The sequence below is a fragment of the Eurytemora carolleeae genome, unplaced genomic scaffold (genome assembly GCF_000591075.1).
Source record: "Eurytemora carolleeae unplaced genomic scaffold, Eaff_2.0 scaffold660, whole genome shotgun sequence".
Taxonomy (NCBI): domain Eukaryota; kingdom Metazoa; phylum Arthropoda; class Copepoda; order Calanoida; family Temoridae; genus Eurytemora; species Eurytemora carolleeae.
Window position 1 is genome coordinate 41008 of NW_019396563.1, and position 71597 is coordinate 112604.

At 33.5% G+C, this 71597-nt stretch overlaps 5 protein-coding genes and 2 long non-coding RNA genes across 10 annotated transcripts in view; 4 read left to right on the top strand and 3 right to left on the bottom strand.

The window, feature by feature from the left end:
* The first annotated feature begins 8933 nt into the window (after nt 1–8933).
* LOC111705548 (uncharacterized) lies at nt 8934–33748 on the top strand. The gene is made up of 22 exons (XM_023478134.1): nt 8934–8952; nt 10146–10195; nt 11907–11937; nt 20253–20300; nt 22103–22148; nt 22509–22625; nt 23361–23419; nt 24082–24136; nt 24244–24277; nt 25597–25670; nt 26247–26291; nt 26893–26987; nt 28974–29081; nt 29794–29865; nt 29922–29980; nt 30399–30494; nt 30922–31022; nt 31318–31380; nt 31738–31799; nt 32838–32962; nt 33499–33604; nt 33678–33748. Exons 7-22 carry the CDS (start codon nt 23413–23415, stop codon nt 33746–33748), a joined length of 1173 nt encoding a protein of 390 aa, XP_023333902.1. The 5' UTR covers nt 8934–8952; nt 10146–10195; nt 11907–11937; nt 20253–20300; nt 22103–22148; nt 22509–22625; nt 23361–23412.
* LOC111705542 (uncharacterized) lies at nt 12333–13026 on the bottom strand. Its single transcript, XR_002766036.1, has 2 exons — nt 12987–13026; nt 12333–12644 (listed from the first exon to the last, which is right to left on the bottom strand). It is a non-coding gene; the product is annotated as an uncharacterized LOC111705542 (long non-coding RNA).
* Nucleotides 13555–20137, bottom strand: LOC111705541 (tankyrase-2). The gene is made up of 13 exons (XM_023478125.1): nt 19970–20137; nt 19685–19841; nt 18855–19057; nt 18488–18543; nt 16034–18274; nt 15859–15970; nt 15633–15778; nt 15474–15521; nt 15069–15125; nt 14739–14814; nt 14374–14517; nt 14051–14225; nt 13555–13989 (listed from the first exon to the last, which is right to left on the bottom strand). The coding sequence occupies exons 1-13, from the start codon at nt 20003–20005 to the stop codon at nt 13910–13912; spliced, it is 3531 nt and encodes a 1176-aa protein (XP_023333893.1). The 5' UTR covers nt 20006–20137; the 3' UTR covers nt 13555–13909.
* A 306-nt stretch (nt 33749–34054) lies between the features above and the next one.
* On the top strand, nt 34055–39165 carry LOC111705549 (uncharacterized). The gene is made up of 5 exons (XM_023478135.1): nt 34055–34155; nt 34516–34553; nt 36182–36257; nt 36686–36736; nt 38241–39165. The coding sequence occupies exons 1-5, from the start codon at nt 34061–34063 to the stop codon at nt 38329–38331; spliced, it is 351 nt and encodes a 116-aa protein (XP_023333903.1). The 5' UTR covers nt 34055–34060; the 3' UTR covers nt 38332–39165.
* A 2000-nt stretch (nt 39166–41165) lies between these two features.
* On the bottom strand, nt 41166–42208 carry LOC111705550 (uncharacterized). The gene is made up of 2 exons (XR_002766038.1): nt 42144–42208; nt 41166–41273 (listed from the first exon to the last, which is right to left on the bottom strand). It is a non-coding gene; the product is annotated as an uncharacterized LOC111705550 (long non-coding RNA).
* Nucleotides 42209–44547: 2339 nt separating this feature from the next.
* On the top strand, nt 44548–61821 carry LOC111705552 (transportin-3). 2 transcript variants are annotated; one of them, XM_023478140.1, is made up of 21 exons: nt 44548–44653; nt 45759–45855; nt 46517–46681; nt 46957–47190; nt 47355–47457; nt 48019–48201; nt 48355–48464; nt 48883–49062; nt 49765–49855; nt 50612–50950; nt 51880–51997; nt 52293–52402; nt 53819–54108; nt 55945–56037; nt 56802–56866; nt 57197–57345; nt 58437–58577; nt 58890–59001; nt 59262–59332; nt 60379–60500; nt 61094–61821. In XM_023478140.1, exons 1-21 carry the CDS (start codon nt 44581–44583, stop codon nt 61104–61106), a joined length of 2859 nt encoding a protein of 952 aa, XP_023333908.1. In that variant the 5' UTR covers nt 44548–44580; the 3' UTR covers nt 61107–61821. The 2 variants fall into 2 exon arrangements, with proteins under 2 accessions (XP_023333908.1, XP_023333907.1); XM_023478139.1 differs by lacking the exons at nt 58890–59001; nt 59262–59332; nt 60379–60500; nt 61094–61821 and having other exon boundaries at nt 57972–58520.
* A 139-nt stretch (nt 61822–61960) lies between these two features.
* The window catches only part of LOC111705551 (probable phospholipid-transporting ATPase IIB), an 18134-nt gene continuing 8497 nt past the window's right edge, over nt 61961–71597 (top strand). Inside the window, exons 1-12 of one of the 3 annotated variants that reach the window (XM_023478138.1) lie at nt 61961–62023; nt 62483–62574; nt 66410–66474; nt 66630–66786; nt 67443–67562; nt 67780–67896; nt 68171–68300; nt 68895–69048; nt 69584–70032; nt 70425–70604; nt 70875–70995; nt 71557–71597. The exon at nt 71557–71597 is cut by the window's right edge and continues 727 nt beyond it. In XM_023478138.1, coding sequence (XP_023333906.1) covers nt 61991–62023; nt 62483–62574; nt 66410–66474; nt 66630–66786; nt 67443–67562; nt 67780–67896; nt 68171–68300; nt 68895–69048; nt 69584–70032; nt 70425–70604; nt 70875–70995; nt 71557–71597 — 1659 coding nt within the window. In that variant the 5' untranslated portion in view covers nt 61961–61990. Of the gene's footprint in view, nt 62024–62482; nt 62575–65218; nt 65756–66409; nt 66475–66629; nt 66787–67442; nt 67563–67779; nt 67897–68170; nt 68301–68894; nt 69049–69583; nt 70033–70424; nt 70605–70874; nt 70996–71556 lie in introns of those variants that run through there. The other 2 variants (XM_023478136.1, XM_023478137.1) reach the window with 2 other exon arrangements.

The window sequence follows — 71597 nt, forward strand, 5'->3', positions numbered from 1 at the left end:
TTTAATCTATATATAATACTGTTATCTAAACATGAACAGCAGTACTATTGCCGTGGGTCGTCAACAAACAACAATATCAAATCAAACCATACAAAAATGAAGAAGAAAAGATTTTGAAATTTTTGATATTTTTTTTTAATTCCCCTCGACCAGGTTGAATACTTAATTCGTGACCAAAGAAGCAAAACTAATTTGTTGTTGTTGTTGTAATCAACTTTGTGATAGTTTTGCATGAAAACCAAAATTTTTTAAATCTGGGTTTTAAATCTAAATTGAAAGAAAAATTTACAATTTAATAGCCATCCCTATAAACCCATTAATACCGATAAAAAATTTCACACTTGTTTAGAGTGAAAGTTATGGAGTTGAAATGCATGTTCGTAGCCTAATTTTTCATGGCCAGCTCAAAGAAATGAAAAAAATATATTTTTTGGTTTTAAACAGATATCAAAGTGTGACACATGTTTCTACATGCATTTTTCAAGGGCTTTTCAACAACATAGTTTTTAGATCTGTAGCTTTAGTCACAAAAAATTATGGGCTATTTTATATTTTTTTTCGCAGACTTGACTTTTTTTCCGCCCTGTACCGAACCCTATAAATTAAAAAAGAATATTTTTAACAAAAAATGCTTTAACTTACTATTGATTAAAAGTCAGAAAATTGCACGGTAATAGTGTAAAAAATGAGAGTGCATAAAACAGAAAAACTACATCGCCAAACGCCCCCCCCCCCTGCCTATTTAGGGTTAAGGAAAATTTTCTTTACCAAGGGTTCCCAAGACTGCACTCTGGATGTTTGTGAACCCGTGGTTAAGGATAATTTTTAATTTCCCGAGAAAGTAGTTGTAAACAATTTTATCGTCTTTTGAGATGCAAATGCGTGATTTTTTTTTCGAAAACTTCAAAGAGCGGGTCGTTATTTTACTTAAATATCCTAAGGGACGTTAAGAAACTTAACGTCCCTCTGTTGAGGGAATCATAGGCCTGTAATGATGGTCAAAAGGCGGTAAAGGTCTAAAATCACGGATCTAGATGGGTACAATATGACTAATCTGAAAAAAAAAATTTAAGAATTTATATTTTTATGTTTTTAAACAACATTTCCGCCATAACGTTGCACAAATCCAGAATTTTATATGAAAAAACATAGAATTTGATCTAAATTAAGCCTAAGTAAAATCATGAGGAACTGGGATGTAAATTTTAATTATAACTGTTAACTGTTTATAGCTTAAGTTGTTAACAGGATAATTCAATACGCCCACTTGATAAGGTTAAATGCAAGAGTAACGTAACTGCTGTAAAGAGTTAAATCTAGATTGAGCACCACTTGTAAAGGGTTAATAAAATTTGTCCATGGTTATAAAGGTTAAATATCATAAAAACAATCTAAAAAAGGTTTGTTTTTATACTAAACCAATCCTGTATAACCTCTGCAGTTGACGGTTTCTAATAATTACTTTCATGGTAAATATCACTAAAATAAGAATAACATCAACAACATGATTGCGTACTTATCACGTGCGTATACAGGATTTGATCTATGGGGGGGGGGGTATTAGAATATGTTGAAATTTCAAGTCAAAGTCCTATGTTTTTTCTTTGGTGTTTTTAAGTTCAGGAAAAAAAAAATTTCAGGGTCTTTAATGATATTTATCAAGAATTGATCCAATTCTAACATCTATCATATCTCTTTATAAAATGTCAACATTTACAATGTCTAAAATCAGCAAACAGTTAAACAGGGAGATTAAAGAAATTTGGACTTTAACGATCTGTTCTCAGAAAAATGGCGTCAATAAAAATGCACCATTTGAAAACTGAACTGCATAGTTGAAGAAAGAAAAACAATTTATACATCCCTGGAAACTTAATTTTGCTTTATAGATTACGAAGAATGGTAAAAACGAATTAATTAATCTTATGAATGTTTTTCTTAATCAAATTATTATTATTATAGATTTCGTATTCAAAGGTCAAATGGTGCAATATTATGATAAGACAAAAACAAGAAATAAAGTATATATATATAAATATAGTTTCTTGTCGGTACATAAATAGTTAATCATGGTTGCGATCTCATTATCAACAAAATTGTTTAGAACAAAATTATCTTCTTTAACTTTAAGTAATTCATGAAGAATGGTTAATTTTCATTCTTGATTGAAAGGAATCTAATTGTATATCGTATTTTGTTTCACATAAAATTTGTTTAGATTTCTAGATTGTACATTACAATCTTGTGCAATAGATTAAAGATTTTTACATTAAACAATTTTTAAATCATGTTTACCTAAATCTACTAAAAGTCGAATATACAAAGCTTAAGACAATTTGATAAACTGGTCACAAATTGTTAAAAACGAGTGCATAAAACTGTTTTAATATGAGAAACATTAGAAATGGGCTCAATGAAAGTAACAGAGTCTTTGCCACTAACTCAAATTTTCTAATCCCTTTATCGTTGCAACCTGATGGTGGAAACCTTTGATATTTCAAACTTATGTAATTTCATGGAACAGAATTTATAGTTTGAAATATCTAAGGTCTACAACATTGGTTCCGAAGATATATGGATTAGTAAGTCAGAGTTTGTGGCAAAGACTCAATTCCTTTCTCTTGGTTTATCAAATAAAATTCGAATAGCAATGTTCCATGAATTCAGGGGTATTCGAACATATCCCTACTGTATAAATCCCAGAGGTTAGAGCAATTTCAAGTATGTATCATACAATCTTAATACGTGGATGTATTGAATAATGAAATTCTTGATTAAGATAAATTTAGCACGTTTACAGCTAATATCTTTTGACAAAGAACCATTAAACCTTAGTGTGCAGTTACCAAGATGTTTACTTTCCGTAAGGGTAAATTATTTGAAAGCATCGGGCAAATATTATCAGTATTCATGACAGGGTTATTGAAAACTATATTTAGTTTTTGATTTGGAAACATTTACATTTGCAGTGCTAAACTTTAACTGAAGAAGACTAGAACATTTTTCACAAACATTAGTCATTGTAGTCCATTTAGTCCAGACTAAATATTTCTTATGCGCAATACATTCTTTAGTAAATATATAATACAGACGAAATTAGATTCGAATTGAAAATTAACAAAAAAAAATCAACCACTGTTGAAATCAAAATAAGAATAAAAGCATTATTAGTAAATTAGACATCTATTGGTTGATTGATTTATTGATGGTCTATTGACGATATTTGATACTTATTTAAAAGACACTTTTTCGGGCGGAACACGTATTCTATCTATCTATCTATCACGCATTCTGTTTTTATATTCTTTTATTTCCAATCCTCCCAAAATCTGCCAGCTCGTGTTTGTGCTGTGCACGTATAAACACAATGTAACCTTTATCCAAAAAATTTACAATTGTACATTGTAATATGTTGTATAATAGGGTTTCCATTTTTCCCGGATACATTTGGATCCGTTAAGGCCATACGGAACCTTTCCCAAAGCTTTTAAAAGTGGTAAACCATTATAAAATTTTGGAAATTAATAATGGCAGAATTTTTCCTAACAGACTTTAGACTAGGGGGGGGATTCTGAAGAAAGTTAATATTCATTTGGAATTTATACGGAATATTCTGCCCGTAACATGTTTTCAGAATGTCCCGCCTAGCTCTAAGTGTATATTTTTTGAAAATCGATTGAGAAAAGTTCCGCCCTGGCTTAATTTCGAAAAGTTTTTTATTTTTATCTTTCTTAAAAGCTTGAGGAAAGGTTCTGTAAGGCCTTCAGGTCCAAAATAATTATAAAATAAGTTAAATAAATAAAATAATAAGCTTACAAGATTGCAAGATGGATAAATGTTTTAGGTTAAAGCACAAGGTCATGCGCAAACGATAAATATATACAATTTAAAGATATGTTATGTACATGATATCTACATAACTGGACCCCTAGATCTGGTTCCGGGTTCACAAAATGTTCGCATTAATGATTCAAATCCAAATGTCAAAATACTTAAAAATAAAAATAAAAATATTTTTGTTCTCAAAACTAAACTTCCCTGATCTTTAATTAATTAGTTAAAAGAAATTAGAAAAAAAAAAGATTTTTATTTTAGTCTTTATATATATTGAAATAAATTATTATACGAAATTCGAATGTGCATTAAAATGAGAATTAACCATAAGATATTCAACGAGTTTTGGGTCGTCATTGAAGTCTCACCTTTATGGGTAACCCTGTAAAACCGATCAAAGGATGATTTAAGGAAAATAGGTCCATAAGTAAGGTAAAATATGAATGCATGGCAAAGACAGGGCTGCTAGTAAACTAACTATGCATCGTATTGCATTCTGTCTCACGTAAAACTAACTAATCATCAAATGACTTTCTGTCTATATCGGAATATTTTCAGTTATATTTTTAACTCTCATTCAAAATCCGTAAAAAATATCGTAAGAGGCAATACACACTGAAATATTAAAGATACATATGGAAGGGAATATAAATGAAAGTAGAATAAGAGAGTTGAAGGTCCTGAGAAAGAAATGAATGGGCCAGGAAGGGCAGAAGGGAAACGGGGGGTTGAGAACGAAGATAAAGGATGGAGAAGGAAGATGAAGGGTTCAGAAAGAAGATGAAGGATGGAGAAGGAACATTTATGGTTGAGAAGGAATATGAAAGGTGTAGAAGGAAGATGAAGGGCTGAGAACGATAATGAAGGGTGGAGAAGGAAGATGAAGGGTTGAGAAGAAAGATGAAGGGTGGATAAGGAAGATGAAGGGTGGATAAGGAAGATGAAGGGTGGATAAGGAAGATGAAGGGTGGATAAGGAAGATGAAGGGTGGAGAAAGAAGATGAAGGCTGGATAAAGAAAATGAAGGGTGGAGAATGTTGGGGAAGGGTTGAGAAGGAAGATGAAGGGCTGAGAAGGAAGATGAAGGGTGGATTAGGAAGATGAAGGGTGGAGAAGGAAGATGAAGGGTGGAGAAGGAAAATGAAGGGTGGAGAATATAGTGGAAGGGTGGAGAAGGAAGATGAAGGATGGAGAAGGAAGATAAAGGATGGAGAAGGAAAATGAAGGGTTGAGAAGGAAGATAAATGGTGGAGAAGAAAGATGAAGGGTGGAGAAAGAAAATAAAGGGTGGAAAAGGAAAATGAAGGGTGGAAAATGTAGTGGAAAATAAATGGTGGAGAAGGAAGATGAAGGGTGGAGAAGGAAGATGAAGTGTGGAGATGAAAGATGAAGGGTGGAGAAGGAAAATGAAGGGCTGAGAAGGAAGATGGAGGGTTGAGAAGGAAGATGAAGGGTGGAGAAGGAAAATGAAGGGTGAAGGAGGAGAAGGAAGATGAAGGATGGAGAAGGAAGATAAAGGATGGAAAAGGAAAATGAAGGGTGGAGAAGGAAGATTAAGGGTTGAGAAGGAAGATGAAGGGTGGAGAAAATATGGAATTAGATTGAATTAGAGCTGAAATGTGGATTAGTCTGTACTATCTTCATCACCCTGTATTTCATAAACATGATTTTAATAACTTATGTTACCCTCTGTTCCAACCCTTACGCTGAGAGAAAATGAAGGGTGGAGAAGGAAGATGAAGGGTGGAGAAGGAAGATGAAGGGTGGATAATATGGAAAATGAAGGGTGGAGAATATAGTGGAAGGGAGGAATATATCTAAAGGAAGGGAGGAGAACATTAATATTATGTATAAACATATTACTAATTATCTACAAGGAAGCAGTTAAAAACAATTTACAAAAAGGACGAATTGACGATATTGCAGGGTTAACCGAGGTTTCTTCACAAAAATCATGAATATGTTTTGACCTCATGATATATTTTTACAATTTACAATTTTTGAAAATACGAAAGTTAAAAATATTTTGCTTGAAAGATCTGCTTGGCAATACATCACAGCGATCTTTGCATTTAAAAAAATTTTGCTTGAAAGATCTGCTTGGCAATACATCACAGCGATCTTTGCATTTAAAAAAATGATGCAACAATTATTGAGCCCGGGCCGGCTTTGAAACGTTGCTTGCTCTATGCTCTGAGTGTAATCTTACCAATTTATTAATACTTATTTGTAGCCTTGAACATGAGAATGTTAAAATTATGCTTTCTTCTAGCTTTAGTTTTCAACACAATTTGATAAAAATTCCAAATCGAGTCAAAAAGTGAATGTTTTAGTTCGCTGTAATATTGAGTTTTAAATATATTTGAATATCCACAACTGATTCTACTTCGGTTACAACAATATTTATCCAAGCTTAGTTTCTCATGGAAAGAAATACAATCTAGGGGGGGGGCAATATGTTACCCCCCCCCTTTAGGGCTTAGAGTTCTGTTGCATGTACACCAATAAGGATGATAAGAGTTTTGTTACAAAAAGTATCAAACTGAGAATGATTTCAAAGAAAAAAGAGAAAAAAAAATAACTAGTGAGAAGAAAAATGTCATAAAAATAAATCGATACTGCTAGATAGATACTGCTAGATAGATACTGCTAGAAAAGATTGGTTTTTATTATAATTGAAGAATCTAGAGGTATAATACTTATGTTTATGCAATGTAGCTTCGACAAAGGTTCGTTTTTTAATTTGTTTTTGTATGGCATTAAGTTAAGGGGAGTGTTCGCGAAAAATGAAAGGGGGTATAGGCTTAATGCGATAAAAAAGCGCTTTTGATCGCTACTAATCTTACTTCTATCTGTTGCGTCTATAAGGAGAAATTCGTTAAAAACGACTAATATCGGAGAACGTAGTGTCCATACAAATTCAGAAAGTTGTAATATTCAACTCGGATCGTGAAAAAATCAATTTAATTCCAAACAAATCATTCAGATATTACAAACAGTAGTCATCGACTATTTTTCGACGCATTCGTATATAGTTAATATTATATAATATTTTTGATTTAAAAAAAATTAAATTTTCGCTGGCGCTGCAATTTTTGAACATTCCTGGAAAATATGAAAATGTCGTAACTCTCAGAACTTGAAAAGTTGGTTACATGTTATAAATTCAAAGCATTTTTGTTTTTCGCATTAAAAAAAGTTATGATTAGAAACAACAAAAAGTTCAATGTTAGGTGAAATTTTCTCTAGTTTTACGTGTAAAATTTTAAAATATCTAGATTTTTATTTATATATGAATAACATTAAATTTAAGTTGAAATGATAAATTTAATTTTATATTTTTATTTTATAAATTGTTCTGTTTTCACTGATATTTAATAATATTATAAATGTATCCATTTTGTTAAATCAATATTCTATTCAAAGTGGAAAAGTGAAACGTAATCTTTTTTATTAAAGGGACTGTCAAGATAATTCTAAGGGTTGTATTGGTTTCACTTTTTTTTAAAACGATGATTTCGTTTTAAAACGACGAAGAAAAGCGAAAATCGAGGTTTTTTCTCTCGAAAAAAAAAAACAAAACATTTGAGACAAAATTAATAACCTTGTCTTCCTGAAAAAAAAATGAAATTAATTGTCATAAAACGTCTTAAAAGTTCAAAATTACTTAATTCGTTTTCGATTGTTAAGAAAAGTAAAACGAAACGAAATACGATCGTTATTGTTTCTATAAATTGATAATTTGAGATGCGGTGTTTTCTATGAAAATGACTTTAGCGAATTTCTGACTGCAGAATCAATTGAAGTAATTGTGAGAATTAACAATATTTCAGGATATAAAACGACGATATCTTCCACTTTATCGATCAGAGAAATGTGTAAAGGGTACCACTTAAATCGTAGATACGACTTTTTTTAAACGGAGATTGAAATCACAACAGAAGTCCCTTGCGATAAGAACCTCATAAGAAACTCTGACGCGGATTTTTTTTTGGGATTTCTTCGGAAAATAATTATTAGAAATATATATAAAATACAAAATAGTGCTTTAAATTCGTAGTTTGAAACATGTATATCTATTTTAATAAAAGGTGTGCTTCTCGAAATTAGGTTAAAGAATTTGTGGTACTATATTTTGGTTGAGAAAACATATATACGTCCATAAACTCTAGTTTGTACCGGTTATTTGATTTTTAATCTTTACTCCGAATCCTCCATAGTTAAAACAGAACTTGGAGACAGGATTTGGTCAAAACAGAATGGGAGACAAGATTTGATCAAAACAAAAGTGGGAGACAAGAATTGGTCAAAACAGAACTTGGAGACAATTGGTCAAAATTGAACTCGGAGACCAGATTTAATTAAAACAGAACTAGGAGACAAACGTTGGTCAAAATAGAACTAGGAGACAAGATTTGGTCAAAACAGAACTAGGTAACAAGATTTGGTAAAAATAGAACTTGGAGACAAGATTTGGTTAAAATAGAACTAGGAGACAAGATTTGGTAAATTAGAACTAGGAGACAAGATTTGGTAAAAATAGAACTAGGAGACAAGATTTGGTCAAAACAGAACTAGGTAACAAGATTTGGTTAAAATAGAACTTGGAGACAAGATTTGGTTAAAACAGAACTTGGAGACAAAATTTGGTTAAAACAGAACTTGAAGACAAGATTTAGTCAAAATAGAACTATGCGACATGATTTGGGATCTTGAAAAAAAGTCTGAAATTCATTCTCTTCCCAAATCACCTTGATTCAACGTTATAAACGATCTTACGAAACTTTCCCTTTACAGAAGAAATGTTTAAGAATGTTATTTCTCTGAAAGATTTGAAGGAAGTTGTTACAAGATTCTCCCCTTCTAAATATTTTCAATCACAGACATTTTCATTTTTTTCTAGATAAAGACGAAATCTGAGATTCGATTTCCAGTTTTTAGTTTTCAATTTATGAGAAGAAATTATCCAAATTCATTCAATTTCAGAAAAATGTCGGTTTCAGCCGCTACACAATAATTAATACAATGATCTCAAAAATCTTAATTTTCATCTCTACCCTCATAATAGGTAAAGAAAATAGTAATAGTAATAAAGCCTCAACGATGTTTATTATCCAGGTTAAATAAATTAATAATCTGATAATTAATAATATATAGATTATTATTGTGATGATTTACAATTAATCTTAACTAATCTTATTAGCAAAATGAGGTTAGATGAATTACTCAGATTTAGAAAAGGGATTGTGTGGGTTGGGGGGAATATCTCAAGTTTATAATAGTATATTTATATTTCAAATAATCAAAAATAAACAACTCTGAGCTGAAAACTTTAGAATGGTGGATATCGAGATTAATGCGTGATCCTCTTTTTTTCATATTATTGATACTAATCTAATCATGTACAATTGTATCCTGAAAAGTGTATAAAATTCAACCAATCAGAGTCGCGAAATAGAATCCGATAAATTTAAAATTTTTCTCGCCATTTAAGATTATATACAGAAACAGTCCCCCCGACACTCTAATTCTAAAAAAACGGTTTTTTATTTTTTCTCTACTATATCCAAGAAAGAACGGTTTAAGAAGAAAATCAAAATTGTGTCCATTGGATACTCAGATTAAGTAATCAAGATTAAGAATAATAGAATTGATCGCGACCAATAATAGGTTTATCTATTGTCCCTGTCTCGAGAAATTGATTTAAAACTGTGTCTAATATTGGTCGCGATCAACTTCTAAAATTTCTTGGCCTAAACAACCTGATTAATTTATATTAACAGCAGTTTCTTTAAGTGGAAAAATTGGCATAGTTTTTAACTCTTAATCTTATGGTATTTATTAAAATATGTTGGATAATCTGAGACCAGTTTTTATGAAGGGCGAGAGGAAGTTGAACCATGCTCTTTTCAACTTGAGCCAGGTGCACAAGAGAAGTGGTTCAACTATTCCTGCGCGGTTCACTAATAGGATCCATGCTGAACACTTCAGAATTTTGGATATCGAGATTAATGCTTTAGTCAATCTGCAGATTAATATAATCTTTATTTCAATATTCAGGAAAGTACGTAAAATGCAACCAATCAGAGTGTCGTTTGCATAAACCGAACAGCCAATCAGAAGCTGGGGCATTTTACGCACAAGCAATGCAAGATCTCTTATTGGTTGGAACCCATTATGGATATCCAAAAAGAGAGGGTTACAAAGAAAATCGAAAATTTTCAAAAGATTGAGGGATAGGGATTAAGGGCCTATCCATTTCTAAAGTTTTCAGCTCCGGTTTCTGATTTGATAAATCTGAAATATTTCAGGATATCCTGGTTTACCCCTTCCTCATCCTGGACACACTGCCCTAGAACAGGAACAATATTATACTTTTCGGGATACACCAACCTCATTCTTAACGTTTATTAAGTTGTCAGAAATATTTCTATAATTGTAAACAATCCATCTTTTACTTACATAATATTTCTGTAAATATTATGTACAAAACTATCTCGTATTAATCATAATTGCTTAGTTTAAAATTGGAAACTTTCTCCAATATTTAAATCTATTTCAAGGGACTTTTATTGTCACTTCTAAGTGAACTCCAATTAAAGAGGGACGTGTCCGATTCACAACGGTACTCTTTAAACCTTTTATATACAAGGGTACCTTTTAAACCTTTGATTCACAAGGGTACCCTTTAAACCTTTGAATCACAAGGGTACTCTTAAAACCTTTGATTCACAACGGTACTCTTTAAACCTTTGATATACAAGGGTACCTTTTAAACCTTTGATATACAAGGATACCCTTTAAACCTTTGATTCACAAGGGTACCCTTTAAACCTTTGATTCACAAGGGTACCCTTTAAACCTTTGATTCACTAGGGTACCTTTAAACCTTTGATTCACAACGGCACCTTTTAAACCTCTGATTCACAAGGGTGCCCTTCAAACCTTTGATTCACAACGGCACACTTTAAACCTTTGATTCACAACGGTACCCTTTAAACCTTTGATTCACATGGATAACCTTTAAAACTTTGATTCACAAGGGTACCCATTAAACCTTTAATTCAAAACAACACCCTTTAAACCTTTGATTCACAAGGGTACCCTTTAAACCTTTGATTCATAACGGTACCATTTAAACCTTTGATTCACAAGGGTACCCTTTAAACCTTTGATTCACAAGGGTACCCTTTAAACCTTTGATTCACAAGGGTACCCTTTAAACCTGTGATTCACAAGGGTACCCTTTAAACCTAACTGATTCAAAACGGTACCCTTAAACGTTTGATTCACAACAGCACCCTTTAAACCTTTGATTCACAAAGGTACCATTTAAACCTTTGATTCACAAGGGTACCATTTAAACCTTTGATTCACAAGGGTACCTTTAAACCTTTGATTCACAAGGGTACCCTTTAAACCTTTGATTCACAAGGGTACCCTTGAAACCTGTGATTCACAAGGGTACCTTTTAAACCTTTGATTCACAACGGTACCCTTTAACCTTTGATTCACAACGGCACCCTTTAAACCTTTGATTCACAAAGGTACCATTTAAACCTTTGATTCACAAGGGTGCCCTTTAAACCTTTGATTCACAAGGGTAAGCTTTAAACCTTTGATTCACAACGGTACCCTTTAACCTTTGATTCACAACGGCACCCTTTAAACCTTTGATTCACAACGGTACCCTTTAACCTTTGATTCACAACGGCACCCTTTAAACCTTTCATTCACAAGGGTACCCTTTAAACCTTTGATTCACAACAACACCCTTAACAACTTTATCGATCCAATCAACGATGTGGAAGATAAGAAAATTGTACTAAGCTTAAAAAGTGATTAATTCTGACAATTCGATTTTTTCTGAATCAGAAATGGGCAAGCGCTTTATAGAGAAACCACAATTGAAAAAAAATAAATTTTAAAGAAAGCATTTTTGATGAGACCAACCTTTAATGGTACCATTGAGAACTAGACATGCCACTCTCGTTTCAAGACAGTTCATTTAATAGTCAGAGTTGAGCTTAAATTTGCTCTAAATATTAAAAAGTATATTTGTTCCGATTTAGGATCCTGGATACGCCCACCCATATCTACCAGGTAGGAGGAGTAGATAGTTGATCTCGTATCTATTTCTATCAAACTTTCTTTTTATTTGGAAATATTTTGCATTCTTTCTAGGAAACATTTTCTAAGAAAACCCGTTCAATTAACCAGTGAACACGATCATTATCACCGATTCAAAATAACGTTGTTACAACAAATCTTGGAAAACTGAATTTAAAATCAATTTGAATGTTTGGATATAGAGTCTTATGAAAATTTCTCAAGAGTCTCAACGCTTTGATTTTATCTATGATTGAATATCTAAACTGAAATATTATCTATGATCTCAAAAAATCCAAAAATAAACCAGTCAAATCTGAAGGATACCCTTTGGTACATAAAGATTATATTTCATCCACTCCTGAGCACACTCCATTGTACAGCACTAATAATAGTCTTGAAGCCTTTATTTAAATATATCGACTATTAGATAAACTATATATCACATGTATTTAAATTATCTAATAACGACCGGCTTGTTGCCATCACGTTATCTACTAAGAAATGCGGGAATTAGATACATCTACTGTACAGAGTACAGAGTATCGTTATGAACAGTACGGTTAACTGTACAAAGTACACTACAATCCAACATCAGGACCAAACATGGTTCATTTGTTACTAAATCATACACTGTACGTACAATATACAATATAAGAACTAATTAAAATGTTAAAGTTAAAGAATGAAAAAGTAAAGCACTAAAAAAATAAGCAAACCAATTAATAAAATCTTATTATGATCAAAACTAGTGTGTAAATCTCAGGATCAAACAGTGTATTTTTTATCGCCGGATTGAATTTATTAATTTGACTTCGACAAGCCTTTGAGGTCTTACCCACCAAGAAGAATTAAATTACACAAATGTTTCAACCTCTGATGAAATAAACCAGAACATTTGATAAAAAGGGAGAAACACAACAAACGTCATCAAATATAACTAATGTTAATTTTTTAAATAACAAATTTAATATGCTGACCAGATCTTGCAATTTTAATCTCGTAATTCAAGTAGTAATTTTTTTAAATCTAACAATATTTACTGGAAAGGATAGTAGTATTATTTTTTCATTCTCATTAAAATCTTTTAAATTACTTATGTTTCAACATAGATTTGGAAAATTTTGTCTTGTTAAATTTTATTTTAAATTCATTATGCATATGTAAAGTTAATGCAACCATTTAAAATTTTTCTATTTTTCCCGAGAAATAGTTCAAAGCTATTAAAAACTGCTGATAAGATTATCTAAATAAGCTGGGATTATTATATTGAGTAAAATATATTAGATTTTAAGTTTAGAATGGTTTAATAGAGTTAAAAATGTTTTATATCTAATTTCTGAAACTAAGGATATAATTCTAATCTATTTTAAGAGCTATAAGAAGGGATTATAATGGCTTATTTTAGGCATGAGCTTTTTCAAGCTTTTATTAAAGCCAATGCTAGATCCGATTAGTGTTGTTTCAGAACAAAAAGTAAAGAAACCCGTGGTTTCAACAATAAACCCTTAACTCGCGATATTTATAGCTAAAAAGTTATTTTCAGCTAAAACATTCTGGCTAAATGGTAATATACTCTTGTTTTGTAACTAAAAATGTTGAATTTAGACACAAAAAATTGAATATTTATTACTGAGCCTAGCGTTAATAGCTCTTAACTTTGGGTTTATCTGATTTTCTTCTGAAGATTTGTCAGTTGGTGGCTCTGGTTAAACGGCCTTGTTCTGAAGAATAGTCAGCTGGCGATTCAGGTTTAACAGTCTTATTCTGAAGATTCGTCACCTAACGTTCTGGTTTAACGGTCTTCTTCTGAAGATTCGCCAGCTGACGGTTTAACGGTCTTATTCTGAGGATTCGTCAGTTGATGGATCAGGTTTAACGGTCTTCTTATTATATTATAAGAATTCATCAGCTTCTGGTTTAACGGTCTTCTTCCGAAAATTCGTCAGCTGACGGTTTAGCGGTTTTATTCCGAGGATTCGTCAGCTGATGGCTCTGGTTTGACGATGAGATACGTAATTAAATACTCTGGATAGGCCTGCTCTCCTGAAAATATATTTTCGTAAAAATCCACGAAATCTTATCTTTTTCTTTTCTTGAAACTTACCTCTATAAATCACATATTCTGGAAAAGAAAGCCCCCCTACGGATGGTCGACCCACGACGCTATGATGACCGGGGGGTGCATGCGCCATTTTCATCGCGCTAAACTGCAGGAAGCTTTTCCCTAGCGCGACTCTGCAGAGAAGAAGCTGACGATGACAAGAATAACAGGAACGGTCCTAGAATCAAACCAAACAAATAATTCACAATTTCAAAAATAGAAAAATTGTAGAAAACTGAAATATTTTATCAATAATGATTGCGTGAGCTCTTTAGATATTTCTAGAAAAGAAATTAAATTTAAAAATGTTGAATTATTATAGTTTCCTTATGTTGCGGACATCCAGTTCCTCCTCCTATTCCGTAAACGTATTGGTTGCTCTTACTGCTGTGCTCGGCAAAGTATATTCCCGCCCCGAACATACCGCCGATATAGGCGTGACGTTCATCAAATCCTTTCTGTGCAATCGCCTTAAATATTAAAATCTGGATTAATATAGAGGGGAGGGGGTGGGGGCAAATATAATATAGAGGGAGGGGGGGGGCAAATATAATATAGAGGGAGGGGGGAGCAAATATAAAATGGAGCGAGGGGGGGGGGGAAGAAAATTTTGAAGGGTTAATACTTCAAGATGTAAGAAAATAAGAAAATGGACTTGAAAACGCCGGAAATTGTAGAAACTGCGCATTACCTGTATAAATGGACTTCCGTGGAAAAGCATCCGTTCGTTGCTCTGATTATGATTCTCCTCCGCCATTTCTCGTCGTCTGGGGAAAGTGAAGAAAGTTATTGAAAAGATAAATGAGTAAATAAACTTATGAAATGCAAATAACAATTTACACTTTACAGTTTGCCGGGTCAAAATTAAAGATTTTAAAACTATTTCTTAATTCTCTTCTGAAGACCATAGGTTAAAACAGAACTAAGCCTAAAGTAGTCAAATAATCAAAGAAATCGGTTTTAATGGAAGAAAATAAAGTTTTCCCGCATGAGTTTTTATAGGTGTGTTTAGATGTTGTACCTGTGACTGTAACGCTCCCAAAGCTTTGTATTTCGAATCTTCTGGATCTTGTAAATTCTAAAAAAAACCTGATTAAAAAATTTAATTTTTTTTCCTAATGAGGATTAGGATGACTCCTATAATTCTTAATTACTTCTGTAAAGCCCATACTTCCAGATATAGAAGGAAAAACAACTAGAATTAGAAAAACTATGGATACACACTGTCTGTCTCTTGCAGTATACATGGAAACCTTTATAAATAAATTGGAAGGAAAGTTTGTTAACAACTTTCAATGAAAATGTCGACAAATCTCTGAAAGGAACTACAACTACAAATGAATTTTATAACAGTTTTGTTTCAATTTTCTGAGGCTTAAGTTTATCAATAAATCGGGGACAGTCCTTTTAAAAACTAAGATCCTACCTGTAACTACTGAATTGACCTCCTGCATGTCCCTGGTCCCTGTGCTGCCTAAAAAATACAGTTTTGCTTAAATAATAAAACATACATAAACAATTGTTATAAAATATTTTTATTTGTGGATATTCATGAAGTCTATATGGGGGGGGGGGGGGGTGGTACCTGACAGTGCTCTGCATCTCCTCCTCTACACTTGTCCACTCTTGGTCCTCGTTTCCTATATCCACCAGTACAGTACCCTGCCCACTACTGCTAGGAGGTGGATGCCAGATCATAGGAGCAGCTCCGGATAGAAGCTTCTCAATACCCTAGATACATGCCAAACATGGAGACATACAATCTTGTGATTTACATTAATCTTTTTTTAAATTGAGATTTTGTTCTTTACCTTGATTAGTTTGTGCCTGTGTCCATATGCATGAATTCCGATCTGCTTGAGATCTTCATGTCCCATCTCTGCAAGGATGTCCACAGTGATCTGCTCGCGTTCAAACACCTCCCTGGAAAAAATATTTCATTATATTTACTATTCATTAAATACATACTTTAATCCTAAATCCTACCTGATCTGGTGGAGATGTGAGGTCTCCATCTGTAAGCTGGCCAGGAACGCTGCCAAGCTCATGTTCATACTTGTCTCCGGAGTCACCATCTCAGTTTTAGTAAAATCTATTCCACCATCTCCCGGTTGGGGTTTAGGAAAGCTAGCTCCTGCCCCGGCAGGAATAGGAATAGGAACAGCTGTCCCACTTGGCATAAGAACGGTGCTAATAGCGCCCATAGTGTCCTGTCGTAGGGAGATGTTAGGTCGGTTTGGTGTAGGAGATTTAGGTCTCGTTGGAATGACAATATCGGTAGGCATAGCATCAGTAAGCAGACACTTGACATCATCAGCTGTAGCTAAATCTAGAGGTGTCTGTCCTTCCTGGTTCTTTAGGTTAGGATCTGCACCATGAGCAAGGAGAAGAGCGCAGAGCTGGGTTCGACCTTTCTGAGTTGCCTCATGTAGCGGAGTGAATCCCCACTTGTCTGTTGCATTGACAATTGTGCTATATTTAATTAACAAAGCAGCAATGTCTAGATGCCCATAGGAGCTGGCATTATGAAGAGGGATAAGTCCGCCTTTATCCTGAGCATTTACATCCGCCCCTTGCTCTAATAAATACTCCGCCACTTCTAGATTGTTGTATCCGGCAGCTAGATGAAGCGGAGTGCTGTTCCGCCCGGCAGAATCTCTGCAGTTGATGTTCTCTGGGTTTATTAATTTTTGAACCCGGCTCAGATTTCCTTTCTTGGCAGCATCAAGAAGTGCACTATCACCACGTAGAAGGTCTACCACATCTTGATCCCCTTCCTTTACCAGGTCCAAGGGAGTGTGCCCATCTCTGTTTTTCTTGCTGGGATCAGCACCATGCTTGAGCAGAAGTTTTACAATCTCATATTTACCCTTAGCAGCAGCTTCATGTAGTGGAGTAAACTTCCATAGATCACTCACATTTACTGTTGCTCCATGTTTTACCAACAGCTCAGTCACTTCATAGTGTCCATAGGAGCAAGCATTGTGAAGAGGTACCAGACCTCCCTTGTCTTTGGCATGTACATCAGCGCCGTTGCTAAGCAAAAACTCCACTACTCCAACCCTATTGTATCCAGCTGCAAAATGAAGGGGGGTGGAATGCCTTCCATCCAGATCTCTACAATTTACAATATGTGCGTGCATATTTACAATTTTCTTCACTAGCTCCAGGTCTCCAGCTTTGCTGGCTTCCAAGAGCTGGTACTCAATGTCTATTCCTCCGTTGGCTGGTTCCTCTGCTAGCAGTTTACTAACAGAGTCAGTAGCCAGCTGAGCAGCTGTATATCCTTGTAGGGAGACAATAGATGAATCTACACCAAAGGTTAGCAGTATCCTACATGCCTGCACATTACCCTCCCGTCCTGCACGGTGTAAGCAAGTCTGTCCAAGACTATCTAGTGCATTTACCTTAGCTCCGTGTTTAAGCATCAGCTCCAATACATCATAATGACTCTTATCTGTAGCAACATGCAAAGGAGTGAGAAACTCCTTGTTCTTTTCATTCATGTTGCAGCCTTTACGGCATAAGGTCTCCACAATGGATTTCCTCTTTGGAAACGGACTAGAGACTGCACAGTGCAAACAGTTGTCACCAGTGTAAGGATGTTTGAAATTTATTACATCTGCGGTGAGATATTTCTTGAGTTTCTGCGGGTCTCCTTGCTTACATGCATCAATGAGACAATGTCCTTTAAACTCAAAGGACAGACGATCTTGCAGTTCTCTGGTTGGAGAAACGTCTATAGCAGACTTAGAATGACAGTTGAGCAGGGTTGGATCAGCTCCATGAGACAGGAGCAAGCTACAGACCTCAATCCTTGACTTGCTAGCAGCTTCATGGAGAGGAGTAAACTGCCACAAATCCATGGCGTTAACATTGGCTCCATGGTTGATTAACAACTCAGTTACCTCAAAATGTCCATAGGAGCAGGCATTATGGAGCGGTACAAGACCTCCCTTGTCTTTAGCATGTACATCTGCTCCATGCTGTAGCAGAAGTTCCACAATGCGAGTGCGGTTGTATCCTGCGGCGAGATGAAGTGGGGTCGACTTCCTACCATCACTAGCATGACAGTTGACATTGAGTGGGGTGAGAAGAGAGAGGATCTTCTCCTCGTTCCCACTCCTGGAGGCTTCAAGGAGCTCCTCCTTCTTGTAATCTGTGCCTGCCAGGACGGGTTTTGTCAGAGGATCTGCTACATCAAGAGCCGTCTTTCCTTCCGTATTCCTGGAGACATTTATTCATTGGAATTAATCAACTTTTGTTCCAAAAACATCTTCATAAAAGTACATATATTAATTTCAAAGTAAATCAATTTGGAATAAAAATAAAGTTAAAGTTTCTAACGAGTGTGAGAAGGGAGAAGGGAGGGCAACATTTTTGTTCAAATATACATTTGATATGAAAGATATTTAAGTTGACCGAGAGTTCCAAAGGTTCCTGAGTGTGTTATCTGCTCCGTGCTGCAGGAGCATCACACAAACATCGTTTTTACCCTGAACAGACAAAAATATTATTTTGGTGAGACTTCAGAGAAGACTGTACGGAATTTTACAATCTTTTTAATAAATAATTTTAAGACTATGATCAAGGCAAAAACCTTAATTAAACCTTGGAATGGTCATATTTCAAGTTTAATGTCGTCTTCACCCCCCCCCCCATACATTTAGCGTAGAGACAACGTGACATAAAATAATTTCTTACGTTTTAATCAGATATTCGAGTCTTTTTTTATAAACTATTTCTCTACTGAAATTTTAATACATTTTTTGGGAAATTATTTATCTTGAAAAATATTGTAGTTTACCTTTATACTAGCTTCATGCAGAGGTGTGTAACTCCAATTATCCCGCGCGTTAGGATCTGCTCCCGCTCGCAGAAGAAGTGCTACCACCTCTGCGTGCCCAAAAGAGCAAGCGTTATGAAGCGGGATTAGACCTCCGTCGTCCCGTGCATGCACGTTAGCTCCCGCGTTTAACAAGATTTCAACAGCTTCCCGTCTCCCGTATCCTAATAAATAATATAAATTTAAATGCATAACTTTTTTTTTTGAAAATAGTTAATTATTTTTTTCCTTGAAGTAATTCAGGAATGTTTAATAAATTAGGAAAAATAAATGATGTTAAGGGAAAATGATGTAAAAATAAAGATTGATATCCAATTTATCATTTATCCATTACTAAATCTTTAAAAATTGCCCCCCCCCCCCAACCGAGAGAAACGATTGACGAACACTGCTTAAATAAGTTTTTTTACGACAGTTATGTAAAATAAAAAAGACACAATGAAAATGTTAAAATATTTTTTTATCTTTCAAGGATTTCAGATTTATGATATTAGTGCAAAAATGCACAATAACATTTTTAACAAAAAAAAGATATTTAAATGGCATTTCGATTTGATAGTAAAATACAAAGAATCTTCTTAAGATGACCAATAATTGAACAGTTAACAATTCTAGAATCACAGTTTATAAGTTTTGAAATCAAAATTTTAAAATAAATGCACAGGGAGATGCGTATCTAGTAGAAATCTACGAATAATTAATTTCATAAGAGTAAATTATGGGTAACCCCCCTCCCCCCCACCCTTCTTCTCCGAAACGACTTATTCAAACGAATAAAGTATATTATCAACCTGCAGCAAAATGTAAAGGAGACGATTTCCGTCCCGATGTGTCCCGAGCATTCACGTTCTGCGGAGTCACCAAAACTCGAACTCGAGATACGTCACCGTGCTTGCAAGCTTCGAACAAATCCCGTAGAGGATCTCCAGGGCTTATTGAGATACTCTCCTAAACAAATTTGACAATTTTTCAATTGTGACATAACAATTACTTAGAATTTTATGTAAAATTTACGCAATATGAAATTTTTTATTACTGAATGGTGTAAACAGACTTACAAATTTAATAATATTCACCTGAGCTATGGAACCGAGCGATCTACGGCCCGACATACTATTTTTAATGCATTATTTGTTTATTTTGTCAATATTTTCTAGTCCGCCATATTGGAACAATCCTAGCAGACTAGCAGTGCTCAGTAGGCAACACAGTTAGCTTCTGTAAACTGACTAAATTCGATTTTATTCTCCTTCTTGTCCGCTCTTGCAAACCGACCAACTACTTTACTTTCACTTCAATTTTATGGAAAAATAACAATGAAAGTCATGAAATATATATTTATAAAATTTATGTTTTCAGGATTGGACACGCAAATTCAGATAAAGGATTTCCTTTGGACAGGTTCAGGTTGGTTTAAAAGACATATTTTATCTGATTTGCAACAAATTCAAAGTGTACAAAATGTCAATTTTAGATAGATAGATAGAAAGATATAGATAGACAGATAGATAGACAGATAGTAGATAGATAAGGATGCAGAAAATACAGGGTGTCCCGCGAAACATGAGAGCTAGTAACTAGTTTTGAATGACTGCATTGATATTTTTATTATTCACTTGGAATCAAACAACTTATGGACGCAGAGAACTATTAACCAACTGTCATGTTTCGCGGGACACCCTGTATGAAAAACAGGAAGTACCAATTAAAGCCTGCAATTTATAAGCCTCTGGGACTGGGACTCTAGGAAAGATTCGTCTGTTTCAAAAGTACACAATTACAGGAGCGTACGAGAATAAAATTCCCTCCCCCCTCTCTTAAAAACCCCTTTTTTTGTAAAATTATCGATACCTTTTCTATCTATTAAACTATTCGATTTATATATATTCACTTCCATATTACAAGTGTTTTTAAGTGAACTCATCCCCCATTGGTCCCCCCCCCCCCACCTTCGTACACCCCTGCACAATTATTTAATATATTGTTGCAGAATGCAGATGGTTTTTATTGTCATAGTTGCTGCGAGACAAAAAACAGCTAAATGTTATACACCCCCTCAAAAAAAAATTCGTATAATTGGGGGGGGGGGCTATGGGAGCTAAGCTCCCGCGCGGGGTTTAACCTAACCCTTACTTCTGTATAAATTCCTAATTAAGCTGCCAGCTGGTATTTACCTTGAACTTCTTCATTTTCCCACAACCTATTCTCCTCTTTAAACTAACCTTCTCCTTTTTACCCAAACCTTCTCCACTTTATCCAAACTTTCTCCTCTTTACCTTAACCTTCTTCTCTTTACCCCAACCTTCTCCTCTTTACCCCAACTTTCTCCTCTTCACCCCAACCGTCTGCTATTCACCTCAACCTTCTCCTCTTTACCTCAACCTTCTCCTCTTTACCCAAACCTTCTCCTCTTTACCTCAACCTTCTCCTCTTTACCTCAACCTTCTCCTCTTTACCCAAACATTCTCCTCTTTACCTCAACCTTCTCCCCTTTACCTCAACCTTCTCCTCTTTACCTCAACCTTCTCCTTTTTACCCCAACCTTTTCCTCTTTACCTCAATCTTCTACTCTTTACCTCAACCTTCTCAATTTAACCAAAACCTTCTCTTCTTTACATCAACTTTCTCCTTTTTACTTTAACCTTCTTCTCTATACCTAAACCTTCTCTTTACTCCGACCTTCTCCTCTTTATCATTACCTTCTTCTCTTTACTCCAGCCTTCTCCTTTTTACCCCAACCTTCTCATCTTTACCTAAACTTCCTCCTCTGTACCCCAACCTTCTCGTCTTTACCCCAACCTTCTCCACTTAATATATTATTTATGTATAAAGTAGTAATCTATGTTTTGTCTGTCTGTTTGTATGTCAAAGAACCCCTTTTACCGATTTGTCTCAAATTTTGATTGCAATGTTCTTAGCAATTGGTTTTGAGATTCTAAGTTTAGTGGATCCATGTATGGGGAAAAATAGCTAAAATCATAATTTACAACGAAGCGCGGGTAAACGGCGGGAGTAACTATGAGTAACCTGGACAGCGGTGGGTTTTTAAACTATAGTTGTATAAGAATCAATATTAATATTATCTTGGTAATTAAATTAAAATTTGTTCTATATATTTGCATCAAGTCACAGTTTCATTTTGTTTAAAATTCAAGAGTATGATTTTCCAAAATATATAATTTGAATATATTAGATATATTTTTGTATAGGAGATGGAGAACAGGAATATGTTGCAATTGATTCATCTAACTCAAGGTATTACGGATTACCTTAAACAAAAACTTAGTATAGGAATTGTTAACAAAATCCTAAAAACCCCCTCTTTTTAAAAATTCAGATTTTTATTGAATTCATCATGGAAAAAATAATTTCTGTTTCATATTTTTCAAACTTAAAATATGTGAAAAAATTTGCTTGGCAATTAACATCTTCTACTCTTAATTCTTTTTTTAAAAGATTTAAGACAATATGAACTATGTATAACTGTACACCAGCATGGCCCACTACTGTACATGTTGGACTTATTATTATAATTATCATCCCTAGATGCACATTTAGATTTCTTTGATTAACTTTACAAACTTTGGGTTTGATATATTGTGAGCACTGTTACAGAGCAATTGGGTCGGGAGAATCGTCCGCAGCAATTGGTCCGGTCAACACGACAGCATACACGCCACTAGGGTCTGCTGGTAGACATACTCAGACAAGAAATCTACAAGAACAAGACAGGTTTAATTTTCGCATAGTGTCTCTTTACATATTTCATATTTACTAATTGGTAGGTCGTCTTCACGAAACCAACACCATGCAGAAAATATACTTGCATTGATTTTGTTACAATAAAAAATAGTTTTCATTAAATTATCAAACTCAATGAAAAGAAAAATTTTAACATAATTTTCTTTTACATTCAGTCGTCGTTGTATTTATCAAAACAATGAAGACGACTTTCGATATAAAAAAGCAGGACGGATACGCATAAATATGGAAACAAAGAGAAGCTGTCAATTAAAAAGCTTCTCTTTGTTTACTTGTAAACTTGAAATTTAAAAATAGCTTCTTAACAATCAAAACTTAAATGTATAAGTCGTCTCCATTGTATTTTCCCGTTTAACATAGATTTGATTGCCAGCGTTAAAAAATAATAATGTATACAGACCTGGGAATTTTTATGCTGGATACTGATAATCCCGATCATTTGATCCCGATATTCACTGTAAGCACTTTTAATTTGATAGTAATTGTTTCATCTCTTGTTTTCAATTATCCCTTCACTGGATATCTAATAAAGATTAAAGTAATCTGCAGATTGACAACAAATCGAGCTCAAGCCTTGATCTCGATATCAACAATACAAGAGTTCCAAGCTCTGGATATTTTATTATGATACTTCAGATATAAAAAAAATAACCGTAAGCAAAAATCTAAAATGTTCAATAATTATTTTTCATCTTTAAATATTAGATCTTTTGGGTACCTTGACAAAAACAGTATCGAACTCTACAGTTCTACTCCCATGCAAGGTATAGATTTCGTCAAAGATGTTTTTACATTATTTTGTGATTTCTGAATATATTTTAGTTTTGAACTTTTTCTTGCATTTTAATCTAATTTCTTCTTTTTTCACATTCTCTATTTTTATAGTGGATTCTTAATCGTATTGGCTAGAGACCGAATTTAATGAATTTAAGAGAGGTTGCTAAACTTATCACCGGTTTAAATCCTGAATTCAGCGATATCTCCAATTCAGCGATATCTCCAATTCATTAAATTCAGTCCCAGGATAGTCTACTTTACTTTTTTTACTTTTTGTATAGATTATTTTCAATTTTTTGTATACTTGGAAATTTTTACTTTTTGGTATAAATAATTTTGACTGATTTGTATAGATAATTTTTACTTTTTGTGTAAAGATAATTTTTAATTTTTTGTAAAAATAATTTTTAATTTTTTGTATAGATAATTTTTACTTTTTTATATAGATAATTTTTACTTTTTTGTATAAATAATTTTTAATTTTTTGTATAGATTATTTTCAATTTTTTGTATACTTGGAAATTTTTACTTTTTTGTATAAATAATTTTGACTGATTTGTATAGATAATTTTTAGTTTTTTGGATAAGAAACTTTTACTTCTTTGTGTAAATAGTTTTTACTTTTTTGTAAAGATAATCTATTTTCTAGATGGGGTCACCTCTACAGGTTACTACGATATGCCACACCCAGAGTTTTTAATCAGGGAAGATAATTTACAATCTTTACATTGCTTCTACAAATAGTTATAAATGTTAAAGCATCATTAAAAAAAGTTAGGACTAAGAAATCAAGATTATATTTATCGAAAAGGACGGTTATCAGAAACGGTTCCGACTTGTTGAAGGTAAATATATTGGAAATCTTCTCTCATCAATCTTATTCTCCGTTTGGACTAAATAAAATTCGCCATTTTGTATTCTTCAGTTAGCCATTTTGAATTCTTCAGTTAGCCATTTTGTATTCTTCAGTTAGCCATTTTGTATTCTTTAGTTAGCCATTTTGTATTCTTTAGTTAGCCATTTTGTATTCTTTAGTTAGCCATTTTGTATTTTCTTCTGTATTTGCTTTCCTCCAATTGAAAAAAATGAATGATCTGAATATCATATTTTGACAAAATAGCTTGTTGAACCTCAGAAAATAACATTGTTAACCATTAATTTAAAACCTCTATAAAATGTCGTCTTCAACTTGAATCTCCTGTCGGATACAGCCAAACCAAATTTTCAGCCCGCAATTCCCTTTGTCCTCCTCCGACGGAGCTTAAAATATTTTCGTTGTTGTGAAATCATTAAAGTTAAGCAAAATATTTTCATAAGAAGCATTAGTGAATTTCGTTAAATATTCAACTGTAATTTTTCAGAAGTTAAAAAAACGTATTTCAATACTGATCAACAATAAGTCACCCCCGACCATCCTTAAATAATTCGTAAGATTTTTTCTACTATTAACATTCATTATAACATTGTACAAGTAACCATGACCTATAATTTATGTTATTTTTTAGGAAATAAAGATTTTGTTATCGAATTTCTGAGACGGGGTTACTCTGTTGTGTGTATTTGTGCGGCCTATCGGGAAAGAATTGTCTGGGGATAATAAACATCCCCCACCAGAATCCTAACCGGCCTATTATCCTGGTTTGTCTAGCGTGTTGCTGTTTTCCGTCAACAAACATATTTTGACAAATTTTATTACACCTTAATCTATAACGTTTTCTAAAGTACATATGTGATTGTGATGCTTACAAAGAGCGTTTAAAGGGAGTTTTTAAAGGGAGTGTTTAAAGGGAGCGTTTAAAGGGAGTGTTTAAAGGGAGTGTTTAAAGGTAGTGCTTAAAGGGAATTAAAGTGACGGAGTGGCATGTCCGATTCACAACGGTACCCTGTAAACCTTTATCTAATTAGCAATGGGGAACAAAGTTTTGTTTTTATCTTAAAAGTGTCTAATTCAATAATGTACTACATTGTTTCTGTAACCTAAATCCGCAAGTTACTGCATAGAGAAACCAAAAAAAGATTTACATTTAAGTTATTATTGATCAGACAAAGGTTTTCATCGGATATTGCGGGTGTAAATAGAACATGATACTCAAAAATTGAGTTTTACTTAAAATCATAATCAAATCAAAATATGTATGGCAACTAATTCGTATTGTGTCGCCAGGGTGGCGTGGATATCCAAAGTTTCAAGGAAGATATGGAAGAGAGGTTAACTAGAACCTATAGGCAGGCATACAGGTAATATGGTTTAGAGAAGGAGCTGATTACTTGCCACAAACTCTATTTTTCTAATATTTTTATTCTTGCAACCTTATGCCGTATACCTTTTGTGAACAAACAACATTTTTGACAACAAAAGAAATTTTCGTGAACGATGGTGTCGTTCACGAAAGAAGAAACGATAGAAAAACGACTTTTATCGTTCAGAGAAATGAAAAACGATCGTTTTTAAAAACAAACGTAAGAAAAAACAAAAACTAACGATTTAAAATCATTTTGAGAAAACTTTTTTAAAAAAAACTTTAGCTTTTATTACTATCTTTACGAACGATTTTATTGTTCAGTGAGAAAACGAACAAAATAAATGGAAAACGAACGATTATTTTTAGTACAAACGAAATAACATTTCTTTTAACGATTGAAAAAAACGAACGAAATATTTACAAACGATGAACGAACGAAATGAAAAAAGCCAAACGCACCCATCTCTAGTTACATATACCTATAACATTTCTAGATGAAATAGTAAAAGTTTGCAAAAACAAAACATTAGTTTTAATTTTTGCAGTACACTGACATATTGTTTGTTTGCAGTACGTTAGAGAGAAGAAGACGATCAATCCATTTCCGGGAAAAAAGGTAAATTATTTGCTCATCAGTAATTCAACCGTTTTTATTATTAGGATACCTATTATTTGTGCTACAGATCATTATGATATGATATGGTATGATATGATCTTAATGTTCGTTGATCAATTGTTTAAATTATTATCTTTGGTTTGATTAATAACTGATATATTCATATTCATATTCGATGATGTTATGTCATTAATTTTATGGTTTAGTTATCATTGTTATTATGAATATAATCTTTGCTGATGTTATCATAATGACTATTTTCTTTACTGTCAATAACATTACTATGATTTGTATTATTGTGTTTGTGTAATTATTATGATTATTATATATGATAATATTATTATCATGATTATAATCTTTAATGTTATCACTTTTATGAACATTATCAATGCTGGGGTTTAAATTATGATTATTATCATTGCTGATATAATTAATATTCGGTTATTATCATCAGAAAAAGGAAAAAATTATATTTATATACTTCTTTTGGGCAAAAATCTTGTTTTTATTACTTTCATTTTATTAATAAACATAATTGTATTATTATTAGTAGTACTGTCTTTATCATTTATATTATAATTCATCGTCATTTAATAATTAGATCAGATGCAGAGAAGGTTCGTGTCAGAATTCATAACATCCGGTCTGCACTTCCGGAACCGGAAATTGAAATACTGTACACAGTTTATGAAAATGGTAAGTCAAGATGTTGACAAGATGTGAAAGCATAAATACAAACTTACTTATAAGTCTATAATGTTTGAAAATGTTATCCCGGCGAATATTTTTTATAGATATTACTAGCTGAAGAGCCCGGCGTTGCCCGTGGGGAAAATTTTTTTTGAAGAAATATAATTTTGAATTTTTTTTAGCCTATGACATTCCCGGTCACCCATGAGTGTCTACAAAAAAAAAAAGCACATTCGGTCCAGCCGTTTGGCCGGTCAGAGGGAACATATATATATGAATGTCTTATTTTATTATTTACATAGATAAATAATAATAAGAATCCAGCTAAATAAACACGATCAGTTTTTAAACATCGGAATTAAACTAATTTTACTGTTTTGATCTCATTTCCGACCATTTAATCAATTTGATTATATTCATGTCAAATCACATTGCTGAGTTTTTAACCATTTGATTTAAAATATTTTGCCTATTATTTTACCGTTTTTAATTCACCATTTTTTAATTAATTAAAATTAATTGATCAGTGTGGCCGAATTTAAAGAATTTAAGTCGCTGCTTAAATCTGCCAAAACTTGGTTTAAATAGAGCGCCGGTTTAAATCTTGAAACATTTGATACAATTTTAAGTGAAACCAACCATAATTAATCCGCGGCTCAAATTCTTTAAATTCGGCCTCATATTTTTATGAATTTTAACCGATTGAGTAATTTAACGGAGAATTTGAGAGTTTCTCAAAATTAAACTTTAAGAATTATATTCAATTTTATAGAAATAAGATTTATGAGAATTTGATAGTATTGAATTACATTTATGAGAAAGTAAGGTAAAAAATGGCTATAAATGAAGGAAAATGTATTCATTCCCGAAACATTTTGTTTGGTTTTTTATCTGAAAAGAATAATTATTTTTGTGCCAAACACAGACTCTTGTTTTTGTAAATATAGCAAACTCTTTATGTTTCTGTAATTATAATGTGATTTATCATAGACGTTTATTTTTGACTCAAAGAAGTTCGTAGTAAGATTTTGATTCTACTGGAGACCACCGGAGGGATTTTATTTTCACTGGAGGGGTTTCAAAAAATGCTTTTTATAATTTAAAACTTTACGCAGGGTGATTTACATTCCACTGGAGGGATTCAGATGTCCTTCCTGGTGGTTTATAATTCCACTGGAGGGATTCAGATAGCCTTCCTGGGGGGTTATAATTCCACTGGAGGGATTCATTTATCCATCCAAGGGGTTTATAATTCCACTGGAGGGATTCAGATATCCTTCCTGGGGGGTTATAATTCCACTGGAGGGATTCAGTTATCCTTCCTAGGGGTTTATAATTCGATTATATCAATATAATGAAGGCGACTTGTTTATGTTTAGATTGTTTAACTAGGGGTTTATAATTCCACTGGAGGGATTCAGATATCTTTCTGGGGGATTTATAATTCAATTGAAGGAATTCAGATATATATCTAGGGGGTTTAAAATTTCACTGGAGAGATTCAGGAAAGATATCTGAATCCCTCCAGTGGAATTATAAACCCCTTGTAAGGATAACTGAATCCCTCCAGTGGAATTATAAACCACCAGGAAGGATATCTGAATCCCTCCAGTGGAATTATAAACCCCTAGGAAAGATATCTGAATCCCTCCAGTGGAATTATAAACCCCCAGGAAGAATATCTGAATCCCTCCAGTGGAATTATAAACCCCTTGGAAGGATAACTGAATCCCTCCAGTGGCATTATAACCCCCCAGGAAGGACATCTGAATCCCTCCATTGGAATGTAAATCACCCTGCGTAAAGTTTTGAATTGTAAAAAGCATTTTTTCAAACCCCTCCAGTGTAAAAGAATTCCCTCTGGTGGTCTCCAGTGGAGTCAAAATCTTACTACAAACTTCCGTGACTCTTTATTTTTTAATAATCAATAAAAAAGGTGAAAATGATTAAAAAAATTTAATTTAATGTTATTTTTACTTGATCGCACTTTAGACGAGCAACCTGTTCTTGCAGCTGAAGCTGTTAAGCGTGTTGATGCTAATGTTGACAATGATGACGCTGTTCTCCTGCTTGGACATCCACTCAAGATTAAGGCTGAACGTAAGAGGAAAATTTATCAATTAAAGGGACTGTCTGTGTAATTTCAAGTAGTCCAACGTGAGCATGAAATGCACGATTTACCCTTCTTAAGAACCTTCTTTGAAGGACAGATAATTATATCTCTCAAAAAGTGTTTATATATATGCCGTACAACCCCCGTACAGTGTGAACTTAACACACTCGATGATAATTGTATTCCTCGAAAATATAGAATATTTTAGGTGCAAAGCGGTTTTCAACAATTCCAAAGTAAAAATATTTTTTATACGACATCTAGAAACTAAATACAATATAAAAATATATTTTATACGACATCTAGAAACTAAATACTAACATAAAAATATATTTTATACGACATCTAGAAACTAAATACTTATATAAAAATATATTTTATAGAAACTAAATACTAATATTTCTGACAAGGTTTTATGTTATAGTAAGTTAGTCCGACATCTATAGGTTAAAGGGAACTATTGTTAATCAATTATGTCACTCTAAAAAAGCTTGGCCACTTGAAATTACACCTTTAGTCCCTTAAAAAGGAAACTCAAAAATCCGTAAAAATATTGTTTTATTAATATACTTTAACCTTATCAAGGTAGACCTTTTGATGATTAAAGCAGAAAAACTTTTAACATCTTTTTTGTGAAAGTATGCCATTTTTGTACAAACCTAACACAATTCTAATATTTTATTGAAACTCTTTTTTTAGCCTACATGAAAAAGTTTGAGGTTGCTTCTCCTCGGGCCTCCAAGGATTGGTTGATCGCATCTGTAATTCTAGGTAAAAATATAAAAAATTTAGCAATAATAATGTTTTCAACCCTTTTCTATTTCCAGCTGTATTTCTGGCTCTACTTCTTATTTGGCTCTTGGTCATTGTATACAGACAGTATTGGGTAAGTGATCATAACAATGTCGGTCAAAAGTTTTGTATTTTAAATCTGATTTAATTAAAAAGTTTACCCTGTGAATATCGAGTTTAGTTGATGCTGCTATAAACCAGTATACCATAACTTAACTCAATTACATGGTACCCTTTTAATCTGAGCTAAACTGACAAGGATATTCTTATTTTTTCTATTTTAAATTGATAATTTCCGATAATGGTTTCTTAATTAAAGGGACTTGCAGATTTATGCAGCAGAGGCAAATTAGGAAATAAACACAAATTTTCATTTTTAAAGAAAATTTGACAAATTCTTCCTCAATGTTTCTCTGCAGTGTAGAGGTTATCGTTGTGAACATTCCAGTCCTTGTTCTCCCTTATAAGATGCAAAACCTGATTTTTCTCTAATTTATTCTCCTAAATTCTAGAGAAAGAAACAGAAGCATTCTATCCTTGAATCTATAAGTTCCAATTCTAAAGGGAACTCCCCCAGTGCTCCGAGAAAATCCCCAACTCCTTCACAGGTATAATAGTTAGATAATGTCAAAATCGATTCACAACAGTCCAGGGAATGTCGTGGATTTTGAAAAGGGGCAAACCGTAAAAGTCAAAACTTACTTTGATAGAAACTTTGTATGCTCTAACTTTCAGGATTGCACACGTCTATATATATTGGAACTGATGATAACTGAACTTCTATATTTAAACACAAGAATTTTGCTAGATTTACAATTCAAATTTTAAACTGCTAAAAATTTACACCATTAGATATACTTGTTTGAAAATTAGAGTTTTGATGCCCGTGATCAAATCCTTTATAAACTCTGATCGATATGATGCAACTATTGGAGGGGTTGAACTATGGAACCCACTTTTTTTTGGAAACACCCCTCAGAATAATATTCATCTTAAATCTAAAACAGTCAATAAATTTTGAATATTTGATTTCAGTTTGTAGAAGGGGGCGGGTTTACCCTGGACCGCCCTAGACCCCAAACCAACTTAATCCTTGAGACCTCAGATCCGTTCAATGAGCACCATCAGAAATCCGGGTAACTTTTTGTTTTAAAAAATCCCCGAAGAAAAAGAAATAATCTTTAGTACAGTGGTCGGCGTTTATATCAATACAATGAGGAAGAATTTTATAATTAAGTTTTGATTTCTAACAACTGTTTTTTTTCAAATTTTTAACAAAGAATACAGTTGTTTATTGACAGCTTTATTTGTTTTTATGTTTTTGTGTTTTCATAGTGCATAAATTAGCTCGTTAGAAATTAAGATCGAAATCCAACGTCGTCTTCCTTGTATTAATATATACGACAACAACTGTATTTCTTAACTTTTTAGGATATCCACTGAAAATATCACAAAAGGAAGAGTCCGGCTGGCTTCCTACGAAAGTGATGAAAGGTTAACATTGATTCTATTTTTTTATTTCATGGGGGGGGGGGTCCTGAAGTTTAACAAATCTGTAAAAAGAAAGCTTTCTAAATTTGTTTATCTGACCTTTTTTGTTAAGTTGTTTGTAGGAACTAAAATCTTATTAATGGGAGTGGCTGGCGAGGTATGATGGTTTAGCTAAGAGTGCAGTTTTATAGAGAACATTGTTTTGGATTTGACACCAATAAAACGTTTTTACGGTGTATAATTGATAATTAAAAATCACGGGGATGATCCATTTTGTAGGCTTGCTCTCAAGAAGCCATTCTCTCCCTTTGAGATGTTATAATAGTAATACCTACCATCTAATTATGTATATTTATGAAGAGGAAATAAGAGTGATGGTGAGGGGATGGCAGATCACAGCTCTAATAATACACCAGACCCAGGTTAAATATATAGAGGTTTACACCAGACCCAGGTTAAATATATTGAGGTTTACACCAGACCCAGGTTAAATATATTGAGGTTTACACCAGACCCAGTTTGAATATATTGAGGTTTACACCAGACCCAAGTAAATATATTGAGGTTTACACCAGAACCAGGTTAAATATATTGAGGTTTACACAATACCCAGGTAACTATATTGCATGATGTTTACACCAGACCTAGGTTAAAAATATTGAGGTTTACACCAGACCCAGGCTAAATATATTGAGGTTTACACCAGACCCAGGTTAAATATATTGAGGTTTACACCAGACCCAGGTTAAATATATTAAGGTTTACACCAGACCCAGGTTAAGTATATTGAGGTTTATACCAGACCCAGGTTAAATATATTGAGGTTTACAACAGACTCAGGTTAAATATATTGAGGTTTACACAAGACCCATAAAATATATTGAGGTTTACACCAGACCCATAAAATATATTGAGGTTTACACCAGACCCAGGTTAAATATATTGAGGTTTACACCAGACTCAGGTTAAATATATTGAGGTTTACACCAGACCCATAAAATATAAAGGAAGTAAGAAAGAAAAGAAAGAAAATGTTGTTTTCCGATTTCTAAGGAAAGCTATTGTATGGAATAATATCAAAACTATACTACACAGTCTCAAGGAAAAAAAATATTATCATTTTATAGATTTATTGCAGAATTATAGAAATTTTATAAAAAGTAATTGCAAAATTTAATAATTAAATTAAAAAGTTATGAAAATTGTAAAAAAAGATTAGAAAAGAAAATAAGGAGAAAAAAATTAAATAAAAAAATTTGGGGAGAAAGAACAAATAATAAATGAAAGGCTAGAGGACGGAACTAAATAAGCAAGAGAAGTGATGTTAAAAAAGGAAGTTTAGAAGGAAAAAAGCTTAGTTTTAGTCATACATATGTAGAAAAAATCTAGAAAATAATTGAAACAGAAGGGGCCTCAAAAGTATAAAAAAGAATGCAAAAAAAAAAATAATGAACTTGCAGGAAAGAGAAATAAGAAAGGAGGGAAGAAAAGGGAAAAAAGAAGAAGAAAAGGAGGAGGATTGAGCACCTCGGAAGAAGAATATTCAGATTCAGCATTTCCGGTCAAAACTCCGGAAAATCTCAAGGTTTATAATTTTCCTTAATCAAATCAAATTAAAGAATTAAAAAACATTGAAATTTGACCAAGTTAGATAAAAACAAACACTTATTTTGACTACTTGATGAAAATTTTTTGAGAAAAATCGATTTTTGACCTTTATTTGCCCAATTTTCAATATTTTTCAATTCTGTAAATTGTTTTGAACTCTGGTTTTCAAGTCGGTTCTACGAATAACCATGAAAATAAATTTTAAAAGTTTTCATTTTTATTAACACAACTGATTTTTTTCCACAAATTTAATCATTAAACACATTTTAGGGGCCCATCTTAAAATTCCAAATAAAATATCATTTTGCCCCAGTAAAATGGATTCAGACAAATTTCTCACCCCCTATTGTATACCTTCAAAAGTGACAAAAAATATATAAAAATATCCTTCTTTCTATCTAGTTTTCAATCATGCAATTTATTTATTTATCACTTTATTTGGATATATATAAATCTATTTTTTACTATCTATTTATCTATCTATCTATCGATCAATCTATCTATCCCTCCCAGGTACTAGATGACCTGTTAGAGGAGGATCTGCCCCTGCCTGGAGAAAGTGGGCGTGGCAACCTTCATCCAGGAAATCCAGGTTGGGCGTACCTTCCAGATTCACCAGGTTTTATATTTATATTTTTCTTCTTTAAATCATTCTTTTTATACATTTTACTATTCATTTATTTTTGGTAAAGATTTGAACTGGGAGGAGACAGCAAGAAGAGTCCAAGAGGAGGCTAGAAAATATGAGGTTATTCATCATTAACTATTAAAAATTTTAACTTTTAACTTTTTCTGTTAACATAGAATACAATTTTAAGTGATACCAACCATATTTGAGCCGTGTCTCAAATTTAAGCCGCGGCTTCCGCTCCGGTATTTTTAATTTTATTTTTACGGTTTATAAACCATGGCATCCCTGTTTATTATTAAATTATCTTTCTATTATTTTATATCTATCTATCTATCTATCTATCTATCTATCTATCTATATATCTATCTATCTATCTATCTATCTATCTATCTATCTATCTATCTATCTATCTATCTATCTACCTATCTATCTAGAGCCGAGGAAATGGTTCCGTCTAGGCCTTGGTCTGCTACGGAACCTCGATGGAACGCTGACAGGATGTTCCATGTGAAGAAGAAGGGCTGGGAAGGATTGGCCAGGAACACAAAATAACTAATTAATAAATCCAAAAAGTAGAAAAAATTTACATTTATTTTTATTGTTTTCAAGATTGATGTTTACTAGCTAAATTGCCGGCGCTGCCCGCGTGTCTCATAGTTACTCCAGCCATTTACCCGCGCTTTTTCTTAAATCATGATTTTTGCACTGCCTTGAGTAGCTAGTGAAATGTTTAAACATTCCATAATTTTTAAAGCCTATGTCAACCCCTGGTACCCATGGGATTCCTGCAGAAAAAAATGCAAGCTTATTTGGTTCAGCCGTTCGGCCAGCTTTTGCGAACATAGAAATGAGCGAATCGAGCTTTATTTTAAAGATTATTTTTATTCTGTCTGGTTCAGAGGGAAGAAAAATCTACACCATGGACAGCTTCTACCAGGTTTCATAATATACTTGTATTAAAGTGGCTGTATATATAGAGATTTATATAGAGATGTATATAGAGATGTATATAGAGATGTATATAGAGATGTATATAGAGATGTATATAGAGATGTATATAGAGATGTACAGTATATAGAGATGTATATAGAGATGTATATAGAGATGGAGTGTTGACACTTTTTTAAAATACGATCGTTTCGTTTTAAAAACGACGAAGAAGAAAACGAAAAAATCGTTTTAATCAACGAATTTTTTCGTTTTTTAAAAACGATCGTTTTTAAAAACAATAGTTTTTGAAAACGACCCTATATTGACGACCGTTAACGACGACCTTTCGTTAATGACCGTTCACAACGACACTTCGTTAACAATTGCTAAATAAAGAGAAAATACATTTTTAGTTTGGAATACATTCAGGTTATTTGACTTGATAAAAAACCATTTAAGACAGCATTTATAACCTTATCTTCATGAAAAAAAAATTTATTATCATAAAACTCAGATTCATCACAGAATATTTTTTCAATAACGATCGTAAAAAACCGATGCGTTTTCAAAAACTTTTTTTATTTTTTGAAAGTTCATAACGAGTGGTTATTTTTCAAATACAATAGTTTTTTATCTAAAAATGAAACGATAGTTTACAGAGAAAAAAATAATAAAGAAACGAAAAACTATATTTTTTATTGTTTTTAAAAACGATTAACAACCCTAGCATTTGTAGAGTGGAATATCCGATTCACGACGAAATCATAAATTTAAAAATATCTTAATAAAATGTGTACTAAAATCGACAAAAAATCGAAAATAAAAAAAACAAAACATTTTTGCTTGTTTATGTCTCTGGTTTGACAATATTTAAATGTATTGATCAAGATAAGAAGTTAAGAACCCATTTTCAAGAATAAAGGGGGTAAATCTTTTTTCAAACGTTTTTCTTTAGGGTTTAACCCTGTCGCACCAATAGAGGCTATTATTGGTATAACTATAGAAAGCCGGGAGTTTAATGCCCAACCCCCCCCCCCAAAAAAAAAAAATAATAAAAACGTAATGAAATAACAAAATTAAACATTTCTCGTGTACAACTATACAGGTTTCAGACGAATCAATCAATGCTGAATCCAAATATGGGATTCCAGTTTTTCTGAACCTCACCATGCATTTCTCCATCGATGGAAGATACAGTATGGGAACCCACATATCTTTGTTTGTTAAGGTTCTGGGAGAAATAAAAACTAAACGTTGTCTGTTATTACAGAGTTAGGTAATCCCACAAAGGATAAGACTGTAAAGACGATCTGAAACTCATCAAATATGATGATTCCAAGGTTAAATTAAGTCTTCTGCCTTGAATATATTTGTTCAATGGCGTATTTGATGATTTGGCAAAGAATGCAACAAGTTTACAGTTGCACGTAATTGTGAATTCACAAGGAAACAAACAGTATAAATTCCGTACAATCGTCTCTGAAGTCTCATCCTTTGTGGGTAACCCTGTATTCCTTCTAGAAACTGAATTGTATTTTTAATGTCAACAAAGGTGTATATCATCCTTGCTTTGTGCGACTTCGAAAGGGTAATATTTGTCTTTTTCGCTGATTTGCTCCAAATATTAATCTGCAGGTAGTACAGAAAGTGAAGGTGAAGGACCACCACGAGGTCGAGTAGCCTGCTGGAGTGAAGGGAACAGTCCCAGGAGGTCAGAACTTTAAACTAAACTAATATAAAAGAGACGGTCAACATAATTGAAAGCGACCCAACCATTCACGATTCACCTAGATTTTATATTTTTATCTGAGTAATAGTTAAAGAAAGGTATTGTCGGTTTACTAGCTTGCCAAGAGATTTTTTCCAAAGCAAGTCATATGTTCATATTTGTAAATCTTTTTATAATATGCTCTTTGTAAATACCGTCCACAGTTTAGCCCCAAGATTAAAAATTTACTAAAATTATTTGTAAAAAAATCCGGGAACCAATAGTTTTTTTTCACCCTGTCATAAAATACAGAAAGTTAGAAATTTAGCTGTAGTGGTTGCTTTATAGAAATGCTATAAAGAAATTGACCATGAAATGAGCCTGAATGATAAAGTGCCTAAATAGTTTTATAAAAATATATTTATCCCTAGATGTGAGGATGAAGTTGCAGAAGAGCCTGCTCCGTTGATTAAAGCTATCAGGTGAAAATCAAAACCATTTAAAGGGATATTAAATATGATTTCAAGTGATCCTCCTTGCAAAGATGGCAATGCCCGATTTATTCACATAAACGAACCTAAAACATGTATCAGGTCAATAATATGGAAGATATTGTCTTTTCTCTAGGTTTGAAATTATTTATTTCGGATAATTCTATATATTTCCTCGAGTTTAGATCAGGTTTAAATGCGCAAGTCACTTTTGTAGAGAAAGCTCAATGTCAATGAAATAATGTTCAAAATTATAAACATTCATACCTAATTCATACTTGATCAGACAAATACTTTTAAGGATACCATTGCCATCTTTGCATGTAGAATCACTTGAAATTACGCGTACAATCTCTTTATTTAGTAAATAATAGTATGTTATACTCATGGGAATTAAGCGACGACTATTCTTTTTGTTCTTAGCAAAATGTACTAATAAATCTAATTAATAAAATTGAAAACTCAAAAAACATTGATTTCCACATTTCCTTCAAATTAAAAAAATGTGATTCTGTTATTCCGCAATTTTACATTAATTGCTGAGATATATTTATTTACTTCATACAAAAACCAAAAGAGTCAAAATTTCTAAAATCTTTGTTATTTTCCTGAGGAAAAAATAGGTGGGCATCATTTTGTAAAGCCCAGGGGTTGTAAATCTGTTTTTTTTGTACAAAAGGAACTGAACGCTTTTCATAAATTATAATTTAAAATCCCTATATACATACATTGGGGTAATGGTGTACACCTCTGATATTTCAAACTAAGAATATTTGATTTAACAGAATTCATATTTTAAAATATCAAAGGTCTGCGATATCAGAGATAAGATTTTAAAAGTTCAAACCCGAGTAAAACCCAAACTCGGGCTTAGATAGAACCCAAGTCAGGATTGGTTCTGATTCGACCAATGGGAGACTGTTTTTCATCTGTGGCAAGGAGATGTAAATTTCGAAAATTCAAACTTTATGTAGATACATTATTTTCATAGTGTGTTTATTTTATATAATTAACAAAATTTGACACCACAATTAATTCCCGAGTTTTTGAATGTACAAATATGTAAGATTTTACGAAATCTACGATCATCAGCTGCTGAAGACTCAAGCCTTAAAGAGAGAAAAACCCAAGATGGTTGGTTCTTACTAACTCAAGGCCATCCAAAACCCGGGTCTTGACTTGAGCTTTACTAGGGTCTAAGCAGACGCAAAGACCAGGTTTTACTTTGGTTTAAGCTTTAAAATCTTATCTCTGGGTTAGATAGATAGAAATAGGAAAAATTTGAATTTGTGGAAAATACTAAATTTCTTTGTCATTTGATCAAAGGTTAAATCCTTGTTATTAATTCCCATGTTAATATTATGATAACGAACAATTGGTCCAAAACCTGTAAACTTTCTCTTTTCAGTAAGAAAATATGTTTTTATATGTGCAAAGTAGCAGAAAAAAATATGTTTTTTTCTTTTGCCTACTTTCTTTATTATCATTTTTCTAGGAGTGAGTTGCAGAGATTTCAACGTAGGACTCCAGGTTCCAATACTGGTATTCTCATATTCAACGAACCGGATAATACTAGTGGACAGTAACTAACTGGATAATACTGGACAGTAATGAACCGGATAATACTGAACAGTGATGAACCGGAAAATACTGAACAGTAATGAACCGGATAATACTGGACAGTAATGAACCGGATACTACTGAACAGTAATGAACCGGATAATACTGGACAGTAATGAACTGGTTAATACCGGACGGTAATGAACCAGATACTACTGGACAGTAATGAACCCGATAATACTGGACAGCAATGAACCGGATAGTACTTGAAAGTAATGAAATGGAATGAAACGGATATAAATGGACAGTAATGAACCGGAGAATACTGTAATGTTATGAACCGGATAATACCAGACTGTAATTAACCGGATAATACTGGATAGTAATTAACCGGATAATACTGGATAGTAATGAACCGGATAATACTGGACAGTAATGAACCGGATAAAACTTACAGCAAGGATTGGATAGCTCTATCTATGTTCTCGATTTTCTCCTACAAAAAAGTGTCCCGTAAAAAGGAACAAATTTCCAACATTATGTAAAAATCAAAATTGCTTTTTGTATATAACGCGAAAATAATTGATATTTGCACTAAATTGTGAGCAAACACAAGACGACATTTCAAGTAGATGTAGTTTATTATTAAGAGTAGATATTTGTATTGAATTTACAAATTTCTTTGCAGAATTCTTGATAAATTCTGATTATGCTAAAACATATTTTGACTTTTATTGCTTGATATCATGGTTTTTAACCCAAGAATTAACGCGAGATGCAGAATAAACATTGTATCTCTATTTTAATCAATTCATAAAACAATGATCAAATAAATACAGGGTGTCCCAAAAAACATGGGAATTCAGTGACGAATAGTATATCGTCTTTGTTATGAATTAGCATTGTAATACCTAATTTCAAAAGCCATAATATTATTATGTCTGCTAGAGTTTATTTTATGAAAAGGGTAAAAGACTGTAAAAATGTGTCTATAATGTCTCTGCAAGATGAACAGTGAAGACTGACAAGTTTACTCTGTTTGTATACTGCAATTTTCTTGTTTTACTAAGTACAACCGTATGCAGTCAAAACATAAACAAACAAATTGTAAACATAGCAGACGAAACTCTTACAGATTAAAGCTTTCTCAGTTGGTATCACTATACTTAATCAAAGAATTATTTAAAAAGACGATATCGAATTCGTCACTGAATTCCAATGTTTTTTGGGACACCCTGTAGAGCACATACAATGTTACAGGATTATCCGGCTAATTATGAGGTTTTATTAACAATACTCTGAAATTATCTTTATATTTTGACTTGCAAATATTAAATTGCCAATTGTCAATTACTTTAAAAGTGAATTGGCAACGAAATAACCCAACAAAAAAAGGTGTCATAAAATTGACCACCGGAAGTTGACTATTTGTCAACTTTTACATCGACTTTTTTCTTGATTAGTCTTACCTTAGACCACATTTTACCAGATACTTAGAAATAGCTAAAAATAGCAAAAACTAGAATTAAAGATGTGATCAGACCTGGTCTTAAAAACGACATGAATTTGCCTGCATAAAGTCGTGAAATCGAAACTATAGTTTCAGCTATTCAGTTCTATATTCGCAGGGATATATACACTTGTTTACATGATTGTAAAAGTGAATTCCGTACAGCTTCGTTTATAAAGCTCATCTTTAGTTGTTAACCCTGTATATACATGCGCATCTAGTTTACAAGTACTTAACATTTTTATGACACTATGATTTCATTATGCACAATGTTGTTTTTCTTGTTTTATGGAAAGAGTGACAAAAATGATGTCAAAATAAGATTTGAAATGTGCAAACTTCACCAAACTAAAACTGTTAAATGTTATGTACTGAATTTGCATGACGCTACAACGATATAGCTGCATCTGCATCTTTGGAATTTTAATAATGTAATTTTGCAAAATATTTACCAATGGAATATGGTTTCAAAATTTGTCTAAAATGGTTTGAACCAAATATTAAAAAAGACATCGTACAAACTTTCTTCAAAAATGAAATGTTCTTGAATATTTGTTATCAGGCTCTAAATGCTCTGTAAAATAATGCTTCCCTTTCAGAGGCAAATGCCTTTATTTCTTCCAAAAGATTGCTACAATTAAAATAGTCTTCCGTCAAATATTTCATGTTTTAGTTTCCACTTTAAAAAAAATATGCGATTGTCGTGAAAACAGTTTAGTTTTTAAACACGTCCTGAATTTAAAATGTATCTTCATTTTTGCAAAATTAAAACAAATAAAAACGGGGTTTATATTTACCTAGAAAAGTAGTAAAAATTGCTGCAATAACATCACAATGAAAATAATTCTTTTACAGCTTCCGTTATCGTAAACTTTATAGATTAATCAACAATATCAGATAGAACACTAAATGTCGTCTTTTTAAGATTCAGGGGTTTTTCGTTCACAATAACCCTGAGGAATTCCGCGCAGGAAGCGTATGCTCTCTCTCTGTCTTTTAAGTCAACGCTGCCTACGCGGAACTCCTTTGGGCTTCTGCCTCATGGTTGTTGGGAACGAAAAATCCCTAAATCTTGAAAAGACGACATCTAGTGTCTTATCTGTCATTGATAATTAATCTATGGTAAGTTTTATTTACAGATCTTTACTTTAAAACACGATTGTCTAATTATTGTAAAATTATCATGATATGTATAAGTTGCTCATATTTACTTTTGTGATTTCAAATTACCGAATATAACGGATAATCCTCTCATCACAAATGTCGTCATCGTAAATTCATTTTTTGCTTTAACTTTTGCATGTACTTAATAAACTGTCTGCTTTGTAAAAAATGAAAATAAATTAAAAATCTACATGACCGGAGTTAAATCCAAATCTTTTATTACAATTATTGAAAAGATACAATTTCTAAAAATCGGTTTTGTTCAAATTCAATGTTGGTCTCTCACAGATGTACCTAGATAAAAAGTATTTTTTTTTTTTTATTTTTTGAAATATTTCCTTTCTTATTTACAATGAAATTTTGTTTGTTTGTTATGCTTATAGCCTCACAGCCCAAAGGTAATATTTGATTAATATCAAGAAGTAGTTTAACTACAGTTAAACCCTAAATAAGCAATACATCGAAAGAATTCATCAAATTTCGTTTTCTTTACTTTCTGATAATGGAATGTTGCAGATATTTAGTTTTTTTATTGAATGATTATATGGCGCTCTCTAAAACTGTTCCTGCATATTCTGGCTATTTAAATTTATTTTTGCAAATACTGAGATTTACGTAAAATACTATAAAACCCATTGAAAAATTGTCAAGACGACATTTGATAAAATCTTTTGATATATGGCAAATTTAGGGTTTAACTGTAGGTAGTTAAATCCTAACCTAATTCTACTACTTCTTACAATTCATTAAATCCTGCTTAAGTACAATTTTAAAACTAAGTATTTTGTTTTGAAATATCTAATCAGATTTTTAAAATTCTTTTTCAGATCCCAACATCAGTACAGTGAGACCCGGAAAAAAATGTTCAAAAGGAAAAAATCTGTTAGTTAGACGACTTTTAGTTGAAATTTGGAATAGTTCAATGAACATGAATTTGTTTAGCGTTTTTTGATTAGTTGTTTTCAAGCTATACTGTTAAAACTATTTGCTTTATAACAACATTAAATCATCAAACGCAAATAAGATTGTTAAAATGTTCCAGAGTTTTATGGGTCCCGCTGTAGTATGCTTTAAAAACCATCAGGAATTAAAGACTAATTTAAAGTCGTCTTTGATTTTTATATTTCTTGGGACATTTTGTATTTTAGTTTTTCTGTGACTAACCTGGCCACATTTTCACATCCCCAGTCGTTCCACCCGTAAAATCCAAATCCAAAAATATCCTGAAAAAACCGTTTATATCATTTTTATTGTTGTCATTATTTATATAATATTATTATTTTTACTGTTGGAATTAGTATTTTCGTTATGATTATTATTATTATTATTTATTATAATTATTATTATTATTGATATATATTGATATTGATATTGATATTATTTGATCCAGTCTTGTAAATGTGTCCAACTTTTCATAGTTGATCTATTTTTTAAGGATCAGGCTAAACGACTGCTAAGACAGCTTGGAACCTCCAATATGTCCTGGGATAAGATGGAGGAGAAGGAGGCTAGTATTATGCTGCAGATCATTCAGGTATACTGTTAATTCATGGGCGACCCCCCCCCCCTCCCAGTAGGGGGCCGAATTACCTCCTTTTATCTATTTAGGGGGAGGGCTCGTCCCCAAAGCCCCCCAGCCTCCGCAATCCGCATACGCCCCAGTCTGATCTAATCTGTCTGATTAAGGAGGTAGAAAATATTCCTCCGTTTGTGAAGAGAATGCTAGAATTCTTCCTCTCCACAGATAGGCGGCAAAGGTTGGGTTTTTAATTTATATCTTGTCATATTTTTTATCACACAGAGAGAACCAGAAACAGTTGGAATTCTCGTCGTACTAATGTGAAATGTCGCAATGGATTTCGTTGTTTGCCACTGAACTAATTATGAAAAGTGACTTGAACATGATATTTGCAACAATTACAAAATCCTTAGCTTCTCGGGTAAAAGAAAGAACAAAGGCGGCATTAATTTAACATTTTACGGTGCTCACATACAGGCAGGGGCGTACGAGGGCTTTCGTTTAGGGGGGAGTACGCCCCTGCATACAGGGTGTCCCACGAAACATGACAGTTGGTGTATAGTTTTGAATCTCTTCTTCCACATACTGTATTAGATATTAAAGACTTTTTGCAGTTTATTTCTTTAAATAAATGTTAAACTCATATATACTTTACTGTGAAATCAATTCTACTATAATATAACTGTCATATAAAAAATGTTATTAGTCGCTTTAGTATCAAACAACTTATCAAATTATGGAAGAAGACATTTTAAACTATTCACCAACTGTCATGTTTCGTGGGACATCCTATAGTTTAATTGAATAATAATGGAACCAAAGTTGGCCATTTAAAAGATATAAATTAGGTTCAATCTTTATCTTAACAATGAAATATATTCTAAATCTTAGGTTGGTGTACAGAGAAGCATACGTTCAGACTGCCCTGTCTGGCGAATAGCTGGTCCAGAACCTTCCAGACTTCGATTATCAGTATTATTTTTTAGCTCTTCAAAGCATTATTGTTTTCAATTCTAAAATCTTAAAGATTTTAAATATCCGTATTATTTCTCTGTAGCTCTTCAAGATTGAAATTGTATTCTATTCTACAATATTCAAGATTATAATTATCCGTATTATTGTACTGTAGTTCTTCAAGATATAATTGTATTCTATTCTAAAATCTTCAAGATTATAATTTTCCGTATTATTTCTCTGTAGCTCTTCAAGATATGATTGTATTCTATTCAAAAATCTTCAAGATCATAATTATCCGTATTATTTCTCATTAACTCTTTAAGATATTCAATTCTAAAATCTTTGGTTAGCAGTATTAATTCTTTTGTATTCAATACAGATTTTGATTTTCGGTATTATCAAAGACTTTTTGTAATCAATTCGGATTTCAAGAAATGTAAAGATTTGATTTTGAATATTTTGACTCCAAATCTAGTAACTCTATGGGCTTAGCTTTTTCCTGTACTTACTTGGATTATCAGTAATACATAGCTACCAAACCAAACCAAACCAAAAATGGTTGCAATATGAAAATGTAACCAACTCAAATTGATATATCCGATAAGCTTTATTGAAACTAAAAATTACTACCTTATGAAATCGATCCTATTACACAATACTAGATACTGTGAAGTTTAAACACCTAGGTTGTCAAACGTACCATGAAATATTCTTTATTTTTAATGAAATCAGGTTTAAATGTTGTTATACATATATCTGCTATGAAATTTACAGACTTAATCTGCAATGAATTTGAGAAAAATGAGAAAAATTATTTCTTCTCAAAGTTAGTGCCTTCCAGTCTTATATTACAGATATGAAATGTCTCATCTTTGTTTTCTATGAATTGATTTTGAAAATAACTGTATAATGTTTATCGTGCATAAAAGATTAGGCTCGATAAATTGAATGTATGGAATACGAAATTTACATAAATGTAAAATATGTAAGCTGTAAAATGTACAGATAGTTAGTTTGTATATTTTCAGAAACATAACTCTTTTCCGTCCGACCAATTGTGTTCATATTTTTTGATTATTTGTATGTTTTTTTTCAGATTTGTAGAATATTAGAAAAACACCAGCAATGAATATTAATAATGTTTTGTGTTTTCATGATCAACCCGGAGTACGACGACGCGGATTGATTCTGACTAAAGGTGATAGAAAGTATTATTAATAGTAATTCTCAATGTATAAATTTAAATTGCTCTACTAGCTAAATCTTGATTCATTAAATCTTCTGCTCTATTGATGTAGGTACCCGGAGTAAAGACGTAAAGCTCCTGCTCAGCTGGTTTAGGTACCCGGAGTAAGAACTTAAATTTCTTGATCTTAACTCAGGTACTCGGATTACGACTTAAAGCTTCTGCTCAGTTGGTTTGGGTACCCGGAGTAAAGACTTGAATCTTCTGCCTAGTTGATTTGGGTTCCCGGAGTAAAGACTTAAAGCTCCTGCTCAGTTGGTTTGGGTACCCTCTACCCGGAATAAAAACATAAATCTGCTCGGTGGGTTTGAGCACCCGGAGTAAAGACTTGAATCTTCTGCCTAGTTGATTTGGGTTCCCGGAGTAAAGACTTAAAGCTCCTGCTCAGTTGGTTTGGGTACCCTCTACCCGGAATAAAAACATAAATCTGCTCGGTGGGTTTGAGCACCCGGAGTAAAAATTGTAAACTCCTGCTCTATTGATTTAGGTACCCGGAGTAAAGACTAAAATCTCCTGCTCGGTTGGTTTGGGCACCCGGAGTAAAAATTGAAAACTCCTGCTCTATTGATTTAGGTACCCGGAGTAAAGACTAAAATCTCTTGCTCGGTTGGTTTGGGAACCCGGAGCAAAGACTGAAAACTTCTGCTCTATTGATTTAGGTACCCGGAGTAAAGACGACCGGGATTCCCGGCACCTTGCAGGTTCTATACTCTACTCAACACTGCGGCAAAATTGAAAGTGTGAGCAAAGAAGAAAACTGCTAAGAATTGTTTTGTTTCTGAGAGAGGAAACTAATTACTAAACTTGTGATTTCAGTCACCCTGACATTACCAAATCTAAACGATTAGTGATGTATTAGTGAAATAAATTAGCTTTTCTATTTTAAAATTGATTGTTTTTTTGTTAGGTATGCCAATTGTCCAATTGTTGACAATTTCTTTTTAAAATAGAACGCAGTTTTCCAGTTATATTGGTTTTCTGTTTTTTTGTTGTTCTTTTTTCACCAAGAGAACTATGTTCAGTCCTAGTTGCTAATTGAAGATTTACCATGTTTCAGGTGGGATGGATACTCAACCCTCTGTAGATTTGGTGGTGGAAGCCATCAAATCTTTATACAACAACCCCAACCATACACTTAAAGAGGAGGCGGGCAGGTATAGTGTTCTTTTGTGGTTGCAATACAAATATTTCCTATTGGTTGCAAAGCTAAAACTAACAAGAAATATCTGTGGTTGCAACCCTTAAAAAAAAAACTTATAAAACTAATGGGTGGTTGTCACTCTAAAACTTTTTATCTATATCGATTGTTTTAACTTATTGGTGATACTTACGTAATTAATATGTTGAGAATTAATGCGGATATTTAAATTTTTTTAAGTTTATAAAAATATTTCAGAGTTTTGTCGGAATTGATTCTCGGGATTGTAGTTAAATGCAAAGTTTAACGGTTTTTTGGGTCTGTCCTAGTGAACTATTTTTGGACCCCGCCCCCCCCCCCCCCCCCCCCCCCCNTTAGGTTAAGACACTTTCCGGGCCGAACGCTGCGGCCACGGGTTAGGTTAGATAAGACACTTTCTGGGCCGAGCGCTGCGGCCACGGGTTAGGTTAAGTTAAGACACTTTCTGTAAGATCCATGTACAAAATTGATAGGAGGGGGGGGGTCCAAAAATCGTTCTCTAGGAATATACCGCTTTTTCAAACTAGACCACGATTTATAGATTGTTGATAAAATGCCATGTGATTATCTACATATAGCGTGTCTCTCCCTTTAAGTTCTAGATTATAACTCTAGAAGTTACTACTTTTAATCTCTAGGTGGTTGCAACAGTACCAGAACTCTGTATATGCTTGGACAGTATCGGATCAACTACTGCAACGTAAACTCGATGTTGAAACTTGTTATTTCGCTGCGCAGACTCTTAGATCAAAAATACAATCAAACTTTAACGAGCTCCCAACAGAGGTTCATGAATCTTTAAGGTACAAATTCTAATATTATTACTATTCAAAACTCAAGAGAGAAACTGATTCTTCTGTGGAGGCTGATATTTTATAAGAAAAACACTTTCCATACCTCAATACAAGATTATTGTGCAACACTCTCAATTTAACCTGTGCCGTGTGGACAATTATTATAATTTTACATTACATAGACAAACTAAAAACAATTTTACGTGGGGGGGAACAAACAAACAGACAGTCAAGCCAAATTTATATATAGATTTTATTTTTGTAATAAATCGAATAAATTTCAGGAACTCTCTTCTTGAACATCTCCGGGCTATCACTGGAACCACAGATACTGTTATCCGAACCCAGCTATGTCTGGCCATGGCAGACTTGATTCTTCTCATGCCGGAGTGGAAGGAGGCAGTCCCGGAGCTCATGCAGAAGCTGTCTGAGCCTAACCAGATTCTCACCCTCCTCGAGGTCCTTATGCTTCTACCGGAGGAGGTGGATTCAAGACATCTCCGTCTTGGAGCTAATAGGTTAGAAATTCGCGACATTTCATCTTAATTGTTAATTTTTTTAATGATTTTTCTAAAGTTGACAATACTTCCTAAAAATTCTTTTCTCCAACAGTTAAAGCCAGGAATTAAGCTCAAACTTACTGCTTCAAAAAAAAAATCTTTAGAGCATTTATTTTCTGTAGACGACAGGAAGTAAAAGAAGATCTACAGAAATCATCGGCTGCGATGTCCCAACTTCTCCAGTCCTGTCTGAACACTAGTACAGACAATTCTCTCACACTCCAGGTAGGTCTAGACTCTACAAGTACAAGACCATCATTATATTTAATACGAGAATATCGGTTCGTGGATTAAAAACTTTTTCTTACTTTATTTTCAACTAATTACATCTGAATGAAGCCATCAGTATTTTTCTGTAAATATCCCTTTGTGGTAGAGAGTTTTTTAACTGCTTCAAAAAAAAAACTTGATGGTTCTCAGAGAAAATATATTTCGAAATATTAAATATCAATTCTATACAAATCAACCATATTATTTTATGACATAAAGATAAGAAAAAGTATTTTTCACGTTTATTCAGGGATAGGGTCTACTACAAAGCATATTGCATAGGATCCGGATTAATTAGATCCGCAACATTTAAGCTCCCTGGATCTGGATCCAAAGGACAGAATATCAACCAAAAACTGTAAAAATGGTGGTTCATCAAGTTTGTCATAAAAATAAGCAAAAGAAAAAGAGAAAAAATAGTTTCAAAATTCTTCTTTCGTTAAAAAATCTGTGAATCTTAATGAAACGAATCCTAAACACACTGCTTGAAAGTACTAAAGCTATCATTATTGTTAGATTATGGTTCTGAAGTGTTACAGCAGCTGGATAATACTAGGTGTAGTTCCATTAAATACAATGCATTCCAGTTCCGTTCTACACCTTGCAATCAGAGTTCTCACCCAACACACCAGTACGCAGAATATACACGAGGCTGCGTCAGATTGCGTCATTAATCTACTCTCACGATTCGAAAAAGAGGTGAAATCTTTTAAGTCTCTGGGGTTTATAATTTCCAAAACAGAAAATCTTCGACGGTTTTTCTTGAATAATATTAAAAAGTTATTTAGGGAGGGAGGGATTGATTGATTGATTGATTGATTGACTGTATTTTCTAAATCTCTCCTGGTTCAGAGTGAACCCGGGTTAGAGCAGAGCATGTACGAAACAATAATCCGTCTTGAGGATCCCTATCAACTATCTGTATCAGAGGAGGATATGGAGAAATGTCTAAACTACTGTAGGTTAGTATCAGAGGAGTAGAATGGTAATTAAACCAGTAATTTACCTTAACAGGACTGAATTTCAAGTGACCTTCAATGTATGAAGTGGCACATGACCTTTAAACTTTGTCTAACTAGGAATAAATTCATATCTGTATTTGTCCAATTGAAAATTGATTATATTCTATTGTGGTTTCTCTCTTAAAATGACTTATGCTACAGTGACAATGGTGGAAATTAACAGAATTCAACACTGTTCTAGTTAGAAAACGATTATTTATCTCTCATAGGGTACCATTGTGAATCGAACATACCACTCTATGAATGGAATTTGTCAGTTGAAATTACGTCTAGAGGATTGAAGAGGGTTGGCGGGTATTATTAGATTTTTAGTTAAAAACTGAAAACAGTTCGTTGATTCAAAAATTCTTATTTGAAGGATATTTACTGAACTCGGAGAATCCTTCCTACTCCGGATGGTTTCTGCTCCTCCCTCCTCTCCTCACTTCACTATCCCTATCCTGGATACAGTTCTACTCTGCTGCTCCCATCCTGATTATGAACTGCCAGATGTTACCTTTAATCTGTGGTACAGACTCTCAGAGGAATTATATAGCAGGTTCATTTTTTTTACCGTCGTGGCTGCGGTTTTCAGCTGCAAAACACTTGGGACTCATGTCCCATATGGCCACCCGCGCGAGCATAAACCATTGCACTATGCTATGCTAACGAGCCTGAACGTCAACTTTGGCAGAGTCAGGGTCGAGGGGTAGGATTCTAGTAGTCTTCGCTCTATTTGCAGCAGCATTATAGATAGATAGATATAGCAGTTTCATTTTTTACCCTAGTTATATCTATCCAATTATTTCATTTAGTTAATAAAGGGATTTATCTGAATTTTCGGTAGAGTGTCCGGTGCCAACTTCTGAGTTGGCAGTGGTACCCATACATACATATATATTTGTATATTTGTATATGTATAGGTTAACTATAGCTTGTCAATCCGAATGGGCTGATATTTTTCGAGAATAGGCAAACAAAATTCGAAATTTTTTCTTCAAAATTTAAACAGAATTCTTCAAAAATTCTTCACAAAAAATTCAATTCAATTTATTTTTAATTCCACGGGCAACGCCGGACACTCCGGCTAGTTATTAAATATTTTATTAGTTGATGCTCAAGATTCACCTAATTTTGATCCGATCCTGGATTCTTATTAGGAAAAAATTTTATATCTATGATAAAAATGATTTTTATTCTAAAGTTTATATAATTTAAGTTCAGGATTAGAATTTAAGAAATTAATGTTGGTTTGTTGAAGGAATGATGACAGTCTGGTTACCGTGTTTAAACCCTATATTGAGAGGTTGATTGTTTGCTTATCCAGACACTGTCAGATGGAACCAGACATGGTAAGTTTACAGTTTAGTTAATCAGGGCAATATGTACTAGTTTTAAATCATGCTTTTGTCTAGTGTAAAGTTGGGAAGACTTTTTTTTAAACCGATTTTTTGGGTAAAAAGCAGTGCTTAGGATCCGGATCCGTTGGATCCGCAAGATTTTGGCTTCCTGGATCCGGATCCGGATCTAAGGGGTAAAATATCAACCAAAAACTGCAAAAAAATAAAAACTTGTTTACTCCTAAAACCCAAATCTGAACTTTTGGAAAATTTCTGAATGGTTCATTAAGTTTTAGTATAAAAATAAGCGAAAAAAAAATGAAGAAAAAAATTTGATAATTATTTTTTGTTAAAATAAAATCAGTAAATCTTAAAGGAATGACCTGGATCCGGATCCGGATTAATTTTTTTCCAATGCGGATCCAGGATCCGGATACGCATCAAAATTAAATGGATCCTAAGCACTGGTAAAAAGTATCGAAAATGGGGGAAATATAGCCAGTAGAATGTAGAATGTAGATATCCAATAGTCCGACTTTTCAGTTTCTCCCAAACCGTCGAAACCATTCTTTGAAATATGCATACCCCTGTTTTGTATTTCTCAATTAATTAATATTGGAAATATCCTGCTTTTCAAATATGAACCCTAAAAGCCCTGGAGTTAGTCTGCTTCATAAATTTAAATGAATTTTGATTAAGGCACCTATCACATAGCTGTAAGTCCATGTCTCATTCCTAAAACGCTGATTGATTGATTGATTTCCTAAGGTTGGATGTTTGAGTGAGGATGAAGATTTTGCCGAGTTCCGAACCCGAGTTTCTGATCTCATCAAGGACTGTATATTTATTGTCGGCAGCAGCTCCGTGTTCCGACAGATGTACTCCCAGCTTCAGCAGGCCCAGCAGTGGGAGCAGATGGAGGCCTCCTTGTACGTGATGCAGGCTGTGGCTAGAAATATATTCCCTGATGAGGAGGAGGTTGTGCCAGCAGTTCTACATCAGGTTCTCGCCCTTCCTTTTACACTACACCAAGCAGTTAGAGTTACAGCTATGCGCCTGGTCGGAGAACTCAGTGAATGGATTGACCGGCATCCGGAGACATTACAGGTACATAGTACAGTTCGTACAGTGTACGTCATAGTCACAAACCAAGGCATCAGTGCATTTTTGCATAATAACTTCTAAGTGCACAAACAAATTCCCATAGGCTACGTTTGGCGCCACACAGTGTGCAATGTACCAATTAAAGCACATTAAGAAATCATAGAAACACAAATGAGTTAAGAGTTAATGAACATTTTAAAGCTACTCTTTTCAACTGTAGGTGTAGCGATGTTTGATTCCGGTACAAGTTATCTTTTGTAAATATTCTAAATTTATGACCAAAACCTATAAATATAAGAAAAGTATCAGTCACCCTGGAAATAAGACGTCTAAAGAGGTTCTCAACCTTTGTGGTTTAGTTGTGTCAGTTTTCAGATAAGGGGGGAGGGGGTCCCACTGATTTATCATAATCAGTTCTTAGGATCTGGATCCGCCAGATTTTGACTTCCTGGATCCACGGATCCGGATCCCAGGGGTTAGATATCAACCAAAAACTACCAAAAAAAAAACTTTTTTACTCCTAGTAAAACCCAACTCTGAACTTTTGAAAAAAAGGAATTGTAAAAATTTCCTCATTCCTGAATGGTTCATCAAGTTTTAGGATAAACATAAAAGCGAAAAAAATTTTAAAAAAATATGAAAATTGTTTTTTTGAAAAAAAAAAATTCAGTAAATCCTCTAGAAATGACCTGGATCCGGATCCATTTTTTCCCAGTGCGAATCTAGGATTCGGATCCGGATCCGCATCAAAATTAAATGGATCCTAAGCACTGACCACAATAATCCTACAAGATGGAGATATTAATATGACCGTCCCGTTTTGCCGTCTATAGTCTGGATGTGCTGTACAACTTTCCCTAGCGGTACTGTGTTTTAAATGAACTGGAGTTTATTGTGTTATGATTGAATGAATGACTAAATAATATTATCAGGCTGTACTGCAGCATTTGCTACAAGGACTCCAGGATCCAGTACTTGCCAGTGATTCTGCCACAGCTCTTGAGAGCATCTGTGCTAAGTGCAGGGAACAGATGACACAACATTTTACAGGTACAATTCAACCAAAATGGGAAGGAGGGGGATGTAACACATTTTGATTGAGTATAGTGATAAACGGAGAAAAGCACCCCTGCACAAAAACGTTACTCATCAAGTATCCACCCTCCACATTTATAATAGAACCTCAGTTTTTTTTTGTAGAAAAATAATAAATGTTAATATGAAATAGTTTACGTTCTTTTGTTGTTATGTTTACACCCATTCAGCTTATTTCGAAGGTGTGTTTAGTATGTGCCCCCTGAATTTATTGTTAAAATGATTTTTAAATTAATTTTTCTAATTTCAGGGTTAGTTCAGATTCTTGAGCAAATAGACAAGTTTAATCTTAAACCAGACCCAGCCAAGGGGTTAGTTAAAGGAGCTGCACTTATTGTCAGTATAATGCCAAAAGACCAGGTACCATATCATATACATCATTATTATTATTAACAATCAACCTAGCATGTCCAGCGGCTTTAATACGTTGAGCTCCACCCACAAACCTGTGTCTTCTTGGGTTTTAGTGGATCAAATCTGGTTTGATTTAAATATGCCTATAAATAGCATATTAGAACAGTGTACTCATCTTATAAGGATCAGTTTGCCAAAAAAGGGTGGGAAAGTGCTTATTTTTTCCTCTAAATACTTAATACCGAATATTGCCAGTGCGCAGTTACTCAGATTTCTCAGTCTGTAATACTCCAGTTTCTCTCTTATTGTTTATTAGGTCCTTATCCACTGACATTAACTTTAAACATAAAGCAAAAAACTTGTTGTTAGTATCTAGTATCACAGGTTATACAATGAATAATAAACAAAATAAAACTCTGGATGATGAATAAGAAACATGCATTTTGATTCATCCTTGATGATCGGATTCAGTTTCTCCGTGTGCTCCTGGGTTGGTTTTCTCTTGGAGTAGAGAAGGACGGAGAAGCAGCTAAAACACAGGGTTAGAATTGCGGATACCAGCAGTATGATTTGAAGGTTTGGTATATTAGTATTATCTGAAGTCGGAGAGGATTGTTTGTAAACCTGGACAATTTCACAGTTTGATGGTTGTACTTGAATACTGTGAACATCCTCTACTCCAAAATCAGAGATAGCCAGGACGGATATCTTCCTGTATTTCAGAGTATCCGGAGCAGTTAGTTCTAGCTCTACTCCGTCCTCAAGTACTCTCCACATTCCTGCTCCTACTACAACTATAAATTGAGAAGAGTAGGAAGAGTCCTCAAGGAACCATGATACGGAAAAGGATGATTGTTCAATATCCTGGATTAGAATATGTTTAGGTTCCTCCTCTAGGCAGGCTAATCTACATCCCTCTCCACACAACCAGGAGAACGGGCAGAGTTCTGGAACCCGGTTCATCTCAAGACATTTCTCCACGTTCTCCGTGGTACTGGCAGAGGAGCATTTAACTTTGATCCTTGTCTCTTCTATATTGGTCTGAAGAAGGTCTGAGAGATCATCCATCTCCGTGGTTCTAGGATTGAAACCACGGACTGATGTTAGAGCAAATTTAAGAGTGAATGCAGAATACATGTTGAGGTGTGTTGGGTGTGAACAACTGATAACTCTCGGAGTGCGACCGATACTTAAATACCCATTGCGGTCAACCACTACTCTGTGACACGACCGGACGCTCAGGTCATCTGGGTTCTTAGGGGAACTACATTCCGGTCGTATCAGATTTCGCGTTTATTGTTCTAAATTATATTTTTAGATGTTTAAGTTAAATCTTTTATTTAAAAATAAAAATTTTATATTTACATTTTATGTAAAAGAATCAAATCTATAATGTTTATTATTATATTTGAATTGTTTCAGCTGGAAGGGGCTGTTGTGAAGGTATGCGAGCTTCAAGTAAGTCCACTGGTAGCCATAATGGACGCTCCAAGAGCCCCTAAACTAGTTAAAAACTCTCCAAGTGATCCTGTTCTATACCTGGACCGTCTAGCCGACGTTTTCCGGCATGTATCCCCTAGCAACGGTTGTGTTATCCCCGCCCCTCATCCTTGTAAAGGCGTGGTTGAAGCTACGTGGCCCGCCCTATCCCGCTGCTGTGATCTATATGCTGATGATGAGAGAATAACGGAGAGAACTTGTAGAACCATCAGGTACAATCTAATCAAATTTTCAAATAACAAAGTTGAAATAGGAAAAAATATATTGACCCTCTCCCTTTCTTCCATCTTTATAAACATATTTACCAATTTTTATGTACAAGATCGTAGATTCAATGTTAGGTACTTTCCCAAAGGATTTTTCCCAAGTGGCAACTTCCCCACTGTGCAATTTCCCTAGCGGCAACTTCCCAAGTATTTCCTAGGCGTAGAGCTCGGCCCCTAACATGTTCTAGCCGCAGCACTCGGACCCCGGCATGTTCTAGCTGCAGCGCTCGGCCCCCATTGCAGCCTGAGGCGCCTCAGAGAGAATTTGCCGCCTGGGAAATTGTACATTTGGAAAGTTCCACTTGGGAAATTGTCTAAAGGACTGTTTGTATAAAATTTTAAAGATTGCTGCACTTGGAACAATTTAAAAAAGTATCAAATGTGGGGAAAAGTGTTAATATGGGAAAGAAATAAGGGGGAAAGTGACCGGACTGGAAAGTCCAAAAACTGCATTCAAAGTTTAGTATTAAACATTTAGTATTTTCACGTTCGACTTTTAATTTAAACTAGCTGAAGGGCCCGGCGTTGCCCGTGGAAAAAAAATTATAAATTTGAAAAAATAGATTTTTTAGTCTATAACACGTCCCACGGCCATCCATGAGTGTTTACAAAAAAATTCGGCCCAATCGGTCCAGCCGTTTGGCCGGCTATACGCAACATATATACGAATGTCTTGTTTTATTATATAGATAATAACTTTATGTATTTGATTTGTCGACAAACCCAATTTGTGTTTTATCTTACATGGTCCTAGCAGTGGTATGGTAGTTTGTGTTAGGCCATTATTTATAATTATAATCATTAAAGTTTGTAAATTCGCCAGTAAAACAGAAAAATCTGTGAAATATTTCTGTTGTTATTCAATAAGTAAGGAGAGACTATTCTTATAACATTTTTTATCCTGATAAATAAATTGATATTGACTCCCCCTGTATTTTTATTATTCAAAGAATTTTAATCTATAAAAACCGGTTTTCTAGCAAATCATCAGATCTTACATCAGTTTGATTTTATCACTTTGATTTATCGGAATTAACTTATCAGTGTTTCAACACATTTGAATAATGGTTACTCCCCTTTCTCTGAGTCATAGCACAAGATAGAACCTGGATATTGAACAGTGCGCATTGGGATCCTTGAATAGTATAGACGTCGAGCTAAGCATCTCAGATAGTAGGATCAGCTGAAGTAGCAGAGCCTCCGGAGCAGCTCTGGTAGCAAGGAATCAGCTGAGAATGCAGTAGAAGCATTTCAGACTGTAGGAGCAGCAAATGAACCAGCAGTAAATGTGGAAGCTGTTGTTGAGAGATTGCTAAGGGAGATATATGTGGTTGCTGAAGCTGCTTAGACAGATCTTGAACAGGAGCAGCTGAACAACGGTTTTCCAGAATCTAATAAAAGCAGATTTTACCAAGATTGACTTTGTATAGATTTACCTTGTCAAGAAAAGTCTGAACGATGACCAACTCTATTTATTAGTAAACCTGACAGATATCCAGATAGAGAGATTATAAAGGGACTTTAAGAAACACCCTACCCATGGAAGTAAAATGTGAATCCAGAAATCCTTAGGATTATATATACCTGGATAGGAGAAATTAGTCCTTGAAAGAGTCGAGATAAACTTACATCACCTGATTATAAGAACCTCTTTAATTACTTCAACAGCAATAATTATTTTAGGATGGGATTTGAAGATTTTTAAATGGGACTTCTAGTTTCCGACATTTTATTTCCTTAAAAATGTGGATCCATCAAAAATCCTAAAATCTGTCCTTCTAGGTTTGCTGTAAGATGCCTTGGTATTCAATCAGCAGGATTATTACAACCTCTTGTAACTCAACTAATTAGACTTTATGAGTCTCATAATCACAGGTATTTAAGCAGCAACCTCTTGTAACTCAACTCATTAAACTTTATGAGTCTCATAATCATAGGTAATTAAGCAGCAACCTCTTGTAACTCAACTCATTAAACTTTATGAGTCTCATAATCATAGGTAATTAAGCAGCAACCTCTTGTAACTCAACTCATTAAACTTTATGAGTCTCATAATCATAGGTAATTAAGCAGCAACCTCTTGTAACTCAACTCATTAAACTTTATGAGTCTCATAATCATAGGTAATTAAGCAGCAACCTCTTGTAACTCAACTAATTAAACTTTATGAGTCTCATAATCATAGGTAATTAAGCAGCAACCTCTTGTAACTCAACTAATTAAACTTTATGAGTCTCATAATCATAGGTAATTAAGCAGCAACCTCTTGTAACTCAACTAATTAAACTCTATGAGTCTCATAATCATAGGTAATTAAGCAGCAACCCCTTGTAACTCAACTAATTAAACTTTATGAGTCACATAATCACAGGTAATTAAGTATCAACCTCTTGTAACTCAACTAATTAGACTTTATGAGTCACATAATCACAGGTAATTAAGCATTAACCTCTTGTAACTCAACTAATAAGACTTTATGAGTCACATAATCACAGGTAATTAAGTAGCAACCTCTTGTAACTCAACTAATAGGATAAGATAAAGGCCTAATTGATTCCCAAGGGGATCACATACATCATGTCCCACATATCTTAATCAAAAGTTATCAAAATGGTTTGAATTCTAATACTTCTGTTTAGTTGTTATCTATATCTTGGATCTATACTGGTGGATGAATATGCCGGAGAACCAGGATGTATTCCAGGTAAAATATAAATTTTTGGATTTGAAGATGTTTAAATACCAAATTTCGCACTTTTCTTAAAATTACATTGTCTGATATTTTTGTGTCATATATGTAAGGAGCAAACACCATGTTGAAATTATTTTGGAAAAAATCTTTAAAGCCTGAAAAATGGTAAGAAAATTTGCACAAAAGTTTTAGATAAGAATTTGAATTCACATTATTCCTACCGGTCAATGTACCGGGAAGGAATCATATTTAAGACGAAAGTGAATATTCGAATGATATGTGTTCTCGGTCAAGATTTTTGATTTAGGTTGATTTTTGAAAGTTTGTAATTGTGCTTTCTAGGTTTACTGCAAATGGTTCAGGCGTTTATAGCTCCAACCTACGCTATTTTATCTAAACCTGATGGATTAAGAAATCATCCTGGAACAGTAGACGATTTCTTCAGATTAAATGCTAGATTTATGCAACGGGCACCACTAGCTTATCTTCAGGTACCTTAGAATTCGTCTATCACAAGCTGTAAGACCATAAATCTCCCTTAATTTAGCCAACGTTATCTTGAGGTTGAAATGTGGTTTGTAGGACGTTCTACAACTCGGATTTGATTTGATTTGATTTGATTTGATTTGATTTGATTTGATTTGATTTGATTTGATTTGATTTGATTTGATTTGATTTGATTTGATTTGATTTTAGAAAAGTCTCATTATTTTATTCCCAAGTTTTGAAAATACATTTTTAAGTACTTATTGTGGCCTATGATCATATAAATATAATCGGGGTTGTTTTATTATATTTATTTAATTTATTATATGGGGCTATTGCTTTTTAATTAAATTAGTACTCTTTATACCCTCAGATACCGGCCGCCCCGTGTTGTTTTATTCTTTTCTGAATTAAGAAAAAATGCGGTAATTTTATGTGTGGTTTTTTTGTCGATTTCGTCAGCTGAAGATAAAATAATAAATCAACGGTACCCTTAACATTATTTTTCTAATTAAGAAATTTATTGTTCAGACCGAGTTCTTAAAGAGTATAGTAGAATGTGGTTTACTCTCTACTGCCCTGGAGCATAGAGAAGCTAACGCTAGTGTCATGAAATTCTTTTATTGTTTAGACCGAGTTCTTAAAGAGTATAGTAGAATGTGGTTTACTCTCCACTGTCCTGGAGCATAGAGTTAACTGTAAAATAACGCTAGTGTTATGAAATTCTTTTATTGTTCAGACCGAGTTCTTAAAGAGTATAGTAGAGTGTGGTTTACTCTCCACTACCCTGAAGCATAGAGAAGCTAACGCTAGTGTTATGAAATTCTTCTATTGTTTAGACCAAGTTCTTAAAGAGTATAGTAGAGTGTGGTTTACTCTCCACTACCCTGAAGCATAGAGAAGCTAACGCTAGTGTTATGAAATTCTTCTATTGTTCAGACCGAGTTCTTAAAGAGGAATCTAACGCTAGTGTTATAAAATTCTTCATTTGTTTAGACCGAGTTCTTAAAGAGTATAGTAGAATGTGGTTTACTCTCCACTGCCCTGGAGCATAGGGAAGCTTACGCTAGTGTTATCAAATTCTTCTATTGTTTAGACCGAGTTCTTAAAGAGTATAGTAGAATGTGGTTTACTCTCCACTGCCCTGGAGCATAGAGAAGCTAACGCTAGTGTTATGAAATTCTTCTACGATCTTCTCCGCGCAGGAAGAACAAGAGAGGAACAAGAAGACTATGAGGTAAAATTAATTAAATCCCGGTTCAGGGGCGTAAACAAATTTTATCTAGGCACATCTTATATTCATGATTAATACGGAGTTCAAGCTATAAAAATGTCACTTGCAACGTAATTTTCTTTTTTTACACCATTAGGTTCCTGGCAGTTTTCAATGTCAATAATTATTTTATTCAGATTATGATAAAGTTATTAACTAATTAGATCACCTAAATGATTGAACTTTTTATTTGATTTAATTATTAATTGGTTCGTCGGCTGGCTGGCTGGAGTTGATTGATTGATTGATTGATTGATTGATTGATTGATTGATTAGGCTCGGAATCACCTGGTGTCAACACTCCATCAAGAGTACGGTTGCCGACTAGTGAACTCCCTGATAACATCAGCTGTTCTTACTCTACCCTCATATACATACACAGATATAGGAATACATACATATCAGCACGAATATTTAGCGATAAATCAGGGGTATATATTTTTTGTTTTTAAACCCCCCCCCCCCCCTCCTTCATAAAGCATTAAAAGGGGGGTGTTTGTTAAAAAAAAATTACCCCTGTAATCAATTGTTTTCTTTGTTATGTTTAACACCTGATAATATTATATAATTAGATCCTTTGATCCAATACAACAGTTAGTCAAGTAATGTGAACTAGAGGAGTGAAGTTTATGTATGTTCTACCTACAGGGGATGTAATCTACGAGATGGTTGAGTATGATCGTCCTTCAGTTTGCCATTGGTTAGAATCCTCACTTAAGGAACATCATTCTAACTTCAACCAACATTTTACAATTAGTATTTATTTCCAAAAAAACATCATTTAAAACTTGAACAAAATTTGGCTCTGTTTGAACAAAGATGCATGATTTGTTTACAATTTACTGTGACATATTAGGACAGATGAGGAAATAGTTAGATGTAAAGAATATGATAATCTTATGAGGTAAAAAATGTAATAATGGAAATTCTTAAACGAGATGAAATAATCTTGATGCATCAAGATTATTTCATCGAGTTTAAGAATTCCATTATTACATTTTTATCCTCATAAGATTATTATTATATCATATTTGTGAGGTTCCATGGGCACATACCCAAGAAATTGTATTAAAAAATAATTCTGGTGAAATCCGACTACTTTAAGTTGGAACAGTTCACATTATGAAAGGTTGCAAATAAGTTTTATGCTCTTGTTCTGACTAAAGCTTTTTTATTTTTCTAATGTTAAAAAGTAAAAATTGGTTCTTAATTTGAAAGTAATGCATGTGGTGTGATTGTTTCCTTAATTTAGTTTAGTTTAAGCATGTTTTAATAAAGTAAAAAAAGGTAAGTTTGCATGGTTTGATATAAAAGAAAAAGGTAAGTGAGCATGTTGTTTTTAAGTTAAAAAAGGTAAGTTTGTATGTATTAATGTAAAAGAAAAAGGTGAGTTTGCCCTGTGCATGTTGTCAGTACAAAATAATTAAGTTAATATCTATATTGATCTATACTGAAAAGATCAATATAAGGAGCGTGTAAGAATGAATATTCTTTCACGCTCTGACCGTGTAATAATTTCCATTCTTACACGGTCTGAGCGTTAAAGAATGAAAATTCTACACCTACAGTGTAAGAATAAGCATTCTTAAACGCAAGGAAGCGAACAATATTAAAATTTTCCTCCTGAACCGTGTAATAATGGGAATTCTTACACGATAGCTTTACTACTATGGAACCGAACAGATATGATATAATAACAAATATTATAAACAAAAAAATCCTAATTCTTTTTTTTACGTTTGGTTGACAGTTGGCTGTTTATTAGAGTTTACCTAACAGCAGTACAACCCCAGCTGTCACTACTAAGCAACTGGTAGAGTTTCATAAAGCTGTCACAAGTGCTGAGAGTCCTACAGACGTGTCCCACGCTATCCGAGAGTTTTCCAGGTACCTCTTCTCTTCATATAGGAACTCTCTCATTGAAGAGTTATTATATGAACTTATGGTTTGCCATATAATTTTTTTTAAATAATGAAGTTATGTGTGATTTGCGTTGGTTTTGTTTAGTTTAAAGGGAGTGTTAGCGTTATTTCAAGTAACCCTCCATGCAAAGATAAGATAACCATGTCTGATTTACAACAGGACCCTTGCAACCATAATCTAATCAAAAATATTGAAGATACACTTTTGGTCTGACTCTAAAAGTGTTTAATTCAGATATTCCTCCATTGCTTCTTATAATTAAGAAATGCGCAGGTCACTTTCGCAAAGAACCTGCAACTGAAAATAAACCAAGTAACCAAGAAACAAAACCATGGATGATATCTAATTCATACTTGATAAGACACAGCTTTAAGGGAACCATCGGGATTCAGACATTGCCATCTTTGCATGGAAGGTCACTTGAAATAACGCGTAGTCTTTTTAATACGAAGAATTTTATTTTATCGTAAGTACAGAAAAGTATGTTGAAAGGGTTTTAAAAATATGCAATGAATTCATGAAAACAAGAACAAAACTTTTAACTTGTTTTTTTTCAGACTATGGAGATGAATGCGAAGGATGAAAATTATTAAATCAAGATACATTCAGAGACTTTGGAATCAATATAATTTGGGCTATGTACGCAGTGAACGCATTGTACTGTACACTTTTCAGTGAAAACCAACTATACCACATGGTTAACATGTACAGAGTACACTTTACCAAAAAATACCAGCAAAACCACACATTTAACATGTATACTACATATTGAAGTGTGTGACTTTAAAATCGATTGTATTTGCGGAAAACATAGGATCAATCCAGATTATAGATTGATAATGTAACAACGTGACAATTTGAATATCTACAGAAGTTCCTGATGTAGTTTAAGATGCACTTTGCTTAATATAGGGAAATTAATCAATTTTAACAATAATGAATTATGCAGGACTTCGTGTTAACTTGTTATTTGTTAGCCATTGGTTTATAGAAGCTTATGGACCTGAAACCTGTAACAGTTAATATATCAAGAAATGATACTGGCTGAATGAAAACAGAATGGAACCGGATCCTGAAACCTGACAGTTTAAACTGTGTCATAATAAGAAATGCCCGGTGTTTCTTTGTTAATTCTTATCTGTGTTCAAAATGTAACCTGAGAAAAGAAAAAATGTATAATTATACTAAATCTATAGTAGATAAAGCATGTAAATAGCATAGTATAACTTTCTAGTTGTACAATCAAGTTGAAATATTTTTTTTACATCTGTTAACTTGTTTTCAGTTTTCAGAGAAGCATGGATGGCTAGTTGTTGTCTATTTCTGGTATGGACGAAGTGGAGTTGGTTAATAGGAACCAGGTTGGTTGGATATATATACAGTTCTGATATGGACGAAGTGGAGTTGGTTAATAGGAACCAGGTTGGTTGGATATATATATATATAGTTCTGGTATGGACGAAGTGGAGTTGGTTAATAGGAACCAGGTTGGATATATATAGTTCTGGTATGGACGAAGTGGAGTTGGTTAACAGGAATAAAAATATATCCAAGATTTTTTTTATATTTTTATATATTCATCGATAACGATCTGCAACCAATTTTTGCCAATTTCATTTTTAACCTAGCCATAGCGCTGGGCCCTTTTGTCTGCTTCCAAGAAAATATATTGTACCACCCACAGAGAAACAAAGAAACATAGAAAAAAAGTCTTGCACTAAAAATTGCATTAACAATTTTAGTATTGATTATTAATTTTTCTGATAGATGAACTTTAAAGGGTCAAGGAGAATTTTATCCTCATCATAACCAGAAACTTTATTGTAACATTATTTACTAATGTATAGTGTTGTAAGATCTGATCAAAACATAAACAAAAACAAATATCAGCTCCAGTTAATCGAATATCAGCTGATACTCTCAGTTTTAATCTTGAATATGTGTAGGACGATGAAAGTGACAGTGATAGCACGGAGACAGAGCATTTATTAAGTCCGGTCAAAATAAGACGACCTGCTACAATGGCAACAAGACAAAGGTTTGTTTCATTTTTATTTTCTTTAGAAATCAAGGTATCAAGTATTTATTGTCTGCTTTTGTCAAAATCGAATTCAGAGCTGAAAAACAGCGAGCAATATTCATCTTTCTAACCTAACCTAACTTGGAAAAGTGTGTGAATTGAGGCTGAATTTAAACCGCGTCGCGGAACCACCAATAGAGCGGCGGCTCAAATCTCGAAGCACTTAATACAATTTCATGTGGAACCAACCATGCTTGAACCGCGTCTCAAATTCTACAAATTCGGCCTCTGTTTTAAATGTATTATATATATTATATGTATCACCATATGAGATATGGGGCTGAGGTGCAGACTACAGAGTTGTTAGTTCAGACCCGGCATACCTCCTTTTAAGATCTTAAATGGGATCTTTATCATTTAAACATGTTGTCAAATTTTTATCTTATCTTAATTGAAAATATAGTCATTAATATAATCGACTGTATTATATCAGATAATCTTGTCAAAACAATAAGAACTGAAAAATGATTATGAAGCTAAATTATCAATATTTATCACTGTATTTATATTATAAAACACCTGTTTCATGTTTACTGTTTAGTTTACATCATAAGTTTCTGTAACATACATTTTTATTAGCGTTAGTTTTGTTGTAACGTAGTTGGAAGTATTTCAACTGTTGATAACATAAAAATAGTATTGATATTGATATATATTGGAATTGCTGTTGTCCTATATTAATCATCAGCCACTTTCATGTATATTGTAAATTATAGAAGATACAAAAAGTTATTCTTCACCACAGACGCAACGGGGTTAATTTCGGGGGGGGGGACTTTTTCCCCCCTGTTTTTGTTTTATATAATTCCCTTTTATTAAGGGACATAGCTCGGGGGGGGGGGGGGTATTGGAACACACATTTTGCAACTTTTTTATCGCTTCGCGTATGTGTATATTTATGTGAATTCCAAGATGTCTTAATTAGTTTAGAAGTAACTTTAAATTGTATTCTATTTCTATGTAATAAAATTAAAAATATTTAATTTTTGTATTCAACTAAAATGCAAGTACAAGATATTTCAAATTAACATAGTTCACTATTTTTGGACCGACATTAACCATTAGTCATATTATTTTAAATTTGACTAAAACTTAATTGCTTTAACTCCGTTATTTTTTTATAGAAATTGTACTGAATTTCACAATTTAAAGAAAGGTTGTTTTAATATAGTTTTGGATTGGAAATTAAGATTTTTTTAATTACATATTTTGTAAATATATACGTATATAGTTACTTTTTAATTACATATTTTGTAAATATATACGTATATAGTTACTTTTTAATTACATATTTTGTAAATATATACATATATAGTTACTTTTTAATTACATATTTTGTAAATATATACGTATATAGTTACTTTTTAATTACATATTTTGTAAATATAAACGTATATAGTTACTTTTTAATTACATATTTTGTAAATATATACATATATAGTTACTTTTTAATACATATTTTGTAAATATATACGTATATAGTTACTTTTTTCTTATACGCAGAATTATACATATACTATACGTTATCCGGAAAGAATAAAACGATATTCAAAAAAAAGGGGAAAAATGAGATTTTGATGTTTTATATTAAACCTAATGAATATTTTAGACGAACCTCTCCTTTCAAATATATCCATTGTTGTTGGACTTGTTTTCATACCAAAATGCATTGCGAGCGGGGGAAGGCATACGGCCATGAGCCACTGCTATTTCCCCTTCCGTGCCACATATTAGCTTTTTTCTCTTCCGGCAGCCATTAAATATCACAAAGTTGGTTAATGAGTGATTTTAAGATGGATTTAGTATAATGAGTCAGTAATTGAATAATCATTAGACTTAGTGATATTTCAAGATGAATACTCAGTCAAATTTGTCAAAAATTTCATTGTAAAACAGTTCAAGAATTCAACACACAAAATATTAATCTTAAGTAGAATTGAAAAAATGGTTTGAGTTGTGCTTTTTTGCGTGACGCGGCTGGATTTTTAAAAATCACACTTTAAAGGCCCTTAATATACCATTTAAAAAAGTTTTGCCCGGAAGATTCAAATGTGGTGGTACAGAAGGGAAAATAGTGGTGGCTCATGGCTTCCGGAAGAGAAAAAAGCTAATATGTGGGACGGAAGGGGAAATAGTAGTGGCTCATGGCTGCCTGCCTTCCCCCGTTCGCATTGCCTAGGATCCGGATCCGTTGGATCCGCAACATTTTGGCTTCCTGGATCCGGATCCTGAAAAATATGCGGATCCACGTATGCCGATCTAAGCTAAGGGGGGAAATAGCAACCATAACTCACAATTTTGCTCTGAAACAACACATCACAAATGTTAATTAATAAAACTTCCTGGATCCGGATCCTTTTATTTTTATTAAAATACTCCACCCTGAAAACCTTATCTCTATCTATTGTTTATTAAAAAAACTTTTCAAAATATCCGTCATTATATGCTTCTCTTGATTTTTATTATTTTTTATATTTTTCTGTAAATTTGTTCTTTTATCGATCTATCCCTTTACTATCTATCTATCTATACTTTATCTATCTATCCATTCTTTATCTATCTATCTATCCTTTCCAAACTCGCAGGTGTATTACTCACTACGTCCACACAGCTGATAATAGACAGTAATAAAACATCGCTTCAAGATTATATTCTTATCTTTCATTTGTCACAGTTTTTCTATTAATCACAACGGTGCTTTCCAGCGTTTAAAAAAGCTTATCAAAACTCCTTTTCATCTGAAAAGTTTAAAGAACAATTAAAGGTCAATAGTAGGAATGTTTAGAGACTGTAAGAAAAATACCGGTTGTGTAAAAATTTGAAACACGAAGACAGCTTTTTGAAATAAGTGAAATATTTGAATTTGTTACTCGATACCCGCAGTTTGAATAAAATTGATTCCCAATTTGATCAAGATCTTGTTATTAACAGCGGTGATCGGATGAATAAAAGATATTTGAATGGCGAATGTTCTAAGCCTGGATAATCTGGAGAGTATAGAGATGAAGTTCCGGGGAACCCAGGATACAGAGGAACTATCTCTCCATAGCCTGGATGAGTATTACCAGGAGCAGAACCTGGAGGAGAGCGGGACGGAGAAATCCCGGTTGGTTCCGAAACCAAAGCCAAGGCAGGAGAAGTAAGGCTTGCACCAGATAGAAACATTTGTATCTCACTAAACCTCAAGTTTACGGACAATATTAAGGATAAGTTAGAATAAATCCGACATTTTCTAAATAAAATCGATAATGTTTTATAATTTGTGGTCAAGAAATATTTTTTTATGGCTTTTCAATTTTGCTTGATTGAAGAGAGGAAATTCAGGGAACATTAGTTCCAAAAAGTTAGAAATGGGCCAAATTTGTAAGGTTATCTATATATATATGTATATATAAAATACTAGCTGGAAAGCCTGTGAAAAAAGATTTGAATGAAATTTATTTTTTTAATTCGAATTTTTTTAGCCGAAGACACTCCCAGACTTCCCATGAGTGTCCACAAAAAATTTCAGCCCAATTGGTCCAGCCGTTTGGCCGGCTATCGCGCGGTGACATATACGAATGTCTTGTTTTATTATAAAGATATATTTCAATTCAAGTCGGGAAGATCAAAACAACAGCAAAATTTATTCTAATAATGATAATATTATCTGTGAATCTTTTTGTTTAACCAGATTTTTAGTTTTTTCTTTTTTAACCAGATTGTAGCTTGCATAGTGTCAAACTCCGGTGGTTCCATTTTTTTATTGGGTTCCCTTTTGATCTTACGTTTTGTAAATGTCACTTTTCTCCAGGTGTTGTGGTTGGCTGAGAGGATGTTTCAGGAAGAAAGAACCTTCTGCAAGAACAGTATGGATTGGTAATCATTTTTAACATTATATAACCAACCGCAACAGGGTGACACACTAACACGTGAAACCAGGATTTGAGGCCTGAAAACATCGCATTCAAAAATAGACTTTTAAAATTCTTCATTTTTAAGATATGAAATTGAAATTGAACTTTGCTATTTAGGTCGAATGTCTCAGCAGAACTTTCCTGCAAACATGATCAAGAACCAGAAATACAACATCATCACCTTCATCCCCCTCGTGCTGTTCAACCAGTTCAAGTTCTTCCTTAACCTTTACTTCCTCATCATGGCCTGCAGTCAGTTCATTCCAGTTCTCAGGAAATTAGAACATTCATCATAATTTTTGTTTGCTTTTAAATTTTCATTGTTTTTGTTTGTTTTCTATCTTTATCTTATGATTTTCATTGCTTTTTTATGTTTTTTCCTGATTTTTTAAATTTTTATTGTTTTTTTATGTTTTTTTCTTGATTTTTTAATTTTCTTGTTTTAGTTCTGTTTTTATCTTGATTCTCAAATTTTCATTGCCTTTTGTTTGTTTTTTTGTGTGGAGCTTTTTTTCTTATTTTTTTAAGCTTTTAAGTTTTCAGTTTATGAGCAGTTTCTATTTCAAACAAGATAAGCATAAATTCTACATTCTTACGTTGGATTGTATTTGTAGCTTTTGGATTTTTTTTTAATTCCAACCCTTTTTAAATCAAAGAAATATTTGGACTGATAGCGATTTTAATTCTTACAGTTTGACTTATGAGGTTTTTAAACAGTCCAAAGAACATAAGTTCAGAAATTGTGCAGTGTCACAGGCCCATTTCACTTGATTAACTGATTTTTAAGTTCTTGATAAAACTGTCTTATAAGAAAATCAAATGCCCAACATTGATTAAATGTCGTCTTTCAATTTTACAATATTATTATTTATTTATAATATTTTTTCCTGGATCTTATTTTTCATGAGTGTTTATTTTATCGATGAACAGGATTGGTTATCTGTATACCTACTGGGGACCCCTGGCATTCGTCATATCCGTCACATTGATCAGAGAGGCCATTGACGATATCAGGAGATGGCAGAGAGACCGGGAGGTCAATCAAGCAAGGTAATTAGGGCTTTCTGTTTTTTACAATTACCAACCCCTTTTCCTCCTGGCATGGGGAAATGATGGCAGGGGGGATTTTACTTGCATTTTTTCCCCTCTATCCTTTAAAAAATCATTAATCTTAAAAAATTGTATTGTGGAATTAATGAGATTTTATTTTTATGGGAGCCAGTGTTCACCATGTCCTTGTTCACACTAACATATTCTCTTGGTTTAGATACAGTAAGGTTACGGAGAGAGGACTGATGAGCGTCTCCAGTTCTAATCTCAAGGTTGGAGATATTATTGTTGTGGAGAAGGGTGTCAGGGTTCCAGCAGATCTAGTTCTACTCAGGTATATTACTTTAACATTTTTATGGAAACCTTTATTTAACTTGAACATAACAGGATCAGAACTGGTACAAGAATTTACCGGTCCCCCGACAGGTCTTGCCTATTCTAAACTCTTGCCTTCTATTTGGAACTTAATCAGCACGTTTTATGCAAACAGTTAATGCATCGCTGGATGAGTTGGATCTATGTGCCTACCTTCTCTAAACCATTCCCCTGGAACCCTGGACGTATGTACCAATACAATTTTTTCTTTCTACTTATGCTTCTATTTTAAGGACGACGGAAAGTTCCGGAGCATGCTTTATCCGAACTGATCAATTGGACGGAGAGATAGATTGGAAACTTCGTCTAGCTGTTCAAGCAACCCAGAGATTGCGCTCGGACGAGGAACTGCTCCGGGTCCAGGTAGGATACCGAGGAAGGTTCAAAACTAAACTATAATCACTAACAACTCGAAAGAAATGTTATATTATGCCTCCAAACATATCTGACGTACTCATTGAATTCTTAAGATATTCAAAGTCGGATTTAATTCACTAACCGACTTGGGGAAGTTGCGAGGAGTGATCAACGTAACATAGCCTACAGTACATGATACTTTGACTGTAATTTGCTACAGTACATGATACTTTGACTGTAGGTTGCTACAGTACATGATACTTTGACTGTAGGTTGCTACAGTGCATGATATTTTGACTCTAGGTTGCTACAGTACATGATACTTTGACTGTAGGTTGCTACAGTACATGATACTTTGACTCTAGGTTGAATGATAAAAATAATAATGCGAACCATGAAACTGTACTATGACTGTCGTCTCTGCTTTTCTTTTACGTAAGAAATGTCACAAAGGATTTTGTAATTTGCAATCGTTGCCACTTTCACGTCTCTAAAATGTTGCAAATTACAAAATCTCACATTTCATCACATTTCATAAAACATTGAAAAACAAAGACGACAATTCGTAATAAAATAAAACTATTTTTATAATTTCTTCAGGCGAGTGTGTACGCTGAGAAACCTCAGAAGGATATTCACGGGTTTATCGGTAAGATGAGTATTCTGTCTCCAGATAGTGACCATTGTGAAGAGAGCTTAGGAGTTGAGAATACTATCTGGGCAGGAGCTGTAGTAGCCAGCGGGACAGCTACAGGTAAATAATAAACTTTAACCGCCTTTTGAGCAACATTACCGACCTTTGATTCTCCCAAAAGAGGAACGTTAAGTTACTTAACGTCTCTTGGGACAATTACGTAAAATAACAACCCGCTATAAAAAAAATTGTGCATTTGCCTCTTAAAAGACGATAAAATGGTATACAACTACTTTTTCGGGAAATTAAAAATAATGCTTCACTTACCTGTAAAGTAGATGTAAATAATGTTAACAGGAAAATACTGATAATATTTTAGTTTTCTGAAACATGATGATTTTACCCCTGAACTAATTAATGTGTAATTATGTATTCAAAGGAATTGATTACTAGGATCAAATCCTAATTTTCTAATCCCTGTATCTTTGCCACTTGATGATGTAATCCTTTGATTCTTATGTTTTTCTTGAAATATCAATATCTTCAACATTATTTTGCAAAGATTTAAGGATTAGAAAATAAAAGATTGAATAGAGAGATCAGTTCCTTTGATTCTTGTGTTAGAATTGAGAGATAATGGTTCTGTTTTCTCCAGGTATAGTTATATACACTGGTACTGAGTGCAGAGCTGCAATGAACAACAGTCATCCGCGTAGTAAGGTTGGATTGATAGATATGGAGCTGAATGGGGTTACAAAAGTTCTCTTCATTGCAACCGTATTTCTTGCCGTGCTGATGGTGGTGCTGAAAGGTTTTGACGGACCCTGGTACATTTTCATGTTCAGGTTCGTCCTTCTCTTCTCTTATCTGATTCCCATCAGTCTCAGGGTGAACCTCGAGCTGGCAAAGATATTCTACGCCTGGGCGATAGGTCGGGATAAGGATATTCCTGGAACCCAGGCTCGATCTACCACAATACCGGAGGAGTTGGGACGGGTTTCCTACCTGCTCTCGGACAAGACAGGAACTCTCACCATGAACCAGATGATCTTTAAGAAGCTGCACCTCGGATCTGCAGCTTACAGTGATGACACATTTGACGAAGTAAAATATTTTTTATTTACTTTTAGAACTTAAACTTAATACAGGGTTGTCTTCTAAGGATGAGACTGTAAAGACGACCTAAAACATTTGACGATTCCAAGATTAAATTGAGACTTTTGCCTTAATTATAATCTTTTTATATCTTAATCAATGATAAGGCAAAAACAGGAAATACGTACTATCGTCTCTGAAGTCTCAACCTTTGTGGGCAACCCTGTATATACCTAAAAGGGCACATTTTCTGCAGGGAAAATTTATAATAAAAAAAACAAGAGGGGAAAGTATCAAAAATTGTTTTTAAAAAAACTGTTGATGTTTAGCCTCATTTCTCCCAAAGCTTTATAATTTTGTAAATATCGTTAAGTATTTAATTAGTTTCTATTGACTTATAGGTTAGATCTGGAATAGTAAAGCAGTTCAAGGACGGTAAACGAGTTCCTAAAGTTTCGGGTCAAAAACAAAGCACATCAGAACGTGTAACAGAGGCTGTTATATCTCTTTCTGTTTGTCATAATGTTACTCCTGTCTACGATACAGATGGTGCAGAGGGTAGTCTACCACATGCTGAACAGGTAATAAACAAACTGACCAATTTATTGCATTCGGGAAAATAATATAAATTATTATCGAAACATTTTTTAAAAAGAATTGATAAATATTTTTAGAATTACATATTACTTTGAATTATTAAATATTGTCGCTCGGGGCAGACCGCCCAACAATAAGTCTCCTTCCGGGACAATGTGGGGCATTGTCCATGGATATTAGACTGGAGCGACGGCCCCAATAGCCCCAACTTCACTGAACGACGGGTTGTCTTTTAATAATAATAATAATCCTAGGGAGTATCTGAGAACGTGACCTACCAGGCTAGTAGTCCTGATGAGGTAGCTCTAGTAGAGTGGGCGGGCTGGGCGGGACTTCGACTAACTAACAGAACACTCACTAATATTACTCTAACAGGGAACAATAAGAATTTTTCGAGAACTTTTTATTTATTTTTTATTTCTACTTTAAATGTTTTTTACCCAAATCTTAGGAATTTTTGCATAGAGGGACAAACAACTTCAGGTTATTTATGGTTGAATTTAATCTTCTAAGAAGAACAAACTTTATTTAAAACAAAAACAAATGCATGACTAGTTGGAACTCCTTCTTATACGATTTGATTTGATTTGATTTGATTTGATTTGATTTGATTTGATTTGATTTGATTTGATTTGATTTGATTTGATTTGATTTGATTTGATTTGATTTGATTCGATTTGATTTGATTTGATTTGATTTGATTTGATATGATATGATTTGATGAAAGATATTTTTTGATGGGGAATCTTGCGTGTTATCCTTTTTTTTAAAGCTTAGAAAATCATTGAATTAAATCTTACGAAGTGAAGTATAAACTGGCACATGATTTTGTAATTATTAATGATTATGAATTATCTATTATTACGGACAAGGGTTGACTGCGATTATTATTCTTAATATGATTAAAACTCTAAATCTTATTGGTATGAACTCCAGGCCCTGAAGGAACAACGCTAAGCTACGAAATCCTCCAACTA

What these genes read in the sequence shown, in the direction of transcription:
- LOC111705549 (XM_023478135.1), top strand. Translation starts at nt 34,061, where the DNA reads ATGGTTCCGTCTAGGCCTTGGTCTGCTACGGAACCTCGATGGAACGCT. An exon ending in GGCTGGGAAGGATTGGCCAG is followed by an intron (nt 34,156 to 34,515) that starts GAACACAAAATA and finishes TGTCTGGTTCAG; the next exon opens with AGGGAAGAAAAATCTACACC. An exon ending in GAAGGGAACAGTCCCAGGAG is followed by an intron (nt 36,258 to 36,685) that starts GTCAGAACTTTA and finishes ATTTATCCCTAG; the next exon opens with ATGTGAGGATGAAGTTGCAG.
- LOC111705552 (XM_023478140.1), top strand. Translation starts at nt 44,581, where the DNA reads ATGAATATTAATAATGTTTTGTGTTTTCATGATCAACCCGGAGTACGA. An exon ending in AAATGTCTAAACTACTGTAG is followed by an intron (nt 48,465 to 48,882) that starts GTTAGTATCAGA and finishes TCTTATTTGAAG; the next exon opens with GATATTTACTGAACTCGGAG. An exon ending in CACCACTAGCTTATCTTCAG is followed by an intron (nt 57,346 to 58,436) that starts GTACCTTAGAAT and finishes TCTATTGTTTAG; the next exon opens with ACCGAGTTCTTAAAGAGTAT.
- LOC111705548 (XM_023478134.1), top strand. An exon ending in AAACTCCGGAAAATCTCAAG is followed by an intron (nt 32,963 to 33,498) that starts GTTTATAATTTT and finishes TATCCCTCCCAG; the next exon opens with GTACTAGATGACCTGTTAGA. An exon ending in GTACCTTCCAGATTCACCAG is followed by an intron (nt 33,605 to 33,677) that starts GTTTTATATTTA and finishes TTTTTGGTAAAG; the next exon opens with ATTTGAACTGGGAGGAGACA.
- LOC111705541 (XM_023478125.1), bottom strand. Translation starts at nt 20,005, where the DNA reads ATGTCGGGCCGTAGATCGCTCGGTTCCATAGCTCAG. An exon ending in ACAGGCACAAACTAATCAAG is followed by an intron (nt 15,779 to 15,858) that starts GTAAAGAACAAA and finishes GCATGTATCTAG; the next exon opens with GGTATTGAGAAGCTTCTATC. An exon ending in GAGATGCAGAGCACTGTCAG is followed by an intron (nt 15,522 to 15,632) that starts GTACCACCCCCC and finishes TGTATTTTTTAG; the next exon opens with GCAGCACAGGGACCAGGGAC.